Raw genomic sequence first — 56809 nt, 5'->3', positions numbered from 1 at the left:
TATCCTGTTTTATACTCCAGAGCTGCACTCACTATTCTGCTGGTGCAGTCACTGTGTACATACATTACATTACTGATCCTGAGTTACATCCTGTATTATACTCCAGAGCTGCACTCACTATTCTGCTGGTGCAGTCACTGTGTACATACATTACATTACTGATCCTGAGTTACCTCCTGTATTATACTCCAGAGCCGCACTCACTATTCTGCTGGTGCAGTCACTGTGTACATACATTACATTACTGATCCTGAGTTACATCCTGTATTATACTCCAGAGCTGCACTCACTATTCTGCTGGTGCAGTCACTGTGTACACACATAACATTACTGATCCTGAGTTACATCCTGTATTATACTCCAGAGCTGCACTCACTATTCTGCTGGTGCAGTCACTGTGTACATATATTACATTACTGATCCTGAGTTACATCCTGTATTATACTCCAGAGCTGCACTCACTATTCTGCTGGTGCAGTCACTGTGTACATACATTACTGATCCTGAGTTACATCCTGTATTATCCTCCAGAGCTGCACTCACTATTCTGCTGGTGCAGTCACTGTGTACATACATTACATTACTGATCCTGAGTTACATCCTGTATTATACTCCAGAGCTGCACTCACTCTTCTGCTGGTGCAGTCACTGTGTACATACATTACATTACTGATCCTGAGTTACATCCTGTATTATACTCCAGAGCTGCACTCACTATTCTGCTGGTGCAGTCACTGTGTACATACATTACATTACTGATCCTGAGTTACCTCCTGTATTATACTCCAGAGCCGCACTCACTATTCTGCTGGTGCAGTCACTGTGTACATACATTACATTACTGATCCTGAGTTACATCCTGTATTATACTCCAGAGCTGCACTCACTATTCTGCTGGTGCAGTCACTGTGTACACACATAACATTACTGATCCTGAGTTACATCCTGTATTATACTCCAGAGCTGCACTCACTATTCTGCTGGTGCAGTCACTGTGTACATATATTACATTACTGATCCTGAGTTACATCCTGTATTATACCCCAGAGCTGCACTCACTATTCTGCTGGTGCAGTCACTGTGTACATACATTACATTACTGATCCTGAGTTACATCCTGTATTATACTCCTGAGCTGCACTCACTATTCTGCTGGTGCAGTCACTGTGTACATACATTACATTACTGATCCTGAGTTACATCCTGTATTATACTCCAGAGCTGCACTCACTATTCTGCTGGTGCAGTCACTGTGTACATACATTACATTACTGATCCTGAGTTACATCCTGTATTATACTCCAGAGCTGCACTCACTATTCTGCTGGTGCAGTCACTGTGTACATATATTACATTACTGATCCTGAGTTACATCCTGTATTATACTCCAGAGCTGCACTCACTATTCTGCTGGTGCAGTCACTGTGTACATACATTACATTACTGATCCTGAGTTACATCCTGTATTATCCTCCAGAGCTGCACTCACTATTCTGCTGGTGCAGTCACTGTTTACATACATTACATTACTGATCCTGAGTTACCTCCTGTATTATACTCCAGAGCTGCACTCACTATTCTGCTGGTGCAGTCACTGTGTACATAAATTACATTACTGATTCTGATTTACATCCTGTATCATACTCCAGAGCTGCACTCACTATTCTGCTGGTGCAGTCACTGTGTACATACATTACTTTACTGATCCTGAGTTACCTCCTGTATTATACTCCAGAGCTGCACTCACTATTCTGCTGGTGCAGTCACTGTGTACATACATTACATTACTGATCCTGAGTTACCTCCTGTATTATACTCCAGAGCCGCACTCACTATTCTGCTGGTGCAGTCACTGTGTACATACATTACATTACTGATCCTGAGTTACCTCCTGTATTATACTCCAGAGCTGCACTCACTATTCTGCTGGTGCAGTCACTGTTTACATACATTACATTACTGATCCTGAGTTACCTCCTGTATTATACTCCAGAGCTGCACTCACTATTCTGCTGGTGCAGTCACTGTGTACATACATTACATTACTGATCCTGAGTTACATCCTGTATTATCCTCCAGAGCTGCACTCACTATTCTGCTGGTGCAGTCACTGTGTACATATATTACATTACTGATCCTGAGTTACATCCTGTATTATACTCCAGAGCTGCACTCACTATTCTGCTGGTGCAGTCACTGTGTACATATATTACATTACTGATCCTGAGTTACATCCTGTATTATACTCCAGAGCTGCACTCACTATTCTGCTGGTGCAGTCACTGTGTACATACATTACATTACTGATCCTGAGTTACATCCTGTATTATCCTCCAGAGCTGCACTCACTATTCTGCTGGTGCAGTCACTGTTTACATACATTACATTACTGATCCTGAGTTACCTCCTGTATTATACTCCAGAGCTGCACTCACTATTCTGCTGGTGCAGTCACTGTGTACATACATTACATTACTGATCCTGAGTTACATCCTGTATTATCCTCCAGAGCTGCACTCACTATTCTGCTGGTGCAGTCACTGTTTACATACATTACATTACTGATCCTGAGTTACCTCCTGTATTATACTCCAGAGCTGCACTCACTATTCTGCTGGTGCAGTCACTGTTTACATACATTACATTACTGATCCTGAGTTACCTCCTGTATTATACTCCAGAGCTGCACTCACTATTCTGCTGGTGCAGTCACTGTGTACATACATTACATTACTGATCCTGAGTTACATCCTGTATTATCCTCCAGAGCTGCACTCACTATTCTGCTGGTGCAGTCACTGTTTACATACATTACATTACTGATCCTGAGTTACCTCCTGTATTATACTCCAGAGCTGCACTCACTATTCTGCTGGTGCAGTCACTGTGTACATACATTACATTACTGATCCTGAGTTACATCCTGTATTATCCTCCAGAGCTGCACTCACTATTCTGCTGGTGCAGTCACTGTTTACATACATTACATTACTGATCCTGAGTTACCTCCTGTATCATACTCCAGAGCTGCACTCACTATTCTGCTGGTGCAGTCACTGTGTACATACATTACTTTACTGATCCTGAGTTACCTCCTGTATTATACTCCAGAGCTGCACTCACTATTCTGCTGGTGCAGTCACTGTGTACATACATTACATTACTGATCCTGAGTTACATCCTGTATTATTCTCCAGAGCTGCACTCACTATTCTGCTGGTGCAGTCACTGTGTACATACATTACATTACTGATCCTGAGTTACATCCTGTATTATACTCCAGAGCTGCACTCACTCTTCTGCTGGTGCAGTCACTGTGTACATACATTACATTACTGATCCTGAGTTACATCCTGTATTATACTCCAGAGCTGCACTCACTATTCTGCTGGTGCAGTCACTGTGTACATACATTACATTACTGATCCTGAGTTACATCCTGTATTATACTCCAGAGCCGCACTCACTATTCTGCTGGTGCAGTGACTGTGTACATACATTACATTACTGATCCTGAGTTACATCCTGTATTATACTCCAGAGCCGCACTCACTATTCTGCTGGTGCAGTCACTGTGTACATACATTACATTACTGATCCTGAGTTACATCCTGTATTATACTCCAGAGCTGCACTCACTATTCTGCTGGTGCAGTCACTGTGTACACACATAACATTACTGATCCTGAGTTACATCCTGTATTATACTCCAGAGCTGCACTCACTATTCTGCTGGTGCAGTCACTGTGTACATATATTACATTACTGATCCTGAGTTACATCCTGTATTATACTCCAGAGCTGCACTCACTATTCTGCTGGTGCAGTCACTGTGTACATACATTACTGATCCTGAGTTACATCCTGTATTATCCTCCAGAGCTGCACTCACTATTCTGCTGGTGCAGTCACTGTGTACATACATTACATTACTGATCCTGAGTTACATCCTGTATTATACTCCAGAGCTGCACTCACTATTCTGCTGGTGCAGTCACTGTGTACATACATTACATTACTGATCCTGAGTTACATCCTGTATTATACTCCAGAGCTGCACTCACTATTCTGCTGGTGCAGTCACTGTGTACACACATAACATTACTGATCCTGAGTTACATCCTGTATTATACTCCAGAGCTGCACTCACTATTCTGCTGGTGCAGTCACTGTGTACATATATTACATTACTGATCCTGAGTTACATCCTGTATTATACCCCAGAGCTGCACTCACTATTCTGCTGGTGCAGTCACTGTGTACATACATTACATTACTGATCCTGAGTTACATCCTGTATTATACTCCTGAGCTGCACTCACTATTCTGCTGGTGCAGTCACTGTGTACATACATTACATTACTGATCCTGAGTTACATCCTGTATTATACTCCAGAGCTGCACTCACTATTCTGCTGGTGCAGTCACTGTGTACATACATTACATTACTGATCCTGAGTTACATCCTGTATTATACTCCAGAGCTGCACTCACTATTCTGCTGGTTTCCATTCAGTCTGTGTATACACGTTTGTTTCGTATATCATCCAGAATGGTGTCTTATGGTGACAAATTCAGGCCCTTTTTAAAAGTAATACAGCTCCGGAGCACAAACTGCTGCTCAAACAATCATGACAAGACTTCGTCTTCATAAAGAAAAATATGTTTATTTGAGTATAAACAACAATCAACTTTCTTACATTCTGGAAATCAGAAGCCAAATAACCACAACCATTGGTCCATAGAGCGCACCACCGGCTCGCTGTTACGTGTGGGGGGGATGGCAGGTCCCATCAGTCCCATACAAGAGGATGGTATTGGGGGAGAGCGTTTATAAATGGGGGGAGGTCTGATGTGACATCTACAATGTATCACCCACCCGTATAATAATACAGAGGACAATGCCCCTTCCCCCATGGAGCTGATGCGACCTCCATATTGCGCCAATTCTGTACGGCGAGCGGGTGCTGCGCTCTGTGCTGCTCATCGCACCCAACATTCAGAACAAGGACATTCTCATACAATTTATACAAGTTCTTTCTGCAGGAAAATAAAAAACAAAGTGAAACCAGTGGAAAAGTCCCAGATTTATAAAGTGTCTGATCCGTATAAAGTGGGCGACCGGTAGAAAAGGGGGTCACTATACTCCGCGCAAATGACGCCGGAGAGCAAATGCTGATAAGACCGGGTATAAAAGTACAGATATAGGCAGCCGATAAAATCCACATCCAGAGAGAACGGAAGGTTCAGCACAAGAGGGAAGAAACATAGATAAAAAAAAAATAAGGAAACAAAATATCTAAATTTAAAACAAAACATTAAAAAAAGTATTACATATTTAAAAATAGTAAAATACAAAAAAAAAAAGGAAACACATAAAAGAATAACGTAAAGTACAAAAATAATAGAAAAGAACAAAAAAAAAATACAAAAAAAAAGGAAACAAATAAAAGAATAACGTAAAGTACAAAAATAATAGAAAAGAACAAAAAAAAAATACAAAAAAAAAGGAAACAAAAGAATAACGTAAAGTACAAAAATAATAGAAAAGAACAAAAAAAAATGAAAATATGAAAAATAAAACAAAAGGTAGAAAAAAAAGATTAAAAATGTGAAATCAAATAGGAAACAACTAATTAAAAAAAAATAAAATCGGAAAAATAAAAAAGTAATGTAGAAAAAGGAATAAACAATAAATGAAAACCAAAATAATTAAAGATTTAAAAAAAGTAAAAATAACGTCATAAATGGAAAACAAACAAAAAATAAGGAAACAAATATTTAAAAAAAAATAAAAAATACGGTAAATAAAAATGTGAAATGAAGAGAAAACAAATATAATGAAGATACAAGTATAAAAAAAAATGAAACAAATATATAAAATAATGAAATAATAATAAAAAAAAAAAGTAAAAGGAAATTCGATCTTAATCAAAAAAATATTCGGCCTGATGTACAGACACAATCAGAGCACAGGACTCGATGGGCCCCAATCCATCATGACGCTCGGGTCTGTGGCGTTACCTTATTATCGGCTTTGGTTGGCACTAGAGCGTTATCACCAGGGGGCACTCCTGCGCCGTCCGCTGTATATACTGGCAGAAATATAACTTATGGCTTCTGCAAATCTCAGAGCCGGACGCCATAAAGCGCAGCGCCACCTCCAAACATCATTGCTCAGCTTTCCCCATCTCTTCCTCATCGGTTCTGGCCCCCCGCTGCGCTGCATTGCCGGAGATCTAGTAGCGACTGGAGTAAACGTTGCGTCTCCCACAATGCATCGCTAGCAGGATTACAAGGAAGGAGCAGGAATGTGGATGCAGCTTTAGCTGTGACTGGAGCAGAACACCCAGCTGTGAATGAAATTTAAAGGGGACCTGCGCGTTATCTGCGGACACGGCTCGGTATAAGGTGCTGAGGCTTTGAGGAGACGGTCGCAGGTCGCGGCTGGAGACGTACAAGGCACAACATGAGACAAATAATACAATCATTGCCATTAGGGGTTAATAACTACAGGACTTGGCACTAATATTGTAGCACCGGGGTCGCAGCGTCCGACCGTCTGGGGATCGGGGGGGAAACGGTCGGCACCGGAACCCGAAATCTTACAACACACCGAGGTCTCGCTTTACTGCGCCTCTGCCGATACAACGTATCAAGGACGTTGTGTTACTGTCGGACTACAAGTCCCATCATTGCTCCAGCTAAGAGCAGCACCGGGAGTTGGATTAAGGAGTAAAGTGAAGTGCGAGGGCTGCAGTTATAACTCTGCATCAGAGGCGCCCAAAATACGACAGAGCGGAGGAAGAGCGACGTCAACAATCCAGGGATCATTTATACGTCTACGGACCTGTGAGAGATAGGCCAACTCCAGAGCTGCGCTCACTGTTCTGCTGCTTATTTTTGGAAACCGTCAAGCTTCCTCCCAACATTTTAGTAGGAGAGTTAGGAGCCTGGTGTAAGGATGACGCCACTGAACAAGCAGGGGATGCTGGGAGATTTCAGCACTGAAGTGGCAGAATAGTGAATGCAGCTCTGGAATATATACGGTAATACTGCCATTATAATTCAGGATCAGTGACTCTGCCAAGGTGTGGGGGAGGGATTCATTCTGTGTCTATAAAGCGGTTCAGGGGGGGGGGTGCGGGCACTTTAAGGGGATCCGCTATTCGTTTATCAGTTTTATCTTTTATGCAAAGTTTTTCCATAAAACTTTCTGAAATTCTGGAACAGAACTCGCATCAGCCGTGCGCAGGACCTCTGCTTGCTGTCAGCGACCTGTGAATACTCTCATGTTGTATGTAGTGACCGGACTCCTCTTCGGACCGAGTTCTGCTCACACGGGGAATATCAGAAAGTCACAGAACGTTTCTCTGTGCGATGATACAATGTTTATAAAAAAAAACGGACGCCGGCCCTTTAAGATATTCGATTGGCCAAGAAGGTCCAGGAGAAGGTGCAATAATAATAATATTTGCCCCAAATTAAAAGGGGAAGCTCCATAAACTGCGGAGCAAGGAACACTGATCGCTCCCCGATTTGCATAGAATAAACCCCCAATACTTCTCGCTCCGCAGGCGACGCTGAATTCTACGGATATGGCGGAATACCTGGCGGCAGCTGCCGAGAGTAACGTCCAATCACAGAGAAGCGAGAGCGGCGGATCCTCATCTCCGTCGCCGTCCCGTGAACTGTGCAAACAGCATTTGGTCAATAGAAACATTTGGCGTATAAAAAAAAAAAATACAAAAAAATACAATTTTTTATAGAAAAAACTAAAATAAAAATAAGGGATCATCACGTAGAAAAAAAAAAAAAAAAAAAATCTGATTATCGATTCCACCCACCGATTATTAGCTGATTAGTCGCATATTAATTACCCGCCACCAAACGCCGCGTCCGTTCTAGGAAGCTCGCAGCAGCCGGGACGCTGGAAATTCCTATAATCCGACATCTGATAATCCGCCGCCGTCTGTTGTCAGATGAAAGGAATTTCAGCAGAATTCGGACCAGAATACAACCAGAAAATAGGAAACAGACGTTCGCTTCTCAACGTCAAAGGGTTAAGTGCAAGATGAAACCGGAAGCGATTTCTGCTCCGGAAGTGAAACGCAGGAACTTAACAGATGACAGAGGGGGGAAGCATAGGAGACTCGTCATCCGTGCCCCCCCCCCCCCCCCCCCCGTCATCTGTGGCCCCGGCCAAGAGGGGTCATCATGTGAACTCCAGGCTGTCCAGCTGGAAGAGGTTGTTGTTGGTGGGGGTGGTGAAGTACAGCTGGGTGGGGGGCGCGTGGAGGTCGCAGGGGCTCTTCAGCCCCAGGGTCCGTTCGAAGTCCAGCAGTTGCCCCATGAAGTTAAAGTTCGGCGAGATGTTCGACTTTTTCCTCTTCACGAAATCGTAGGCGTCGTTCAGCGAGAGGTTGAGCTTCTGCATCAGGTACGCCACCGTGACCGTGACCGAGCGGCTGATACCTGCGAGACAATGGACGAGGATCCCACACTTGTTGGACCGAGCCTCATCTGAAACGAGAATAAAAGGGGACAATGGACGGTGAAATGTTCCGATTCTCGCAGCTGAGGGTTCGTTACAATAGACCATTAGCTTCTCTAATCTGCACTGATACATTGTAACAAAGCCGGACAGATTTCATCAGCAACTCTTCAATTACTGACCTAAAATGGCAAAGAACAAAGTATCGTGTGCAATACTCTAGTTACATCCAGAGCAGCATTCATAGCACTCCAGTCACATCTAGAGCTTCCAGAGCTGTAATCCTAGTTCTGCTGGCCATCCCTTGACCACAGAACTTTATCTGGATTTTGCAAACATGAGGCAAAACTATTATCTGAGCTTTCACAATACAATGCTCTCTGGTGAGTGGAAAGCATCAGCATGGCGAGTGCAGCTCTGGATGTGATTGGAGTATACAGTTCACATCGCCTTTCTCTACACATTGCATCACTGCTGGGATCAGCGCGGCCGCTGCACCTACCAATGAAGGAGATGGCCTCCGGGAAGAACTGCGACAGGTTCTGGCTCCAGTGGTCCGAGATGGGGATCTGCTTGTACTTGAAGTCCCCGTTCTTCTCGAAGGCGTTGGGCAGGTTCGGGGTCACGTTCAGGATGTACCTGATGTGATATTTCCCCAGGATTTCCAGATTCGCGGCATCTTTGGCGCAGCCGAGGTATAAATACGGGAGGATCTGGACGGGGAAGGTGGGCTGGCTGCTCAGCTCGGGGCTGCCTTCTGATTCTGTGGCGCTGTTGGGTTCGCGGTCGGATTCTCCGTCGGATCCTTCGGAACTTATCCTCAAACTGCCCAGTCTGAGCAGAGACTCCGGTGAGGGGTCCGTGGGGGAGGGGATCTCCAGGCCGAGCTCGCAGTGCTCCGGGTGCTCCCTCTGGAACTTACTGTATCCACCTGCAAAGGAGCGGAACAAGAGGTCAGACGGAGGTAAACCGGAACCTCGAGCCCCCCGACCTCTGACCCCACCCGACCTCTGACCCCACCCGATCTCTGACCCCAATAACTCTGCAGCTTTCTGTTACTTTGTATCAACTGAACTTTTATTTACTTTTTTAAATCTCACTTGTAACAATGTAACAAAACGGCCAGAGGTCAGTTGTACATTTGTGAGTGAGATGTGGACATAGGTCGCCCGTCGGGTGTCACAAGCAGCCGGCCCTCCCTGCAGGACGTGATGTGACAAGTCGTCTCCACCCGCCCTCATTATACGGGAGCATTATAACGCCCACGCAGCAGAGGGCGACGCAGGAGATGAGTAACCCCCGGCGTGCTGGAGCTTGTCAGCCAGGAAACGTCACATCCGCTGCAGGGAACAGACGCAGAAATGCCAGGAGAACGCAGGGAAAGCTGGGCGATGACCGGGGCGTCCTCCGCCCCACAGAAAGCAGGGCGATGACCGGGGCGTCCTCCACCCCACGGAAAGCCGGGCGATAACCGGGGCGTCCTCCAACCGAGGGAAAGCCAGGCGATAACCGGGGCGTCCTCCAACCGAGGGAAAGCCAGGCGATAACCGGGGCGTCCTCCAACCGAGGGAAAGCCAGGCGATAACCGGGGGCGTCCTCCGCCCCACGGAAAGCAGGGCGATGACTGGAGTGTCCTCCGCCCCACGGAAAGCAGGGCGATAAGCAGGACGTCCTCCGCCCCACGGAAAGCAGGGCGATTACCGGGGCGTCCTCCGCCCCACGGAAAGCAGGGCGATAACCGGGGCGTCCTCCAACCGAGGGAAAGCCAGGCGATAACCGGGGCGTCCTCCAACCGAGGGAAAGCCAGGCGATAACCGGGGCGTCCTCCAACCGAGGGAAAGCCAGGCGATAACCGGGGCGTCCTCCAACCGAGGGAAAGCCAGGCGATAACCGGGGGCGTCCTCCGCCCCACGGAAAGCAGGGCGATGACCGGAGTGTCCTCCGCCCCACGGAAAGCAGGGCGATAAGCAGGACGTCCTCCGCCCCACGGAAAGCAGGGCGATTACCGGGGCGTCCTCCGTCCCACAGAAAGCAGGGCGATTACCGGGGCGTCCTCCGCCCCACGGAAAGCAGGGCGATGACCGGGGAGTCACATAAGACGGTTCTGTGTGATAAGTTATAAACCTTCATGGTTGAGAATGAGGGATCATTATAGATGGCGGCTGCACAGAGCAGAGGATCTGGTGCAGTGTAGTCCAAGCTCCACCAGAAATTCTCTGGGAAAGATGGCGCCTGACCCCAGCGCTGGGGTGAGGAGTATAATGATGCAGGAGGAGCTCTGCTACACTACAGTACACATCACTCTGCTACGCCTACACAGTTCTGCTACACCACCTGCACAGCTCTGCTATATCTACACATTTACAGCTCTGCTAGACTACATTCGCACACGGAGCTCCGCTACGAGCAGACGCAGCACCAGCGCCTCCATTTCTCAATCGTCTGCAGGAAGTGACGTTCTGCATCTTCCTAAGATGCTTTGTGTTTCTGCTGTCAATGAACAGATCTATAAATTGTTACAATCCCTTCCTACCTTGTCACAGCTGAGATTTGGTACAGTGTATCAGTGCTGTGTGCAAGTAATTCTCATCAGTCCACAGAGGATTGTGCCGACCAGATACAACTGAAACAAACCCTCAGCTGTGAGAAGTATCAGGTCACGATCATTCTTAGTTCTCCGGTGCAGTTTATAAATGTCGCAGCAGAGATCTCAGAACGGTGAGAAATTCCCGAAGTCTCCGAGAAAGTGTCAGAAAGTCCCATCTACCGGCGAGTCTCCGGCCCCCGCGGACGTCACTGACCGGCACCGGGAAACAGCATCCAGGTGATCCGCTCCCTCGCACACGGCGGCCGCGGTCAGAGGAGAATTTACAGAAGTCGCCGCAGAGGAGGAAAAAAAAGCCCCAAAAACACGAGAAAACGGAATCGAGACCCCCAGACAATGGAGGCCAGAGGATCATAATATCCTACATCAGTGCGGGTCATCACCCCGCCCCCCGGACGACATCTCCCAGCCTGCCCCGCCCCCCAGACTACACTTCCCAGCCTGCCCCTCCCCCCAGACTACACTTCCCAGCCTGCCCCTCCCCCCAGACTACACTTCCCAGCCTGCCCCTCCCCCCAGACTACAACTCCCAGCCTGCCCCTCCCCCCAGACTACAACTCCCAGCCCGCCCCACCCCTCCCCCCGGACTACACCTCCCAGCCTGCCCTGCCCCCCGGACTACACCTCCCAGCCTGCCCCTCCCCCCAGGACTACACCTCCCAGCCTGCCCCTCCCCCCAGGACTACACCTCCCAGCCTGCCCCTCCCCCCAGGACTACACCTCCCAGCCTGCCCCACCCCCCAGGACTACACCTCCCAGCCTGCCCCTCCCCCCAGGACTACACCTCCCAGCCTGCCCCTCTTCCCAGACTACACCCCCCAGCCTGCCCCTCCCCCCAGGACTACACCTCCCAGCCTGCCCCTCCCCCCAGGACTACACCTCCCAGCCTGCCCCTCCCCCCAGGACTACACCTCCCAGCCTGCCCCTCCCCCCAGGACTACACCTCCCAGCCTGCCCCTCCCCCCAGGACTACACCTCCCAGCCTGCCCCTCCCCCCAGACTACAACTCCCAGCCTGCCCCTCCCCCCAGACTACAACTCCCAGCCTGCCCCACCCCCCAGACTACAACTCCCAGCCAGCCCAACCCCCAGACTACAACTCCCAGCCTGCCCCACCCCCCAGACTACAACTCCCAGCCTGCCCCACCCCTCCCCCCGGACTACACCTCCCAGCCCGCCCCTCCCCCCGGACTACACCTCCCAGCCCGCCCCTCCCCCCGGACTACACCTCCTAGCCCGCCCCACCCCCAGGACTACACTTCCCAGCCTGCCCCGCCCCCCTGGACCACACTTCCCAGCCTGCCCCGCCCCCCTGGACCACACTTCCCAGCCTGCCCCACCCCCCTGGACTACACCTCCCAGCCTGCCCCTCCCTCCAGACTACACCGCCCCGCCCCCCGGACTACACCTCCCAGCCTGCCCCTCCCCCCAGACTACACCTCCCAGCCTGCCCCACCCCCCAGACTACAACTCCCAGCCTGCCCCACCCCTCCCCCCGGACTACACCTCCCAGCCTGCCCCGCCCCCGGACTACACCTCCCAGCCTGCCCCGCCCCCGGACTACACCTCCCAGTCTGCCCCTCCCCCCAGACTACACCTCCCAGTCTGCCCCTCCCCCCAGACTACACCTCCCAGTCTGCCCCTCCCCCCAGACTACACCTCCCAGTCTGCCCCTCCCCCCAGACTACACCTCCCAGCCTGCCCCACCCCCCAGACTACACCTCCCAGCCTGCCCCTCCCCCCAGACTACACCTCCCAGCCTGCCCCTCCCCCCAGACTACACCTCCCAGCCTGCCCCTCCCCCCAGACTACACCTCCCAGCCTGCCCCACCCCCCAGACTACACCTCCCAGCCTGCCCCACCCCCCAGACTACACCTCCCAGCCTGCCCCACCCCCCAGACTACACCTCCCAGCCTGCCCCTCCCCCCAGACAACACCTCCCAGCCTGCCCCACCCCCCAGACTACACCTCCCAGCCTGCCCCACCCCCCAGACTACACCTCCCAGCCTGCCCCACCCCCCAGACTACACCTCCCAGCCTGCCCCTCCCCCCAGACTACACCTCCCAGCCTGCCCCGCCCCCCAGACTACACCTCCCAGCCTGCCCCTCCCCCCAGACTACACCTCCCAGCCTGCCCCTCCCCCCAGACTACACCTCCCAGCCTGCCCCTCCCCCCAGACTACACCTCCCAGCCTGCCCCTCCCCCCAGACTACACCTCCCAGCCTGCCCCTCCCCCCAGACTACACTTCCCAGCCTGCCCCTCCCCCCAGACTACAACTCCCAGCCTGCCCCACCCCCCAGACTACAACTCCCAGCCTGCCCCTCCCCCCAGACTACAACTCCCAGCCTGCCCCACCCCCCAGACTACAACTCCCAGCCTGCCCCACCCCTCCCCCCGGACTACACCTCCCAGCCCGCCCCTCCTCACGGACTACACCTCCCAGCCCGCCCCTCCCCCAGACTACACCTCCCAGCCCGCCCCTCCCCCAGACTACAACTCCCAGCCTGCCCCTCCTCACGGACTACACCTCCCAGCCCGCCCCTCCCCCAGACTACACCTCCCAGCCTGCCCCTCCTCACGGACTACAACTCCCTGCCCCTCCCCTCGGACTACACCTCCCAGCCCGCCCCGCCCCCCGGACCCACCTCGCAGGTAGTGCGCCCGGCAGCCGTCTTCCCGCAGCCTCTGCAGCAGGAGGCCGAGCACGGAGCTCTGGGTGTCGGCGGCATCCAGCGTGGCCTCGTCGTACAGCAGCACGGTGTCCGCCTGTGTGCGGCGGGAGAAGGCCTCGGGGTCGCTGGCGATGACGGAGCGGACGGACATGCTGCCTGTGCGGAGGCGGCGGAGCATCAGGCCGGGGACGGTGACGCTGACGGCCGCCTCGATGTGCGCCGCCTGGTAGCGCTCCTGGGGCCGGCAGTCCAGCAGCAGCAGCCCGCGGCCGCCCGCCTCCAGCCTCTCCCGCAGCCACCGGCCGCTCTTACTGGGGGGCGCCGCCGCCATCGGGGGCCAGCGCCGGACCGCGCACTACACACCCGGGATCCCCTCCTCCAGGCGGAGCCAGGACCGGAGCCGCCTGATAGTGGGAGAGCCGGGGGCGGGGAGACGTCAGCACAGAGAGTGCCGCTCCGGAGAGAGGAGTGTGTACACAGGGACTGCAGCAGAATAACGAGTGCCGCTCCGGAGAGTGGAGTCTGTACACAGGGACTGCAGCAGAATGACGAGTGCCGCTCCGGAGAGTGGAGTCTGTACACAGGGACTTCAGCAGAATGACGAGTGCAGCTCCGGAGAGTGGAGTCTGTACACAGGGACTGCAGCAGAATGATGAGTGCCGCTCCGGAGAGTGGAGTCTGTACACAGGGACTTCAGCAGAATGACGAGTGCAGCTCCGGAGAGTGGAGTCTGTACACAGGGACTGCAGCAGAATGACGAGTGCAGCTCCGGAGAGTGGAGTCTGTACACAGGGACTGCAGCAGAATAACGAGTGCCGCTCCGGAGAGTGGAGTCTGTACACAGGGACTGCAGCAGAATGACGAGTGCCGCTCCGGAGAGTGGAGTCTGTACACAGGGACTTCAGCAGAATGACGAGTGCAGCTCCGGAGAGTGGAGTCTGTACACAGGGACTGCAGCAGAATGATGAGTGCCGCTCCGGAGAGTGGAGTCTGTACACAGGGACTTCAGCAGAATGACGAGTGCAGCTCCGGAGAGTGGAGTCTGTACACAGGGACTGCAGCAGAATGACGAGTGCAGCTCCGGAGAGTGGAGTCTGTACACAGGGACTGCAGCAGAATGACGAGTGCCGCTCCGGAGAGTGGATTCTGTACACAGGGACTGCAGCAGAATAACGAGTGCCGCTCCGGAGAGTGGAGTCTGTACACAGGGACTGCAGCAGAATAATCAGTACCGCTCCGGAGAGTGGAGTCTGTACACAGGGACTGCAGCAGAATGACGAGTGCCGCTCCGGAGAGTGGAGTCTGTACACAGGGACTTCAGCAGAATGACGAGTGCAGCTCCGGAGAGTGGAGTCTGTACACAGGGACTGCAGCAGAATGACGAGTGCCGCTCCGGAGAGTGGAGTCTGTACACAGGGACTTCAGCAGAATGACGAGTGCAGCTCCGGAGAGTGGAGTCTGTACACAGGGACTGCAGCAGAATGACGAGTGCAGCTCCGGAGAGTGGAGTCTGTACACAGGGACTGCAGCAGAATGACGAGTGCCGCTCCGGAGAGTGGATTCTGTACACAGGGACTGCAGCAGAATAACGAGTACCGCTCCGGAGAGTGGAGTCTGTACACAGGGACTGCAGCAGAATAATGAGTGCCGCTCCAGAGAGTGGAGTCTGTACACAGGGACTGCAGCAGAATAACGAGTGCCGCTCCGGAGAGCAGTGTCTGTACACAGAGAGTGCAGTAGAATAATGAGTGCCGCTCCGGAGAGTGGAGTCTGTACACAGGGACTGCAGCAGAATAACGAGTGCCGCTCCGGAGAGTGGAGTCTGTACACAGGGACTGCTGCAGAATAATGAGTGCCGCTCCGGAGAGTGGAGTCTGTACACAGGGACTGCAACAGAATGATGAGTGCAGCTCCGGAGAGCAGTGTCTGTACACAGGGACTGCAGCAGAATGACGAGTGCAGCTCCGGAGAGTGGAGTCTGTACACAGGGACTGCAGCAGAATGACGAGTGCAGCTCCGGAGAGTGGAGTCTGTACACAGGGACTGCAGCAGAATGATGAGTGTAGCTCCGGAGAGTGGAGTCTGTACACAGGGACTGCAGCAGAATGACGAGTGCCGCTCCGGAGAGTGGAGTCTGTACACAGGGACTGCAGCAGAATGACGAGTGCCGCTCCGGAGAGTGGAGTCTGTACACAGGGACTGCAGCAGAATGACGAGTGCAGCTCCGGAGAGTGGAGTCTGTACACAGGGACTGCAGCAGAATAATGAGTGCAGCTCCGGAGAGTGGAGTCTGTACACAGGGACTGCAGCAGAATGACGAGTGCAGCTCCGGAGAGTGGAGTCTGTACACAGGGACTGCAGCAGAATGACGAGTGCCGCTCCGGAGAGTGGAGTCTGTACACAGGGACTGCAGCAGAATGACGAGTGCCGCTCCGGAGAGTGGAGTCTGTACACAGAGAGTGCAGCAGAATAATGAGTGCCGCTCCGGAGAGTGGAGTCTGTACACAGGGACTGCAGCAGAATGACGAGTGCAGCTCCAGCGTGGAGTCTATACACAGGGACTGCTGCAGAATAATGAGTGCAGCTCCGGAGAGTGGAGTCTGTACACTGGCACTGCAGCAGAATAACGAGTGCCGCTCCAGAGAGTGGAGTCTGTACACAGGGACTGCAGCAGAATAACGAGTGCCGCTCCGGAGAGTGGAGTCTGTACACTGGCACTTCAGCAGAATAACGAGTGCCGCTCCAGAGAGTGGAGTCTACACAGGGACTACAGCAGAATAATGAGTGCAGCTCCGGAGAGTGGAGTCCGTACACAGGGACTGCAGCAGAATGACGAGTGCCGCTCCAGACAGTAATACAAGACCTACACACAGGGACTGCTGCAGAATGAGTGCAGCTCTGGAGAGCAATGCAAGACCCGTACACAGGGGCTGCAGCAGAATAATGAGTGTCGCTCTGGAGAGCACTGCAAGATCTGTACAGGGGACTGTACTAGCTGAATAGTGAGTGTTGCTCCGGAGCCGGAGAGTGGAGTCTATACACAGGGACTGCTGCAGAATAATGAGTGCAGCTCCGGAGAGTGGAGTCTGTACACTGGCACTGCAGCAGAATAACGAGTGCCGCTCTGGAGAGTGGAGTCTGTACACAGGGACTGCTGCAGAATAATGAGTGCCGCTCCGGAGAGCACTGCAAGATCTGTACAGGGGACTGTACTAGCTGAATAGTGAGTGTTGCTCCGGAGCCGGAGAGTGGAGTCTATACACAGGGACTGCAGCAGCAGAATAGTGAGTGCAGCTCTGGAGTATAATGCAGGAGGTAACTCAGGATCAGTAATGTAATGTATGTACACAGTGACTCTACCAGCAGAATAGTGAGTGCAGCTCTGGAGTATAATACAGGTGATAACTCAGGATCAGTAATGTAATGTATGTACACAGTGACTGCACCAGCAGAATAGTGAGTGCAGCTCTGGAGTATAATACAGGATGTAACTCAGGATCAGTAATGTAATGTATGTACCCAGTGACTGCACCAGCAGAATAGTGAGTGCAGCTCTGGAGTATAATACAGGATAAGTAATGTTATGTACGGAGATAATGAAATGTTTCTGTTCTCATTCGTTGATGGTAAGTTCTTGTAATATTACACTGGATTTGACATTAACCTTTTTTTTTTAAAAGGAACCCAACAGCTCCGTTTCCCCCCATTACGCCGCGCTGCACTTAATGATCCCTTTATTTCTCTCTCTTTTAATTGTATTAATTTATTTATATGCTCAACCAAAAATGCTGCATCTGTGACCGCTGCCTCAATCACTTCCACGGGACGCAGGGGTGCGCACGGTCACAGTCGTCTTCAGAGCCGGTGGTGACCACAGGAGGGCGATAACTTGATAATCTGTGGGACCGTTACTTTGGGGGGAAACAAAGCACCCCACGACTGGTCGCCACTAATTAGCTTATCGCCACCAAAAGTTATAAAATATTTGTAGTCGCACGCATTAATGGAGAAGACAATAAAAGGGACGTGTTGTGTTCTATGGGATATAAAGGGACCAGTAAGGAGATGGTGGCGGTTTGGGGGCTTGGACAAGAGGTCACGTTTCCTTCTTAAAGTGCGTCAAACTTCCCTTTTGTCCCCGTATTGGGGACGTCAAGTCGTTACAATGTGGAAGTTACAAACGGGGAGATGTTATTGTAGCAAGAAACTTCCTGTTAAACTTGTGGAACTAGAAATGTGGAAATGGAGGGTCCGGGGGCGACGAGGAAATGACTGCAGCAGAAGCGTGTCCTGGTCGGCGGCCCGCAGGTTTGTCATCATGTCCTTACATAAGATCACATCAACTGCAGGAGGTGACAAGACGGCACCGAGCGCGGGGGCAGAAACTTCTCTTCTATCCATGAAAAACATAAAATATTTTATTAAAGTTTAATATTTACAATAAAAAAAAAAAGCGAAACAGCGCCGTCCTGGTGGTCCTCAGGTATCAGTGCCGGACCGCCGCTCCTGCCTCTCCATACATTCTCGCAGTTTGTCTTCGGTCAGGGAAAGTCTCTGCTCTAAAATCCCCACAGTCTGGAAGAGAAAGATCAGGGTATAGCGGGGGATTGGGGCATAGCGGGGGATCGGGGCATAGCGGGGGATCGGGGCATAGCGGGGATCAGGGGCCGATCATTGTACAGTGGTGTAAAAAAGTATTTGCCCCCTTCCTGATTTCTTATTCTTTTCCATGTTTGTCACTTTAATTGTTTCAGATCACAAATCAAATGTAAATATTGGACAAAGATAACACAAGTAATCACAAAATACAGTTTGTTAAATTAAGGTCTTTATTATTAAGGGGAAAAGAAATCCAAACCTACAGGGCCCTGTGTGATAAAGTGATTGCCCCCCTCCCCCTTAAAGCGCACCAGTACAGTACAATTTCCCTACCACACACAGGCCTGATTACTGCCACATCTGTTCTCAATCAAGAAATCACTTAAATAGGACCTGCCTGACAAAGTGAAGTAGACCAAAAGGTCCTCAAAAAGTAGACATCATGCTGCGATCCAAAGAAATTCAGGAACAAATGAGAAACAAAAGTAAGGCCTCTTTCACACGTCAGTGTGTCCGGTACGTGTGGTGACAGTTTCCACGTACTGCAGCGAGCGGGCCCCTAGCCTGCGCTGAGCGGTGTCCTGTCACTCAGTGAGGTCACCGCAGTTCAGAGTCCCGCTCGCTGCAGCGACTCATTGTCCTCTGCTCCTCAGCATGTGCAGTCGCCTCAAGCCACCGCTCACGCCGATGAAGAAATGTCGGTCAGATGGATTATGGCGTGGGACACTATGGATTCTTTACGCTTCGGACAGGTGATGGATATTGTTCTTTTTTAATTTTTGGTTTGTTTACAGGAGACAATGGCTTCAGGAAATTAGGTGTAAGGTGAGTATAATGGTTTTTTTTAATTTTACTCTTATATTTACACCTGTTGGAGACAGCGGGAGGTGAATACTACTCTCAACATTGTCACTTGCTCGCCCTGATCGTAACGCAAGCAGGGGACAATGATGAGAAATTCCTTCAGCACCCAGCGCTTGGAAACAGCGCGAACTATACCGCTGATTCATACGTGTGATTCTGATGCGGCACACGGTTGCGGCACAGATACACACAGACACAGATATTTCCGGTACTGGTGTGAAAGAGGCCTAATTGAGATCTATCCGAAAAGGTTATAAAGTCATTTCTAAAGCTTTAGGAGTCCAGCGAACCACAGTGAGAGCCATTATCCACAAATGGCGAAAACATGGAACAGTGGTGAACCTTCCCAGGAGTGGTCGGCCGACCAAAAATTACCCCAAGAGCACAGCGACGACTCATCCAAGAGGTCACAAAAGACCCCAAAACATCATCCAAAGAACTGCAGGCCTCAGTTAAGGTCAGTGTTCATGACTCCACCATAAGAAGCAGACTGGGCAAAAATGGCAGCAATGAGTTCCAAGACAAAAAAACCACTGCTGAGCAAAAAGAACATAAAGGCTCGTATCAGTTTTTTCAGAAAACATCTTAATGATCTCCAAGACTTATGGGAGAATACTCGGTGGACTGATGAGACAAATGTTGAGCTTTTTGGAAGATGTATGTCCCATTACATCTGTTGTAGAAGTAACACAGCATTTCAGAAAAGGGAACATCATACCAACAGTAAACTATGGTGGTGGTAGTGTGATGGTCTGGGGCTGTTTTGCTGATTTAGGACCTGGAAGACTTGCTGTGGTAACTGGAACCATGAATTCTGCTGTCTACCAAAAAATCCTGAAGGAGAATCTCCGGCCATCTGTTCCTGAACTCAAGCTGAAGCGCACTTGGGTTATGTATCAGGACAATGATCCAAAACACACCAGCAAGTCCACCTCTGAATGGCTTAAGAAAAAAAACAGAAATAAGACTTTGGAGTGGCCTAGTCAAAGTCCTGACCTTAATCCAATTGAGATGCTGTGGCCAGACCTTAAACAGGCGGTTCATGCTCAGAAACCTCCAATGTGACTGAATTACAACAATTCTGCAAAGATCAGCGGCCAAAATTCCTCCAGAGCGTTGTAAAGACTCATTGCCAGTTATCACAAACGCTTGATTGCAGTTGTTGCTGCTGAGGGACCAACCAGTTATTAGGTTTAGGGGGCAATCACTTTATCACACAGGACCCTGTAGGTTTGGATTTCTTTTTCCCCTTAATATAAAAGCTGCATTTTGTGGTTACTTGTGTTATCTTTGTCTAATATTTACATAAGAAATCAGGAGGGGGGAAAACACTTTCTCACACCACTATATACTGTGAGTAATAAGAATTGGAGCCGCGGCCGGAGAGATTGACACTGACATCCGGCCTGTGAATGTGTCAGTATTCTGCTCATGCACCAGGAGGAGCAGGATGAAGGGGGGTGAGAATACATGATACGAGGGGCTGTGATAGCTGGGGGTCTGCACCTGTGTCAGGATATCTAGTTGTCCCACGATGTGCTCCAGGGTGCCGGCGACGTTCCTCATGGTATAGTCGTCAGATTGGGGTTGGGGTTGGGGTCCGGGTGGGCCATGGCTGCCGGTGTCCTCCTCAGTCACGGTGACCTAGGAATATAACAGAAATAAAGTAGTAATGGACGCCGCACGCACTGCGATACTTCAACATGAACACCGGTGACTAAAGGTCAACGTCAGGTCCATGAATTCTCACTCCCCAGTGATGGCGGAGCGTCTCTGGAGGGGGAAGCAGAGCCCTGGTATAATGCGGAGCCTCACCCGCTCATGTGCAGGGTCTGCCGGGTGTGGGGGGAGGAGAGGGGCGCCGCTCGCCTTGGCTTCTGCGCCATTCATGAAAACGTCTCTTCTCTTCTGCTTCAGGACGTCGCTGTACGTGGAGGAATCAAAGTTTGTTTTCCAGACCATGATCTAAAAAGAGAAAGGGAGAAATGTGAGCGGCAGCACCCCGACCATCTCCTCCCGGTGTGAGCGGCGGCACCCCGACCATCTCCTCCGCGGTGTGAGCGGCGGCACCCCGACCATCTCCTCCGTGGTGTGAGCGGCGGCACCCCGACCATCTCCTCCCCGGTGTGAGCGGCGGCACCCCGACCATCTCCTCCCCGGTGTGAGCGGCCTCACACTCTGCACATTCCCCCCCAGTATCGGCGGCCTCACACTCGGCACGTTCCCCCCAGTATCGGCGGCCTCACACTCGGCACGTTCCCCCCAGTATCGGCGGCCTCACACTCGGCACGTTCCCCCCAGTATCAGCGGCCTCACACTCGGCACGTTCCCCCCCAGTATCAGCGGCCTCACGCTCGGCACGTTCCCCCCCCAGTATCAGCACACTCAGCACGTTCCCCCCAGTATCAGCGGCCTCACACTCTGCACGTTCCCCCCCCCAGTATCAGCGGCCTCACACTCTGCACGTTCCCCCCCCAGTATCAGCACACTCAGCACGTTCCCCCCAGTATCAGCGGCCTCACACTCTGCACGTTTTCCCCCCAGTATCAGCGGCCTCACACTCGGCACGTTCCCCCCCCAGTATCAGCGGCCTCACACTCTGCACGTTCCCCCCCCAGTATCAGCGGCCTCACACTCTGCACGTTCCCCCCCCAGTATCAGCGGCCTCACACTCTGCACGTTCCCCCCCCAGTATCAGCGGCCTCAGCACGTTCCCCCCCAGTATTCGTCTTGCACTCACTTGCTCATCGGATCCTCCGGAAGCGAAGAACTCTCCTTCTCTGGAGAACTTGACACAAGTCACTGCCCCCTGCACAATGGAAAGAAGTTTTCAGTCACTGACAGCAAGCAGAGATCCCGGCAGCCGGCGGGCAGAGATCCCGGCAGCCGGCGGGCAGAGATCCCGGCAGCCGGCGGGCAGAGATCCCGGCAGCCGGCGGGCAGAGATCCCGGCAGCCGGCGGGCAGAGATCCTGACTACAGGACAGAATACAACCACAAAGTCCATGAGTAACATTTCCATTCCACACTGAGCGCAGTCCCGGTATACGGCGTATACTCACCTGGTGGCCGTGCAGCGTGTACAGCAGCCGTCCCTCCAGGAGGTCCAGGATCTTCAGCGTGGAGTCATTGGAGGAAGTGATCAGGTAATTACCGGACGGGTGGAAGGAGAGAGCGTTCACCGCCGCGCTGTGCACTGCAAGACACGGAGCAGAGCGGCCATCGTCACATGACCCAGACCAGAGGGGCCCCGCATACCCCGGACCAGAGGGGCCCCGCATACCCCGGACCAGAGGGGCCCCGCATACCCCGGACCAGAGGGGCCCCGCATACCCCGGACCAGAGGGGCCCCGCATACCCCGGACCAGAGGGGCCCCGCATACCCCAACACCGGACCAAATCACACCCACCAGCCCTACGTCAGCAGAGCGGTGGCCGAGTCACCTGCTGCCCAGGAGACGCAAATCTTTGGCGCATCCTGTTACGGCGGCCATATTGGTTGGCAGAGTCTGGAATCCCCAGGGTCCTAGAGGCAGCATCTTTGTGACTGTCTGTCACTAATGTCTGATGGTCCAGAATCCTTCTAATTTGTAACCAGGAACTGCGGTGAAACTACAACTCCCAGCATGCCAGTAAAGCTGCAATCGTTGATTACACGTCACATCAGCTTTCACCATCCGCATCACAGTGACTCAGTGAAAACCTCTCCCCACTGAGCCGCCGGGTCACTGTGCACAGCACGCTGCTTAAAGGGACGGTAACGTCATCTGTGCGCTCACACGCCGCGTAAAAGGGATCTGATTAATGGCGCTGTGCCTGGAGTTTCCGTCATGTTGTGTGAAGTCACGGCGTCGTGCTTACTGTCATTACCAGTCACCGAGGAGCATGAGAAACGGATGGTGCAATATGTATTATAGAGGCCGCACCCGGACACCCCAAACCCAGACCCCCGCACCCAAGACCCCCCGAACCCGGAAAGCCCCCGCATCCAGACCACGCACAGACACACCCAGCCCGCCACACCTGGACCCCCTGAATCAAGATCACCGCACCCAGACCCCCCAAACCCAGACCCTCGCACCCAGACAACCACACCCAGACCCCTGCAACCCCACACCTAGACCCCCGCACCCAGACCCCCTACAACCCCACACCTAGACCCCCACACCCAGACCCCCAGCACCCGAATCACGCACAGCCACATCTGGACCCCCCCAAACCCAGACCCACGCAACCCCACACCTAGAACCCGGCACCCAGACAGTCACATACGGACAACCACACCCGGACGCCCACAACCAGACCCCGCACCTAGACCTCCCGCACCCGGACAGCCACACCCAGACAACCACACCCGGACCCCCGCAAACCCACACCTAGACCCCAGCACCCAGACAGCCACATCCGGACAGCCACACCCGGACTCCCCGCACCGCCACACCCGGACACCCCGCACCCGGACAGCCACACCCGGACACCCCCACCCGGACAGCCACACCCGGAGAGCCACACCCGGAGAGCCACACCCGGACAGCCACACCCGGACCCCCCGCCACTCATCAGAACCAGATTGAGGTCACAACGAAAGCCAAATGCACGCAACCTCCAGTTATGAAGAACAGCGGGAGGGTCGGCGTCACTAACACAAGCGTAAAGAAAACCCCATTACTGTCCGTCCAGAGATGACATTTCCCTTTACTGACAAACCTCACAATAAGCCGTCAGGCCGGTGTCTGTCAGCAGCTTGCTGACCGTTTCCCAGGACAACCAGTTGGATGAGGCATACAGCGCCTTGTGAAAGTATTTGCCCCCCTTGAACTTTTCTACCTTTTGACACATTTCTGGCTTCAAACATAAAGATATAAAATTCTAATTTTTGGGGGGAAGAATCAACAACAAGTGGGACACAATCGTGAAGTGGAACGAAATTTATTGGATATTTTAAACTTAATTAACAAATTGAAAACTGAAAAGTGGGGCGTGCAATATTATCCGGCCCCCTTGAGTTGATATTTTGTAGCGCCACCTTTTGCTGCGGTTACAGCTGCACGTCGCTTGGGGTATGTCTGTATCAGTTTTGCACATCGAGAGGCTGAAATTCTTGCCCATTCTTCCTTGCAGCTCGAGCTCAGTGAGGTTGGATGGAGGCGTTTGTGAACAGCAGTTTTCAGCTCTTTCCACAGATTCTCGATTGGATTCAGGTCTGGACTTTGACTTGGTCATTCTAACACCTGGATACGTTTATTTTTGAACCATTCCATTGTAGATTTTGCTTTATGTTTGGGATCATTGTCTTGTTGGAAGATAAATCTCCGTCCCAGTCTCAGGTCTTTTGCAGACTCCAGCAGGTTTTCTTCCAGAATGATCCTGTATTTGGCTCCGTCCATCTTCCCATCAATTTTAAAAATCTTCCCTGTCCCTGCTGAAGAAAAGCAGGCCCAAACCATGATGCTGCCACCACCATGTTTGACAGTGGGGATGGTGTTTTGAGGGTGATGAGCTGTGTTGCTTTTACGCCAAACATATCATTTTGCATTGTGGCCAAAAAGTTTGATTTTGGTTTCATCTGAGCAGAGCACCTTATTCCACATGTTTGGTGTCTCCCAGGTGGCTTGTGGCAAACTTCAAACGAGACTTTTTATGGATATCTTTGAGAAATGGCTTTCTTCTTGCCACTCTTCCATAAAGGCCAGATTTGTGCAGTGTACGACTGATTGTTGTCCTATGGACAGACTCTCCCACCTCAGCTGTAGATCTCTGCAGCTCATCCAGAGTGATCATGGGCCTTTTGGCTGCATCTATGATCAGTCTTCTCCTTGTTCGAGATGAAAGTTTAGAGGGACGGCCGGGTCTTGGTAGATTTGCAGTGGTCTCATACTCCTTCCATTTCAATATGATCGCTTGCACAGTGCTCCTTGAGATGTTTAAAACTTGGGAAATCTTTTTGTATCCAAATCCGGCTTTAAACTTCGCCACAACAGTATCTGGGACCTGCCTGGTGTGTTCCTTGGTCTTCATGATGCTCTCGGTGCTTGAAACAGAACCCTGAGACTATCACAGAGCAGAGACCCCTGAGACTATCACAGAGCAGAGACCCCTGAGACTATCACAGTGCAGAGACCCCTGAGACTATCACAGAGCAGAGACCCCTGAGCCTATCACAGAGCAGGTGCATTTATACCAAGACTTGATTACACACAGGTGGATCCTATCTATCATTACCAGTCATTTAGGACAACATTGGATCCTTCAGAGATCCGCACTGAACTTCTGCACTGAAAGTAAAGGGGCCGGATAATATTGCACGCCCCACTTTTCAGTTTTTAATTTGTTAAAAAAGTTTAAAATATCCAATAAATTTCGTTCCACTTCACGATTGTGTCCCACTTGTTGTTGATTCTTCCCCAAAAAATTAGAATTTTATATCTTTATGTTTGAAGCCGGAAATGTGTCAAAAGGTAGAAAAGTTCAAGGGGGCCAAATACTTTCACAATGCACAGTATATAAGGATCAATTCCCCAGGTAGGTGCAGGGGGGATACAGAGGGGCCCTCGCTGTAGGGGGGTGGGGGGATACAGAGGAGCCCTCGCTGTAGGGGGGGATACAGAGGGGCCCTCGCTGTAGGGGGGTGGGGGGATACAGAGGAGCCCTCGCTGTAGGGGGGGATACAGAGGGGCCCTCGCTGTAGGGGGGGGGGATACAGAGGGGCCCTCGCTGTAGGGGGGGGGGGATACAGAGGGGCCCTCGCTGTAGGGGGGGGATACAGAGGGGCCCTTGCTGTAGTGGGGGGGGGGATACAGAGGGGCCCTCGCTGTAGGGGGGGGATACAGAGGGGCCCTCGCTGTAGGGGGGGGATACAGAGGGGCCCTCGCTGTAGGGGGGGGGATACAGAGGGGCCCTCGCTGTAGGGGGGGGATACAGAGGGGCCCTCGCAGTACAACGATACCTTGGTAATGCTGGATGAGTTTGTTCATCCGGATATCCCAAACCTTCACGGTGTTGTCAGTGGCCGCAGCCGCCACGCATGTCCCGCTGGGGTGAAAGTCCACGAAATTCACAAACCTGAAACACAAAGCAGACGAGTCGCCACGTGTCAGCGACCATTGCTAATAAAGCTGAGTGAGACGCGGCTCCTCACAGGGGGGGCAGGGGTGGACCCGCGGCTCCTCACAGGGGGGGCAGGGGTGGACCCGCGGCTCCTCACAGGGGGGGCAGGGGTGGACCCGCGGCTCCTCACAGGGGGGGCAGGGGTGGACCCGCGGCTCCTCACAGGGGGGGCAGGGGTGGACCCGCGGCTCCTCACAGGGGGGGCAGGGGTGGACCCGCGGCTCCTCACAGGGGGGGCAGGGGTGGACCCGCGGCTCCTCACAGGGGGGGCAGGGGTAGACCCGCAGCTCCTCACAGGGGGGCAGGGGTGGACCCGCAGCTCCTCACAGGGGGGCAGGGGTGGACCCGCAGCTCCTCACAGGGGGGCAGGGGTGGACCCGCAGCTCCTCACAGGGGGGCAGGGGTGGACCCGCAGCTCCTCACAGGGGGGCAGGGGTGGACCCGCAGCTCCTCACAGGGGGGCAGGGGTGGACCCGCAGCTCCTCACAGGGGGGCAGGGGTGGACCCGCAGCTCCTCACAGGGGGGCAGGGGTGGACCCGCAGCTCCTCACAGGGGGGCAGGGGTGGACCCGCAGCTCCTCACAGGGGGGCAGGGGTGGACCCGCAGCTCCTCACAGGGGGGCAGGGGAAGACCCGCAGCTGCTCACAGGGGGGCAGGGGAAGACCCGCAGCTGCTCACAGGGGGCAGGGGAAGACCCGCAGCTGCTCACAGGGGGCAGGGGAAGACCCGCAGCTGCTCACAGGGGGCAGGGGAAGACCCGCAGCTCCTCACAGGGGGCAGGGGAAGACCCGTAGCTCCTCACAGGGGGCAGGGGTGGACCCGTAGCTCCTCACAGGGGGCAGGGGTGGACCCGCAGCTCCTCACAGGGGGCAGGGGTGGACCCGCAGCTCCTCACGGGGGGGCAGGGGTGGACCCGCAGCTCCTCACAGGGGGCAGGGGTGGACCCTCAGCTCCTCACGGGGGGGCAGGGGTGGACCCTCAGCTCCTCACAGGGGGGCAGGGGTGGACCCTCAGCTCCTCGCCGCTGCATCTTCTCTGCTCGCTGTTAGTGAATAGGAACATTCTCATTTACACCAACAGGCTGGAAACTTAAATAAGCCCAATACTTCCCACAACTAAGGGTTTGTTTTAATGTAACCAAAGCAGAGAATTCGCTGTGAGCTTAAGACTCCAGGGGCACAAAGTCTCTCTCCTGTCCTGCTGGTTTGTTACAATGTATCATTGCAACCAAAGGATCGTCTACAACTGTAACAAAACCTCTGAGGTGAGAAATGCTGAAATGACAGCAAGCAGAGATGTGCAAAATGGTGAGGAACCTCCTTTATGTAAATATGTAGGGGATGTGAGACCACCCCTTTAGTCCTGCTGTGCATGCTGGGAGTTGTAGTTCAGTGACAGGGTGCTCCTTACCCGCCGTGCTCGCAGAATGAGTGTGTGCACTCCCGGCTCGTCTTATCCCACAGTTTTATGGTTTTGTCGTCACTGGCGGAGACGATCAGCCGTCCGTCCGGTGAAAACCTGGAGGAGGAGGAGGAGGAGGAGGAGAAGATGAGAGCGTGGCCGCGGGAAGGTCGAGAGCGTGGCCGCGGGAGGGTCGAGAGCGGGGCCGCGGGAGGGTCGAGAGCGGGGCCGCGGGACGGTCGAGAGCGGGGCCGCGGGACGGTCGAGAGCGGGGCCGCGGGACGGTCGAGAGTGGGGCCGCGGGACGGTCGAGAGCGGGGCCGCGGGACGGTCGAGAGCGGGGCCGCGGGACGGTCGAGAGCGGGGCCGCGGGACGGTCGAGAGCGGGGCCGCGGGACGGTCGAGAGCGGGGCCAGCAAAATGTTTCAAAGGACCTAAATGAAGAGAAACCATTGGAGGTGTTTGCTGTCAGTTACTTGGGGCCACGTGGGCCGTCATGTGGACGCTTGGACCTCATTGTCTTGTACTGATCTATCTGGCACAGAAGGTGCAGGACTCTGGTGGTCACACGTGGCCGGGGTATAGACTCGTCCGGAGACTGCTTGGCCATAGACCGGTGCCCAAGGGGACAAAAATGGCTGATGTTTGACTCAGGACTGTGACAAGCAGCGCCCCCAGCAGGCGGTGGGGTAATTTACATGGGCAGTGTTGGGGCGGGCTACGTCCCGTCCTCTGCGCTGCTGTGACGTCCCTGCAGAGCCATTACCTGGCGCAGCGCCCCCAGCAGGCGGTGGGGTACTGTACGTGTGCAGTGTTGGAGCGGGCTATGTCCCATCCTCTGTGGTGTCCCTACAGAGCCCTACCTGGCGCAGCGCCCCCAGCAGGCGGTGGGGTACTGTACGTGTGCAGTGTTGGGGCGGGCTATGTCCCATCCTCTGTGGTGTTCCTGCAGAGCCCTTACCTGGCGCAGCGCCCCCAGCAGGCGGCGGGGTACTGTACGTGTGCAGTGTTGGGGCGGGCTATGTCCCATCCTCTGTGGTGTTCCTGCAGAGTCCTTACCTGTCGCAGTGCCCCCAGCAGGCGGCGGGGTACTGTACGTGTGCAGTGTTGGGGCGGGCTATGTCCCATCCTCTGTGGCGTCCCTACAGAGCCCTTACCTGGCGCAGCGCCCCCAGCAGGCGGCGGGGTACTGTACGTGTGCAGTGTTGGGGGGGGCTATGTCCCATCCTCTGTTGCGTCCCTGCAGAGCCCTTACCTGGCGCAGTGCCCCCAGCAGGCGGCGGGGTACTGTACGTGTGCAGTGTTGGGGCTGACTATGTCCCATCCTCTGTGGCGTCCCTGCAGAGCCCTTACCTGGCGCAGCGCCCCCAGCAGGCGGCGGGGTACTGTACGTGTGCAGTGTTGGGGCTGGCTATGTCCCATCCTCTGTGGCGTCCCTGCAGAGCCCTTACCTGGCGCAGCGCCCCCAGCAGGCGGCGGGGTACTGTACGTGTGCAGTGTTGGGGGGTGGGCTATGTCCCATCCTCTGTGGGGTCCCTGCAGAGCCCTTACCTGGCGCAGCGCCCCTAGCAGGCGGCGGGGTACTGTACGTGTGCAGTGTTGGGGGTTGGGCTATGTCCCATCCTCTGTGGCGTCCCTGCAGAGCCCTTACCTGGCGCAGCGCCCCCAGCAGGCGGTGGGGTACTGTATGTGTGCAGTGTTGGGGCAGGCTATGTCCCATCCTCTGTGGCGTCCCTGCAGAGCCCTTACCTGGCGCAGCGCCCTCAGCAGGCGGCGGGGTACTGTATGTGTGCAGTGTTGGGGGGTGGGCTATGTCCCATCCTCTGTGGCGTCCATGCAGAGCCCTTACCTGGCGCAGCGCCCCCAGCAGGCGGCGGGGTACTGTACGTGTGCAGTGTTGGGGTGGGCTATGTCCCATCCTCTGTGGCGTCCCTGCAGAGCCCTTACCTGGCGCAGTGCCCCCAGCAGGCGGCGGGGTACTGTACGTGTGCAGTGTTGGGGGGTGGGCTATGTCCCATCCTCTGTGGCGTCCCTGCAGAGCCCTTACCTGGCGCAGCGCACCCAGTTTATGTGCTGATTTAGGGAGAACAGGAACTTTTGCCTGTGCACCGTCCACACTTTCACCGTCTTGTCGTCGGACGCGGTGACCAGGGACTGCCCATCGCTGGAGAAGCTGACGCTCCGCACCGTGCCCGTGTGGGCTTTAAACACCGTCGATTCTCCCTTCCTGGAAAATAAAGTCACAGTGATCACTGCCCGGCCATGTGAAGGAGGATAAGGCAAGTCAGGGGCAGTACCTAAATCCACCACCAGGGGCAGGCAAAGCTCCGCAATCAAGAAAAGTGTTCCGAAACGTGTTTCCCCATCACTGACAACAAGCGGAGATACAAGAACAAGACCCCGATACTCACACACTGGGGACCCACAGGCGGACGGTCTTATCCCTGGAGGCCGAAGCGAGGAGGTGACCGGAGGGAGAGAACTCCACAGACATCACTGCGTCCTTGTGGCCCACAAAGCGGTAAGCCCTCATCTGAGGCTTCATGTTCCAAACCATCACACAAGAGTCCATGGATCCACTGGCTGCAAGGAAATCATCCCCATTACACATCTCCACCAGCAGAATAGTGAGCGCAGCTCTGGAGTATAATACAGGATGTAACTCAGGATCAGTAATGCATGTACACAGTGACTGCACCAGCAGAATAGTGAGTGCAGCTCTGGAGTATAATGCAGGATGTAACTCAGGATCAGTAATGTAATGTATATACACAGGGACTGCACCAGCAGAATAGTGAGTGCAGCTCTGGAGTATAATACAGGATGTAACTCAGGATCAGTAATGTAATGTATGTATACAGTGACTGCACCAGCAGAATAGTGAGCACAGCTCTGGAGTATAATACAGGATGTAACTCAGGATCAGTAATGTAATGTATGTACACAGTGACTGCACCAGCAGAATAGTGAGTGCTGCTCTGGAGTATAATACAGGATGTAACTCAGGATCAGTAATGTAATGTATGTATACAGTGACTGCACCAGCAGAATAGTGAGCACAGCTCTGGAGTATAATACAGGATGTAACTCAGGATCAGTAATGTAATGTATGTACACAGTGACTGCACCAGCAGAATAGTGAGTGCTGCTCTGGAGTATAATACAGGAGGTAACTCAGGATCAGTAATGTAATGTATGTACACAGTGACTGCACCAGCAGAATAGTGAGTGCAGCTCTGGAGTATAATACAGGATGTAACTCAGGATCAGTAATGTAATGTATGTACACAGTGACTGCACCAGCAGAATAGTGAGTGCAGCTTTGGAGTATAATACAGGATGTAACTCAGGATCAATAATGTAATGTTTGTACACAGTGACTGCACCAGCAGAATAGTGAGTGCAGCTCTGGAGTATAATACAGGAGGTAACTCAGGATCAGTAATGTAATGTATGTACACAGTGACTGCACTAGCAGAATAGTGAGTGCAGCTCTGGAGTATAATACAGGAGGTAACTCAGGATCAGTAATGTAATGTATGTACACAGTGACTGCACCAGCAGAATAGGGAGTGCAGCTCTGGAGTATAATACAGGATGTAACTCAGGATCAGTAATGTATGTACACAGTGACTGCACCAGCAGAATAGTGAGTGCAGCTCTGGAGTATAATACAGGAGGTAACTCAGGATCAGTAATGTAATGTATGTACACAGTGACTGCACTAGCAGAATAGTGAGTGCAGCTCTGGAGTATAATACAGGAGGTAACTCAGGATCAGTAATGTAATGTATGTACACAGTGACTGCACCAGCAGAATAGGGAGTGCAGCTCTGGAGTATAATACAGGATGTAACTCAGGATCAGTAATGTATGTACACAGTGACTGCACCAGCAGAATAGTGAGTGCAGCTCTGGAGTATAATACAGGAGGTAACTCAGGATCAGTAATGTAATGTATGTACACAGTGACTGCACCAGCAGAATAGTGAGTGCGGCTCTGAAGTATAATACAGGAGGTAACTCAGGATCAGTAATGTAATGTATGTACACAGTGACTGCACCAGCAGAATAGTGAGTGCTGCTCTGGAGTATAATACAGGAGGTTTCTCAGGATCAGTAATGTAATGTATGTACACAGTGACTGCACCAGCAGAATAGTGAGCACAGCTCTGGAGTATAATACAGAATGTTACTCAGGATCAGTAATGTAATGTATGTACACAGTGACTGCACCAGCAGAATAGTGAGTGCAGCTCTGGAGTATAATACAGGATGTAACCCAGGATCAGTAATGTAATGTATGTAACCAGCAGAATAGTGAGTGCAGCTCCAGAGTATAATACAGGATGTAACTCAGGATCAGTAATGTAATGTATGTACACAGTGACTGCACCAGCAGAATAGTGAGTGCAGCTCTGGAGTATAATACAGGAGGTAACTCAGGATCAGTAATGTAATGTATGTACACAGTGACTGCACCAGCAGAATAGTGAGTGCAGCTCCAGAGTATAATACAGGATGTAACTCAGGATCAGTAATGTAATGTATGTACACAGTGACTGCACCAGCAGAATAGTGAGTGCAGCTCTGGAGTATAATACAGGATGTAACTCAGGATCAGTAATGTAATGTATGTACACAGTGACTGTACCAGCAGAATAGTGAGTGCAGCTCTGGAGTATAATACAGGAGGTAACTCAGGATCAGTAATGTAATGTATGTACACAGTGACTGCACCAGCAGAATAGTGAGTGCAGCTCTGGAGTATAATACAGGAGGTAACTCAGGATCAGTAATGTAATGTATGTACACAGTGACTGCACCAGCAGAATAGTGAGTGCAGCTCTGGAGTATAATGCAGGATGTAACTCAGGATCAGTAATGTAATGTATGTACACAGTGACTGCACCAGCAGAATAGTGAGTGCTGCTCTGGAGTATAATACAGGAGGTTTCTCAGGATCAGTAATGTAATGTATGTACACAGTGACTGCACCAGCAGAATAGTGAGCACAGCTCTGGAGTATAATACAGGATGTAACTCAGGATCAGTAATGTAATGTATGTACACAGTGACTGTACCAGCAGAATAGTGAGTGCAGCTCTGGAGTATAATACAGGAGGTAACTCAGGATCAGTAATGTAATGTATGTACACAGTGACTGCACCAGCAGAATAGTGAGTGCAGCTCTGGAGTATAATGCAGGATGTAACTCAGGATCAGTAATGTAATGTATGTACACAGTGACTGCACCAGCAGAATAGTGAGTGCAGCTCTGGGGTATAATACAGGAGGTTTCTCAGGATCAGTAATGTAATGTATGTACACAGTGACTGCACCAGCAGAATAGTGAGTGCTGCTCTGGAGTATAATACAGGAGGTTTCTCAGGATCAGTAATGTAATGTATGTACACAGTGACAGCACCAGCAGAATAGTGAGTGCAGCTCTGGAGTATAATACAGCATGTAACTCAGGATCAGTAATGTAATGTATGTACACAGTGACAGCACCAGCAGAATAGTGAGCGCAGCTCTGGAGTATAATACAGGATGTAACTCAGGATCAGTAATGTAATGTATGTACACAGTGACTCCACCAGCAGAATAGTGAGTGCAGCTCTGGAGTATAATACAGGATATAACTCAGGATCAGTAATGTAATGTATGTACACAGTGACTGCACCAGCAGAATAGTGAGTGCAGCTCTGCAGTATAATACAGGATGTAACTCAGGATCAGTACTGTAATGTATGTACACAGTGACTGCACCAGCAGAATAGTGAGTGCAGCTCTGGAGGATAATACAGGATGTAACTCAGGATCAGTAATGTAATGTATGTACACAGTGACTGCACCAGCAGAACAGTGAGTGCAGCTCTGGAGTATAATACAGGAGGTAACTCAGGATCAGTAATGTAATGTATGTACACAGTGACTGCACCAGCAGAATAGTGAGTGCAGCTCTGGAGTATAATACAGGATGTAACTCAGGATCAGTAATGTATGTACACAGTGACTGCACCAGCAGAATAGTGAGTGCAGCTCTGGAGTATAATACAGGATGTAACTCAGGATCAGTAATGTATGTACACCGTGACTCCACCAGCAGAATAGTGAGTGCAGCTCTGGAGTATAATACAGGATGTAACTCAGGATCAGTAATGTATGTACACAGTGACTGCACCAGCAGAATAGTGAGTGCAGCTCTGGAGTATAATACAGGATGTAACTCAGGATCAGTAATGTAATGTATGTACACAGTGACTGCACCAGCAGAATAGTGAGTGCAGCTCTGGAGTATAATACAGGATGTAACTCAGGATCAGTAATGTAATGTATGTACACAGTGACTGCACCAGCAGAATAGTGAGTGCAGCTCTGGAGTATAATACAGGAGGTAACTCAAGATCAGTAATGTAATGTATGTACACAGTGACTGCACCAGCAGAATAGTGAGTGCAGCTCTGGAGTATAATACAGGAGGTAACTCAGGATCAGTAATGTAATGTTTGTACACAGTGACTGCACCAGCAGAATAGTGAGTGCAGCTCTGGAGTATAATACAGGATGTAACTCAGGATCAGTAATGTAATGTATGTACACAGTGACTGCACCAGCAGAATAGTGAGTGCAGCTCTGGAGTATAATACAGGAGGTAACTCAGGATCAGTAATGTAATGTTTGTACACAGTGACTGCACCAGCAGAATAGTGAGTGCAGCTCTGGAGTATAATACAGGATGTAACTCAGGATCAGTAATGTAATGTATGTACACAGTGACTGCACCAGCAGAATAGTGAGTGCAACTCTGGAGTATAATACAGGATGTAATTCAGGATCAGTAATGTAATGTATGTACACAGTGACTGCACCAGCAGAATAGTGAGTGCAGCTCTGGAGTATAATACAGGATGTAACTCAGGATCAGTAATGTACAGTGCCTACAAGTAGTATTCAACCCCCTGCAGATTTAGCTGGTTGACACATGCGGAATTAACTTGGCATTGTGACATTTGTACTGTAGATCAGCCTGGAAGTGGGAAATGCACTGCAGCAATTTTTTTTTTGTTTTTGTTTTTTTTTTTAAAACGTTAAAAGTTAATTCAGAGTGTCATTTATTATTCAACCCCTCAAACCACAAGAATTCTGTTTGGTCCCCCTAAAGTATTAAGAAGTAGTTCAGGCACCAAGAATAATGAGCTTCACATGTGTGGATTAAAGATCTCTTTTGCCAGCCTTTTCTGACTATTTAAGACCCTCCCCAAACTTGTGAGCAGCACTCAGACATGGTCAACATGGGAAAGACAAAGGAGCATTCCAAGGCCATCAGAGACAAGATCGTGGAGGGTCACAAGGCTGGCAAGGGGTACAAAACCCTTTCCAAGGAGTTGGGCCTACCTGTCTCCACTGTTGGGAGCATCATCCGTAAGTGGAAGGCTTATGGAACTACTGTTAGCCTTCCACGGCCAGGACAGCCTTTGAAAGTGTCCCCCCGTGCCGAGGCCAGGCTTGTCCGAAGAGTCAAGGCTAAGCCAAGGACAACAAGGAAGGAGCTCCGGGAAGATCTCATGGCAGTGGGGCATTGGTTTCAGTAAATACCATAAGTAACGTACTCCACCGCAATGGTCTCCGTTCCAGACGAGCCTGTAAGGTACCTTTACTTTCAAAGCGTCATGTCAAGGCTCGTCTACAGTTTGCTCATGATCACTTGGAGGACTCAGACAGACTGGTTCAAGGTTCTATGGTCTGATGAGACCAAGATCGAGATCTTTGGTGCCAACCACACACGTGACATTTGGAGACTGGATGGCACTGCATACGACCCCAAGAATACCATCCCTACAGTCAAGCATGGTGGTGGCAGCATCATGCTGTGGGGCTGTTTCTCTGCCAAGGGGCCTGGCCATCTGGTCCACATCCATGGGAAGATGGATAGCACGGCCTACCTGGAGATTTTGGCCAAGAACCTCTGCTCCTCCATCAAGGATCTTAAGATGGGTCGTAATTTCATCTTCCAACAAGACAACGACCCAAAGCACACAGCCAAGAAAACCAAGGCCTGGTTCAAGAGGGAAAAAGTCAAGGTTTTGGAGTGGCCTAGTCAGTCTCCTGACCTTAACCCAATTGAAAACTTGTGGAAGGAGCTCAAGAATAAAGTCCACATGAGACACCCAAAGAACCTAGATAACTTGGAGAAGATCTGCATGGAGGAGTGGGCCAAGATAACTCCACAGACCTGTGCCGGCCTGATCAGGTCTTATAAAAGACGATTATTAGCTGTAATTGCAAACAAGGGTTATTCCACAAAATATTAAACATAGGGGTTGTATAATAATTGACCCACACTTTTATGTTTAAAATTTAATAAAATTCAACTGAGCAACGTAACTTTTTGGTTTGTAAGATTTATGCTTCTGTTCATAAAACCTACTCTCGTTTGCAGTTTGAAGGCTCTAACTTATTTGCATCTTATCAAACCAGCTAAATCTGCAGGGGGTTGAATACTACTTGTAGGCACTGTATGTACACAGTGACTGCACCAGAAGAATAGTGAGTGCAGCTCTGGAGTATAATACAGGAGGTAACTCAGGATCAGTAATGTAATGTATGTACACAGTGACTGCACCAGAAGAATAGTGAGTGCAGCTCTGGAGTATAATACAGGATGTAACTCAGGATCAGTAATGTAATGTATGTACACAGTGACTGCACCAGCAGAATAGTGAGTGCAGCTCTGGGGTATAATACAGGATGTAACTCAGGATCAGTAATGTAATGTATGTACACAGTGACTACACCAGCAGAATAGTGAGTGCAGCTCTGGAGTATAATACAGGAGGTAACTCAGGATCAGTAATGTAATGTATGTACACAGTGACTGCACCAGCAGAATAGTGAGTGCAGCTCTGGAGTATAATACAGGATGTAACTCAGGATCAGTAATGTAATGTATGTACACAGTGACTGCACCAGCAGAATAGTGAGTGCAGCTCTGGGGTATAATACAGGAGGTTTCTCAGGATCAGTAATGTAATGTATGTACACAGTGACTGCACCAGCACAATAGTGAGTGCAGCTCTGGAGTATAATACAGGATGTAACTCAGGATCAGTAATGTAATGTATGTACACAGTGACTGCACCAGCAGAATAGTGAGTGCAGCTCTGGAGTATAATACAGAATGTTACTCAGGATCAGTAATGTATGTACACAGTGACTGCACCAGCAGAATAGTGAGTGCAGCTCTGGAGTATAATACAGGATGTAACTCAGGATCAGTAATGTAATGTATGTACACAGTGACTGCACCAGCAGAATAGTGAGTGCAGCTCAGGAGTATAATACAGAATGTTACTCAGGATCAGTAATGTAATGTATGTACACAGTGACTGCACCAGCAGAATAGTGAGTGCAGCTCTGGAGTATAATACAGAATGTTACTCAGGATCAATAATGTAATGTATGTACACAGTGACTGCACCAGCAGAATAGTGAGCGCAGCTCTGGAGTATAATACAGAATGTTACTCAGGATCAGTAATGTAATGTATGTACACAGTGACTGCACCTGCAGACTAGTGAGTGCAGCTCTGGAGTATAATACAGGATGTAACTCAGGATCAGTAATGTAATGTATGTACACAGTGACAGCACCAGCAGAATAGTGAGTGCAGCTCTGGAGTATAATACAGGATGTAACTCATGATCAGTAATGTAATGTATGTACACAGTGACTGCACTAGCAGAATAGTGAGCGCAGCTCTGGAGTAAAATACAGGATGTAACTCAGGATCAGTACTGGATAAGTTATGTAATGTATGTACACAGTGACTGCACCTGCAGAATAGTGAGTGCAGCTCTGGAGTATAATACAGGATGTAACTCAGGATCAGTAATGTAATGTATGTACACAGTGACTGCACCAGCAGAATAGTGAGTGCAGCTCTGGAGTATAATACAGGATGTAACTCAGGATCAGTAATGTAATGTATGTACACAGTGACTGCACCAGCAGAATAGTGAGTGCAGCTCTGGAGTATAATACAGGAGGTAACTCAGGATCAGTAATGTAATGTATGTACGCAGTGACTGCACCAGCAGAATAGTGAGTGCAGCTCTGGAGTATAATACAGGAGGTAACTCCGGATCAGTAATGTATGTATATAGTGACTGCACCAGCAGAATAGCGAGTGCAGCTCTGGCGTATAATACAGGAGGTAACTCAGGATCAGTAATGTATGTATACAGTGACTGCACCAGCAGAATAGTGAGTGCAGCTCTGGAGTATAATACAGGAGGTAACTCAGGATCAGTAATGTAATGTATGTACACAGTGACTGCACCAGCAGAATAGTGAGTGCAGCTCTGGAGTATAATACAGGATGTAACTCAGGATCAGTAATGTAATGTATGTACACAGTGACTGCACCAGCAGAATAGTGAGTGCAGCTCTGGAGGATAATACAGGAGGTAACTCAGGATCAGTAATGTAATGTATGTACACAGTGACTGCACCAGCAGAATAGTGATTGCAGCTCTGGAGGATAATACAGGAGGTAACTCAGGATCAGTAATGTAATGTATGTACATAGTGACTGCACCAGCTGAATAGTGAGTGCAGCTCTGGGGTATAATACAGGATGTAACTCAGGATCAGTAATGTATGTACACAGTGACTGCACCAGCAGAATAGTGAGTGCAGCTCTGGGGTATAATACAGTAGGTAACTCAGGATCAGTAATGTATGGACACAGTGACTGTACCAGCAGAATAGTGAGTGCAGCTCTGGAGTATAATACAGGATGTAACTCAGGATCAGTAATGTAATGTATGTACACAGTGACTGCACCAGCAAAATAGTGAGTGCAGCTCTGGAGTATAATACAGGATGTAACTCAGGATCAGTAATGTAATGTATGTACACAGTGACTGCACCAGCAGAATAGTGAGTGCAGCTCTGGGGTATAATACAGGATGTAACTCAGGATAAGTAATGTAATGTATGTACACAGTGACTGCACCAGCAGAATAGTGAGTGCAGCTCTGGAGTATAATACAGGATGTAACTCAGGATCAGTAATGTATGTACACAGTGACTGCACCAGCAGAATAGTGAGTGCAGCTCTGGGGTATAATACAGTAGGTAACTCAGGATCAGTAATGTATGTACACAGTGACTATACCACTGAAGACATTGATGATATTTGTAAAGTGGTGAGGAAATGGTCGGTTCTATGTACAGTAAGTAAAATAGATATAAATTGTTGTCCAGAGTAAATTTGGAGCCGATCAGACGCCCCCTGCTGGTGTCACATGATGGTTCAGTATCTGCCGGGATTTCTCACCATTAATCCTGAGCAAATCCACATCTCTATCTGCTGAAATGCAGCCACAGACCTGCCGGACCCTCCACCTGCGTCACTGCTCTGCAGACCCTCATTATTGTGCCGCTCTCCCCTCTTTGTGAACAATCTGCTTCTGTTACAGCTGAATATTCCACATTTACCCTTCAGTCCGGACACCTGCTGACATTATCGCCCCCCCCCGGTTCCTGTGTTTTCGCGCAGAGTTGAGTCACTTGTTTCCATATAGAAGATCTGCGATTTTTCCTGCAATTATTGATACTAATGACGGAGGCGACGGGCGGTCACCAGATACTGATGATGGAGGCGACGGGCGGTCACCAGATACTGATGACGGAGGCGACGGGCGGTCACCAGATACTGATGACGGAGGCGACGGGCGGTCACCAGATACTGATGATGGAGGCGACGGGCGGTCACCAGATACTGATGATGGAGGCGACGGGCGGTCACCAGATACTGATGATGGAGGTGACGGGCGGTCACCAGATACTGATGATGGAGGTGACGGGCGGTCACCAGATACTGATGATGGAGGTGACGGGCGGTCACCAGATACTGATGATGGAGGTGACGGGCGGTCACCAGATACTGATGATGGAGGTGACGGGCGGTCACCAGATACTGATGATGGAGGTGACGAGCGGTCACCAGATACTGATGATGGAGGTGACGAGCGGTCACCAGATACTGATGATGGAGGTGACGAGCGGTCACCAGATACTGATGATGGAGGTGACGAGCGGTCACCAGATACTGATGATGGAGGTGACGAGCGGTCACCAGATACTGATGATGGAGGTGACGGGCGGTCACCAGATACTGATGATGGAGGTGACGGGCGGTCACCAGATACTGATGAAGGAGGTGACGGGCGGTCACCAGATACTGATGAAGGAGGTGACGGGCGGTCACCAGATACTGATGATGGAGGTGACGGGCGGTCACCAGATACTGATGATGGAGGTGACGGGCGGTCACCAGATACTGATGAAGGAGGTGACGGGCGGTCACCAGATACTGATGATGGAGGCGACGGGCGGTCACCAGATACTGATGATGGAGGCGACGGGCGGTCACCAGATACTGATGATGGAGGCGACGGGCGGTCACCAGATACTGATGATGGAGGTGACGGGCGGTCACCAGATACTGATGAAGGAGGTGACGGGCGGTCACCAGATACTGATGATGGAGGCGACGGGCGGTCACCAGATACTGATGATGGAGGCGACGGGCGGTCACCAGATACTGATGAAGGAGGTGACGGGCGGTCACCAGATACTGATGAAGGAGGTGACGGGCGGTCACCAGATACTGATGATGGAGGTGACGGGCGGTCACCAGATACTGATGAAGGAGGTGACGGGCGGTCACCAGATACTGATGATGGAGGTGACGGGCGGTCACCAGATACTGATGACGGAGGCGACGGGTGGTCACCAGACACTGCTGGGATGTCCACCTCCATCTTCTGCTCACGGTGCGGCGCTCTCTTGCTGTCACTCACCGATCTGCTTCATGTTGGGGTTGAAGTCGGCGCTGGTGACGGTGTCTCGGTGCCCTTTGAAGTTCCGCTCCAGGGACGGATCCTCCTGAGGACAGAGGTCAGAGGTCAGCGAGAGGCGGTCATTGATGAGGGACATTACTGGCTCGGGGACAGGACGATGATGAGGTGCTTTGTGGCGTCATCCGCTCGCTCTGCGGCTCGTGATACAATATATACGCAGCAAATGCTACGCACAGGGACGGGACCCCCAAATTGTGGGGCCGAAGGGAACGGACAGGGCAACAAGAGGGGCGGACCATCCAGGGAGGTGGGGGAGCATGTACACGGACCCTCGGGGGTCGCACACACACGTCACACGGACCCTCGGGGGTCGCACACACACGGACCCTCGGGGGTCGCACACACACGTCACACGGACCCCCGGGGGTCGCACACACGTAACACGGACCCCCAGGGGTCGCACACACGTCACACGGACCCCCGGGGGGCGCACACACGTCACACGGACCCCCGGGGGGCGCACACACGTCACACGGACCCCCGGGGGTCGCACACACGTAACACGGACCCACGGGGGTCGCACACACGTAACACGGACCCCCGGGGGTCGCACACACGTAACACGGACCCCCGGGGGGCGCACACACGTAACACGGACCCACGGGGGTCGCACACACGTAACACGGACCCCTGGGGGTCGCACACACGTAACACGGACCCACGGGGGTCGCACACACGTAACACGGACCCCCGGGGGGCGCACACACGTAACACGGACCCCCGGGGGTCGCACACACGTAACACGGACCCACGGGGGTCGCACACACGTAACACGGACCCCCGGGGGTCGCATACACATTACACGGACACCCGGGGCGCTATATGGTGGTCTAGCTGCTGACAGATGACATGACAGAGAAACGTGGGGAACTACAACTCTCAGCAAGTCGGAGAGGCAGAACCCGCTGGGCGTTGTGGTCCCTCCAGGCCGCACTCACCGGCTGCTCCATGGCTCCGGCCTCCTCTGCTCCCCGCACTGATCACACTATGAATCTGCCGCTCCGCCGCGCCTGTTAACCCCTCCTACCCCGCCGCTGCCGCTCTCCTCACTGATCAGCACTGGCGGCCCCTGCTAGTCCGGACACCGAGGGGTTAAGGAGTGAGAGCGCCGCTCTAGCCGCCTCCAAATGGATTGGCTGAAAAGCATGGGGGCGTGGCTAACGGACGACGCGTTGCTAGGTTACCGAATACCGCGGAAGTCACTGTGTTTGGTAGCGAACGTAATTACGTCACTTCCTTTAGAACTGATTATCCCAGAATGCACCGCGGGAGTTGTGGACTATCAATCCCAGTAGTCCCTGAAACTGCCCTACTGCGCATGCTCTGTAGCTGCTGACTTTTGAAGTCATTCTGGGACTTGTAGTTCCATCAGCAGATTCCTCTGTCACTTGTCAGTGTGTCCGGTAGGGGTGGTGACGGCTTCACACGTCCAGGAGACACTGACACAGGCAGACACTTTCAGATCGATGGGTCTGTGCACATGTCAGAGTGATTCCACAGACCGTGTGTCCGTGGGCAAAACACGCTGACATATCCGTTTTTTTTCGTGCTGCACGAGCCACAAAATGTCCCACACGGATGACACGTAGCGGCGCCTGGGAATCAGTATACCGTTCACGCTGTTCCCAGGCCAGCGGTGTCCTGTCACTCAATGAGCGCAGCTCCGGAGCCGCTCACTGCAGCGAGTCATGCTCCCCAGCTCCTCGGCATGAGCGGTCAGAGGATTACAGCGGGGGACACCTAGGACAGGTGAGTATAAGGATTTTTTATGTTATTCTTATTTTTACAGTTGGACACTGCAGGAAGAGAATACTACTTACTCTCATCATTGTCCCTGCTGGTGCTGATCGCAGCGCCGACAGGGGACAATGATGGCAGCGTTCAGCACCGGCACCTGGGAACAGCGTGAACTGTACACTGATTCCCAGGCGCCGGTACGTGTGATCCTGATGCGGCACATGTGTGCACACGGACATGGATATCTCCAGTACTAAAAATATCAGGACGTGTGAAACCAGCCTTAGGGCGAGTTGTCTTCAGTCATCTGTCCAAAAACGCCTCAAAAAAATGCCCTGAGGCCGCGTCTGTCCTGTATCCATCCGTGACAAAACACGCAACATTCAATGTTTTAATAACAATATAGCGCCGCTGCCATGTGTCACCGAGGACTGAGCACACTGTAACGAACCCTCTACTGTGAGCGCAGGACGAGAGAGCGGCCACTGGAGGTTCCCACTCACTGACAGCAAACAGAGACCTCGAAGATAGGGCAGAATTCAAGATGTCAGTGACTGTTCCCCAGATGTAACGGGGGCTTGTGAATTGGTAATGGGGTCTTGTGTCCAGGTCTTGAGCGTACGCAGGGCTGCTGAGTATGGGGTCCCCACCTTCCGGCTGCCCCTGTGCTGCCCACCTTCCCGCTGCCCCTTGTACTCCTCCCACAGATCCCAGTAGCTCCAGATTCGCAGGAAAACCATTCAGATTCCTGTTTTTGTGCGAAATTTAAAAAATCCTACTGGGAAATCCATAAAAAGGTGACAATTATTTAAAAAAACAAACATCAAAACGGTAAAATGATAATTTTTTGTCATTTGCTTTCCCTGAAAAAGTGCAATAGAAAGTGAAGAACAAGTTGTATGTTCCGCAGGATGGGACAGATAAGATCAACTCCTCGCTTCGCAGAAAACGACACGGACAAAGTTCTGAGTTCTTTTAAAAGCAATAAAATATTTAAGAAAAACCTTCAGGAGTTTATTATCGCACCGACCCGGAGAATCTCGATACCAGGACAATGAACGCCGTGTAATAACACCCAAAATATGTCACTACACTTGGAATTGTTTTCAGTACATTTTATGGAAAACCGAATAATATTACTCAAAACAACAACTCATCCCAAGAAAGAAAGTCATCGCAAGACGGAGGAGACACAAACATCAAACAGTCCTGACTGTGGGAGGAAGAGGAGGGAGAACGGGCGAGTAAGAATGGTCGTCCACCGCATTATCAGCTGCCGGACCCCCGCCGCTCGTGTTCCCCACCGGTCTTTCTCATTACTGTCCCAGCACGTGACCGCGGCGGCCACTGACTGACTGCAGCCATGACCGTACATTGGAGGTGGAAGAAAGACCCAAGAAATGTCATTGAAGCAGCTACTCAGTGGTCGCCAGAGGAGGAAGCGAGCAGCCCGGCGGGGGGGCAGAGGCCGCACGGGGGAAGGGGGTTCTGCAATTTAGGGTCTTTATTCGTTTCAGGATCACAACTGTGCGTTTTGGAATAATAATTATGTAGTGAATAAATGACATTCGCTGAGGCCGTCAACGGGGGGCAGCATCACGTTCCTGCAGCAGAACTAGCGGCACTGTGATGGCAAGAAGCTGTTGTCCATAGGCACTATAGGGCATTATTATACTGAGAGATATATTGCTCTATGTCAGCACAGTATGGATCTAACAAGGTGTGGCACTGTAACGCTGTATGTATTTATTATTTTACTCACTTATATGGCGCCATAGCACGTTACAGACATTATCGACACTGTCCCCATTGGGGCTCACAATCTACATTCCCTATCAGTCTTTGGAGTGTGGGAGGAAACCGGAGAACCCAGAGGAAACCCACGAAACACGGGGAGAACATACAAACTCCTTGCAGATGTTGTCCTTGGTGGGATTTGAACCCAGGACCCCAGCGCTGCAAAGCAACAGTGCTAACCACTGAGCCACCATACAGTGCTAACCACTGAGCCATCTTACAGTGCTAACCACTGAGCCACCATACAGTGCTAACCACTGAGCCACCGTACAGTGCTAACCACTGAGCCACCATACAGTGCTAACCACTGAGCCACCATACAGTGCTAACCACTGAGCCAACCTGCTGCCAAATGGCAGGATAAGCCGCTATGAATGGCGCTATATACAGTAGATGCTAAAAGGCTGTATAGCACTGTAAGGTTCTATGTGTGGCCCTATATAGGCATTATATAGCTGTATGTAACTACTGGTTTGCTCTAGAGGGCGCTGTATAAGACTAATCTACTCATTCTTTATGTTCCACTATACAGGATGGGACTGAATATACAGTATTATGGTTTTTGGGTGGTTTAGTTCCAGTGAGTAGGAAGAAAAAGTCCATACATTGCCCCAGGCGGGTACATAATGACTAAATGTATCTGCTCATCATAGAAGAAAAGATATCAAAACCTCATTATCAGCGACTGCAGGAAACAGAAGCCTCAAAGATTATAGAGACGACCTGCGGCCGCATGATGGCCGGATCCAATGTGATCATCTGCGGAGGAAACAAGGCAATTAGGTTATAACTAGTGTTGAGCATTCCGATACTGAAATATCGGGTATCGGCCGATATTCGCGGTATCGGAATTCCGATACTTAATTCCGATACTATTGCAATATCGTATACCGGAATCGGAAGTTCCCATAATGCAATGAGACATTTTCATTTTATTCAGCCAATGAGGATCCTAAGAAGTGTGGGCACATCCTGTTAGGCATGTAGGCATCTTAACTAATGGCATGGCTGTGATTGGCTGCTGAAATGATGTCATGATGCACTATAAAAGCCACCGCCGCCATTTTGAGCTCACTCTGCTGTGAATTCAGTTAGGGATAGGACGCTGTTGTTCTGAGGGACAGTTTTAGCTACCTATTTGCTCTATACTGCTTTACCCAAGCTACTTTCTAAATCACTGTGCCTTGCAGTGCTAGTGCACAGTTCCCTGTGCTGTTCACCGCTATCTGCAAGGTCTGTGTGTGAGTGCAGCTCACCCTGTAGTGTGTGCTTCAGCCAAGTCTGGTTGTAGTGCACTCAGTGTGTGTCACTGCCTCATACATTGTCCTTTTTTGCCAATTCATAATTTTTCCTGATATCTCCTATTAGTGTGGTGGTTCCATCTGTATTCAGCTAAATTGGTTCCAAACACACTATATAGGAGTAGATAGAGAAATTTTTTTCCGTCTTGCAGCACTAGTGCACAGTGCTCTGCATCTGTACTGTTCACCGCTGTCTGCAAGGTCTGGTGTGTGAGTGCAGCTCACCCTGTAGTGTGTGCTTCAACCCCGTCTGGTTGTAGTGCACTCAGTGTGTGTCACTGCCTCATACATTGTCCTTTATTGCCAATTCATAATTTTTCCTGATATCTCCTATTAGTGTGGTGGTTCCATCCATATTCAGCTAAATTGATTCCAAACACACTATATAGGAGTAGATAGAGGAGCCTTTCTGCAGCATTGGGCCCTGCAGCCCCAGCCAGATTAGTATTAGCCTATTTTTTGCAGCCTCATCTATTGCATTGTAGGTTACCTTCCTACATTGTAATAGCTACAAAAAGTTTGTGATACTATCGTTATTACATCTTTAGGCACATCCAGTGTCTTTTTGTGACAAAAAAAACCTAAATAAAGTTCACCAAACACTCCACTTTACAGTTGTGTAGGCCACATTAGCTCATATTAAAGTCTAGTCCACACTTTATAAAATTAGTGTTTCTTATACCTGTTAGCAGCTGTTCAGGAATAAGCACACTAAGCCCTTAGTACTTTTCTGCCTATCTTTATCAGTCTACCAAGATGAAGAAGGCAGGGAGTAAGGCATGTGGTCGTGGTCGTGGGCGTGGGCGTGGAGTTTCTGCAGGGAGAGGACGTGAGGATTCTGTGCCTGCAGGGAGAGGACGTGGGGATTCTGTGCCTGCTGCGGGCACCAGTGACTCAGCATCCCCCAGTTTTACCAGGGAACAGTCCTTTATGCGCAGCTTTGTAGGAGCTAGCCGTACCCCACTGCTGCGCGAGGACCAAATTGAAGCCGTTGTCGGATGGATGGCAGCTAACGCATCGACTTCAATTAGTTCCAGATCCTCTCAGGTCCTGAGCACTGAAGAGCACCCATCTGTCTCTTCACCACCTGCCAAATTGCCCAGGCAGTCAGAGAGCCCTGGACAGGAGCCATCTCTACTTCTGTTCTCTGAATCTCTTGGCTTGGAAAGAGGGGGCCAGCCAAGCAGAATTCGAGAATTTGAAGAAGAGGTAGTATGCAGTGATGCGCAACCGTTTTGTCTCTCTGAATCTGAAGAGGCGGGTGGGCCAGTGCCTATGGTCAGCAGCACACCTCAGTACGCATCTGATGATGAGACTCAGGTGCCACTTTCTGGTGCGTACTGTGCTGTCGAGACTACCCAGGAGAAGCAGTTGTTTGAAGAGGGTGGTGTAGATGATGAGGTCCTTGACCCATCATGGCGTGAGGGACAGGAAGGTGGTGGGAGCAGCTCTGAGGAAGAGATTCCCCGAACGGCCCAAAAAGGAGGGAGAGGGAGGGGGCAGACTTGGTTGCCTGTAGCCTCCACTTCGGCACCCATTAGGAGCATGGCTCTTCCAAAATCCAAAGCGGGCGCTCCCAAGACTTGCAGTGCCTGGTCCTTTTTTGACACAGTTGCAGATGACATTTGCTTTGTCAAATGCAAGCTGTGTAATCAGAAGGTGAAAAGAGGGAAAAGTGTCAGCAACCTCAATACCACAAATATGTGGAAACATGTGCGGACCAAGCACGTGGTGGAGTTACACAAACACACTGAAGACCTAGGCCAACCTACAGCGCCACCTACCACCTCTTCAGCTCGTGTTGTAGCCTCTTCCTCCAGCTCACACACAGCTGGTTCGGCTTCCTCACAGGATCGCCATGGAAGAATCTCTGGCACTGTTGTACAGAGACACAGTGTAATTCCACCCACAGCACCACTTTCCCAGTCATCCTCACACTCCCAGGCCAGTCTACAGCCATCGTTAGCACAGGCATGGGAGAAAAGGCGCCCATACTCGGCAAACCACCCCCGAGCACAGGCTCTGAATGCTGGCATTGCTAAACTACTGGCCCTTGAAATGCTATCATTCAGGCTGGTGGAGACTGACACATTCCGTAACTTTATGGCATTGGCAGTCCCACAATACAACGTGCCCAGCCGCTTTTATTTCAGCAGGCAAGCCGTCCCTGCCCTGCAACATCATGTGGAGGGAAAAATTAAACATGCGCTACAAAACGCCGTCAGTAGCAAGGTCCACCTGACCACTGATGCGTGGACCAGTAAGCATGGACAGGGACGATACCTTTCCCTCACTGCCCATTGGGTAAATGTTGTGGAGCCGGGTACAGATCTTGAGAGTGGCGCTGTACGTGTTCTGCCAACTCCAAGGATTGCAGGAATCCAGTCTGTACACATTGACTCCTCCTCATACTCCAGTTCCTCTGAATCAGCGCTGCAGGAGCCGTCACGGTCTACCTCCACATCGACCCGTGAACGGTTACCTGTTATGATGACCGATATGAGCACAGCCGTGGCCAAACGTCAACAGGCCGTATTAAAATTAATTTCTTTGGGGAATCGAAGCCACACAGCGCAGGAGCTCTGGAATGCCATCAAGCAGCAGAGTGACGTGTGGTTTGTGCCAGCGAATCTCCAGCCAGGCATGGTAGTGTGTGACAATGGCCGAAATCTGGTGGCAGCTCTGGGCCTAGGCAACCTCACTCACATCCCATGTCTGGCACATGTGCTCAACTTGGTCGTGCAGAGTTTTTTGAGGGACTATCCGGATCTTGATGCACTGCTTCACAAGGTCCGCATAGAGTGCGCTCACTTGCGGCGTTCCAGCAATGCAAGATCACGCATTGCAGCTCTGCAGCGCCGATTATGTCTTCCGGAACATCGCATCATATGTGACCTACCCACCAGGTGGAATTCAACGTTACATATGTTGGAGAGGTTGTGTGAGCAGCAGGCAGCAGTAATGGAGTACCAGCTGCAGCAGGCGCAAACAAGTCGCAGTGCGCGCCGTTCACACTTCACCACCACTGAGTGGGCCTCTATGAAGGACATTTGCCACGTTTTGCGTGCCTTCGATTATTCCACGCGGATGGCGAGTGCAGATGATGCACTAGTCAGCATGACTATCCCCCTTATCTGCCTGCTTGAAAAAACACTGCAAGCACTAAGGGACGAGGTTTTGGAAGAGGTGGAGGATGAGGAGTCACAAATGCCATCTGCTTCTCTACAGTCTGCGCAATGTGGTTCCTCACAAAGGCCTAGGCAGGGGACACTTTGTGAGGAGGATGAGGAGGAGTCAATGGATGAGGAAGACATCTGTCCAGAGGAGGGAGGTACACAATGCTCTAGTAGTCAGTATCTAGAGCGAGGGTGGGGTGATGCAGAGCAGGCAGAGATCACGCCTCAAGCAGGGGACAGCGTTTCTTGGCCAGTTGGCAGTCTGCAGCACATGGTTGATTTCATGCTGCAGTGCCTCAGAAACGACCGCCGCATCGCCCACATTCTCAACACGGCTGATTATTGGGTGTCCACCCTCCTAGATCCTCGCTACCGGGACAACTTACAAAGCCTCATAACACCATTGAACCGGGAGCGTAAAATGCGGGAGTACCAAGACGCACTGGTGCATTCCATCATGTTCTCCATTCCAACCGAGAGCAGTGCTGCTAGTGCTTTACAAAGCAGCTCAGTGCGTCGAGGCAGTGGAGGAAGCTCTGCACAAAGAGGGAGCAGAAGCAGCGCCTCAGCACAAGGCAAGACCAGTATGGCCGAAATGTGGCAAAGTTTTGTGTCCCCACCGCCACAAATGTCTACACCATCACAGACGGCTCCAGTCAGCAGGAGGCAACGTTTCCGTCAGATGGTGACAGACTACATGTCTTGCCCTCTTAGTGTACTCCCAGACGGCTCTTCTCCCTTCAAGTTTTGGGTCTGTAAGCTGGATACATGGCCAGAGCTTAGTCAGTATGCACTGGAGGTGCTAGCTTGCCCTGCTGCTAGTGTATTATCGGAACGCGTCTTTAGTGCCGCAGGTGGTGTACTAACAGACCGTCGCATGCGACTATCCTCCGATAACGTTGACCGGCTTACTTTTCTCAAAATGAACAAGGCCTGGATCTCTCATGAATTTGCCAGTCCTCTTCCAGAATAAATAATTGGTTGGCAACAGTATCCAGGTCTCCTGTTCTGTTCATGTTTCTACCACCTGAACTGTAATCCCTGAGCTCCAACACCGCCAGTTGGCGCTCGGAAGTGCCGTCTGCACAGTCAACACTTGCTGCCGTGTTATTGGGGTTCAGTAACGTCAGTTGTTCTCCTGCTGTGCGGACGGCAATTTCTCCTGATTTGTCCACATCCACTGTACTACACATTTTAAAGTTGCTCCAATTACACCTCTGGCTCCTCTGTTTTCATTCTTATCCCTGGGCTCCAGCACCGCCAGTTGGCGCTCGGAAGTGCCGTCTGCACAGTCAACACTTGCTGCCGTGTTATTGGGGTTCAGTAACGTCAGCTGTTCTCCTGCTGTGCGGACGGCAATTTCTCCTGATTTGTCCACATCCACTGTACTACACATTTTAAAGTTGCTCCAATTACTCCTCTGGCTCCTCTGTTTTCATTCTTATCCCTGGGCTCCAGCACCGCCAGTTGGCGCTCGGAAGTGCTGTCTGCACAGTCAACACTTGCTACCATGTTATTGGGGTTCAGTAACGTCAGCTGTTCCCCTGCTGTGCGGACGGCAATTTCTCCTGCTCTGTCCACATTCTCACTACTACAGATTTTAAAGTTGCTCCAATTACACCTCTGGCTCCTCTGTTTTCATTCTTATCCCTGGGCTCCAGCACCGCCAGTTGGCGCTCGGAAGTGCCGTCTGCACAGTCAACACTTGCTGCCGTGTTATTGGGGTTCAGTAACGTCAGCTGTTCTCCTGCTGTGCGGACGGCAATTTCTCCTGATTTGTCCACATCCACTGTACTACACATTTTAAAGTTGCTCCAATTACACCTCTGGCTCCTCTGTTTTCATTCTTATCCCTGGGCTCCAGCACCGCCAGTTGGCGCTCGGAAGTGCCGTCTGCACAGTCAACACTTGCTGCCGTGTTATTGGGGTTCAGTAACGTCAGCTGTTCTCCTGCTGTGCGGACGGCAATTTCTCCTGATTTGTCCACATCCACTGTACTACACATTTTAAAGTTGCTCCAATTACTCCTCTGGCTCCTCTGTTTTCATTCTTATCCCTGGGCTCCAGCACCGCCAGTTGGCGCTCGGAAGTGCTGTCTGCACAGTCAACACTTGCTACCATGTTATTGGGGTTCAGTAACGTCAGCTGTTCTCCTGCTGTGCGGACGGCAATTTCTCCTGATTTGTCCACATCCACTGTACTACACATTTTAAAGTTGCTCCAATTACTCCTCTGGCTCCTCTGTTTTCATTCTTATCCCTGGGCTCCAGCACCGCCAGTTGGCGCTCGGAAGTGCTGTCTGCACAGTCAACACTTGCTACCATGTTATTGGGGTTCAGTAACGTCAGCTGTTCCCCTGCTGTGCGGACGGCAATTTCTCCTGCTCTGTCCACATTCTCACTACTACAGATTTTAAAGTTGCTCCAATTACACCTCTGGCTCCTCTGTTTTCATTCTTATCCCTGGGCTCCAGCACCGCCAGTTGGCGCTCGGAAGTGCCGTCTGCACAGTCAACACTTGCTGCCGTGTTATTGGGGTTCAGTAACGTCAGCTGTTCTCCTGCTGTGCGGACGGCAATTTCTCCTGATTTGTCCACATCCACTGTACTACACATTTTAAAGTTGCTCCAATTACTCCTCTGGCTCCTCTGTTTTCATTCTTATCCCTGGGCTCCAGCACCGCCAGTTGGCGCTCGGAAGTGCTGTCTGCACAGTCAACACTTGCTACCATGTTATTGGGGTTCAGTAACGTCAGTTGTTCTCCTGCTGTGCGGACGGCAATTTCTCCTGCTTTGTCCAAATCCACTGTACTACACATTTTAAAGTTGCTCGAATTACACCTCTGGCTCCTCTGTTTTCATTCTTATCCCTGGGCTCCAGCACCGCCAGTTGGCGCTCGGAAGTGCCGTCTGCACAGTCAACACTTGCTGCCGTGTTATTGGGGTTCAGTAACGTCAGCTGTTCTCCTGCTGTGCGGACGGCAATTTCTCCTGCTCTGTCCACATTCTCACTACTACAGATTTTAAAGTTGCTCCAATTACACCTCTGGCTCCTCTGTTTTCATTCTTATCCCTGGGCTCCAGCACCGCCAGTTGGCGCTCGGAAGTGCCGTCTGCACAGTCAACACTTGCTGCCGTGTTATTGGGGTTCAGTAACGTCAGCTGTTCTCCTGCTGTGCGGACGGCAATTTCTCCTGCTTTGTCCACATCCACTGTGCTACACATTTTAAAGTTGCTCGAATTACACCTCTGGCTCCTCTGTTTTCATTCTTATCCCTGGGCTCCAGCACCGCCAGTTGGCGCTCGGAAGTGCCGTCTGCACAGTCAACACTTGCTACCATGTTATTGGGGTTCAGTAACGTCAGCTGTTCCCCTGCTGTGTTCACGGCAATTTCTCCTGCTCTGTCCATATTCACTGTGCTACTTATTTAAAACTTGCTCCAATTACACCTCTGGCTCCTCCGTTTTTAGTATTTACCCTGGGCTCCAACACCGCCAGTTGGCGCTCGGAAGTGCTGTCTGCACAGTCAACACTTGCTGCCGTGTTATTGGGGTTCAGTAACGTCAGCTGTTCCCCTGCTGTGCGGACGGCAATTTCTCCTGCTCTGTCCACATTCTCACTACTACAGATTTTAAAGTTGCTCCAATTACACCTCTGGCTCCTCTGTTTTCATTCTTATCCCTGGGCTCCAGCACCGCCAGTTGGCGCTCGGAAGTGCCGTCTGCACAGTCAACACTTGCTGCGGTGTTATTGGGGTTCGGTAACGTCAGCTGTTCCCCTGCTGTGTTCACGGCAATTTCTCCTGCTCTGTCCATATTCACTGTGCTACTTATTTAAAACTTGCTCCAATTACACCTCTGGCTCCTCCGTTTTTAGTATTTACCCTGGGCTCCAATACCGCTAGTTGCTGCTCAGAAGTGCCGTCTGCACAGTCAACGCTTGCTCCAGTGTTATTGGGATTCAGTAACGTCAGCTGATCCCCAGCTGTGTGTCCGGCAAATTCTCCTGCTTTGTCCACATCCACTGTAGTACGGATTTAAAACCTCCTCCAAATACACCTCTGGCTCTTCTGTTTTTAGTATTTACCCTGGGCTCCAGCACCGCCAGCTGGTTCTCGGCAGTTCCATTGGCTCTTGTACCTTCTGCTACCCATCCGGGTTCCAGTACCGTCAGCTGGTTCTCGGCAGTGTCTTTGGCACGGGTACTCCCTCCTGCCCAGCCTGGTTCCAGCACGCCAGCTGTTTCCGGGTAGTGTCAACGTCACTTTGCCTCCAATGCGTTGTCCTGTCGTGTTGCGGTCGGGTTAGCCGACTCTATGGTGCCTGCAGTTTAGGTGACTCCTATGTGGGCTGCGGGATCTGGCAATGAAGGCTGGTTCCATAGTGCCAATAGGACAAGCACCCTCTGTAGGACTGTGGGTTTTGGTAACTGCGGCCGGCTCGCGGCCTTGAACTTTTTTTTTACATGGGTACCTTCTGCTACCCATCCGGGTTCCAGTACCGTCAGCTGGTTCTCGGCAGTGCCTTTGGATTAGGTGCCTCCTTCTCGGTATCCAAGTTCCACCAACGTCTGCTGGTCCTTGGTAGTGCTTTCTGGCACAGGTACCTCCTGCTTAGTAACCGAGTTCCAGTAACATCAGCTGGTCCTCGGTAGTTCCATTGGCTCTTGTACCTTCTGCTACCCATCCGGGTTCCAGTACCGTCAGCTGGTCCTCGGTAGTTCCATTTGCTCTTGTATCTTCTGCTACCCATCCGGGTTCCAGTACCGTCAGCTGGTTCTCGGCAGTGTCTTTGGCACGGGTACTCCCTCCTGCCCAGCCTGGTTCCAGCACGCCAGCTGTTTCCGGGTAGTGTCAACGTCACTTTGCCTCCAATGCGTTGTCCTGTCGTGTTGCGGTCGGGTTAGCCGACTCTATGGTGCCTGCAGTTTAGGTGACTCCTATGTGGGCTGCGGGATCTGGCAATGAAGGCTGGTTCCATAGTGCCAATAGGACAAGCACCCTCTGTAGGACTGTGGGTTTTGGTAACTGCGGCCGGCTCGCGGCCTTGAACTTTTTTTTTACATGGGTACCTTCTGCTACCCATCCGGGTTCCAGTACCGTCAGCTGGTTCTCGGCAGTGCCTTTGGATTAGGTGCCTCCTTCTCGGTATCCAAGTTCCACCAACGTCTGCTGGTCCTTGGTAGTGCTTTCTGGCACAGGTACCTCCTGCTTAGTAACCGAGTTCCAGTAACATCAGCTGGTCCTCGGTAGTTCCATTGGCTCTTGTACCTTCTGCTACCCATCCGGGTTCCAGTACCGTCAGCTGGTCCTCGGTAGTTCCATTTGCTCTTGTATCTTCTGCTACCCATCCGGGTTCCAGTACCGTCAGCTGGTTCTCGGCAGTGTCTTTGGCACGGGTACTCCCTCCTGCCCAGCCTGGTTCCAGCACGCCAGCTGTTTCCGGGTAGTGTCAACGTCACTTTGCCTCCAATGCGTTGTCCTGTCGTGTTGCGGTCGGGTTAGCCGACTCTATGGTGCCTGCAGTTTAGGTGACTCCTATGTGGGCTGCGGGATCTGGCAATGAAGGCTGGTTCCATAGTGCCAATAGGACAAGCACCCTCTGTAGGACTGTGGGTTTTGGTAACTGCAGCCGGCTCGCGGCCTTGAACTTTTTTTTTACATGGGTACCTTCTGCTACCCATCCGGGTTCCAGTACCGTCAGCTGGTTCTCGGCAGTGCCTTTGGATTAGGTGCCTCCTTCTCGGTATCCAAGTTCCACCAACGTCTGCTGGTCCTTGGTAGTGCTTTCTGGCACAGGTACCTCCTGCTTAGTAACCGAGTTCCAGTAACATCAGCTGGTCCTCGGTAGTTCCATTGGCTCTTGTACCTTCTGCTACCCATCCGGGTTCCAGTACCGTCAGCTGGTCCTCGGTAGTTCCATTTGCTCTTGTATCTTCTGCTACCCATCCGGGTTCCAGTACCGTCAGCTGGTTCTCGGCAGTGTCTTTGGCACGGGTACTCCCTCCTGCCCAGCCTGGTTCCAGCACGCCAGCTGTTTCCGGGTAGTGTCAACGTCACTTTGCCTCCAATGCGTTGTCCTGTCGTGTTGCGGTCGGGTTAGCCGACTCTATGGTGCCTGCAGTTTAGGTGACTCCTATGTGGGCTGCGGGATCTGGCAATGAAGGCTGGTTCCATAGTGCCAATAGGACAAGCACCCTCTGTAGGACTGTGGGTTTTGGTAACTGCGGCCGGCTCGCGGCCTTGAACTTTTTTTTTACATGGGTACCTTCTGCTACCCATCCGGGTTCCAGTACCGTCAGCTGGTTCTCGGCAGTGCCTTTGGATTAGGTGCCTCCTTCTCGGTATCCAAGTTCCACCAACGTCTGCTGGTCCTTGGTAGTGCTTTCTGGCACAGGTACCTCCTGCTTAGTAACCGAGTTCCAGTAACATCAGCTGGTCCTCGGTAGTTCCATTGGCTCTTGTACCTTCTGCTACCCATCCGGGTTCCAGTACCGTCAGCTGGTCCTCGGTAGTTCCATTTGCTCTTGTATCTTCTGCTACCCATCCGGGTTCCAGTACCGTCAGCTGGTTCTCGGCAGTGTCTTTGGCACGGGTACTCCCTCCTGCCCAGCCTGGTTCCAGCACGCCAGCTGTTTCCGGGTAGTGTCAACGTCACTTTGCCTCCAATGCGTTGTCCTGTCGTGTTGCGGTCGGGTTAGCCGACTCTATGGTGCCTGCAGTTTAGGTGACTCCTATGTGGGCTGCGGGATCTGGCAATGAAGGCTGGTTCCATAGTGCCAATAGGACAAGCACCCTCTGTAGGACTGTGGGTTTTGGTAACTGCGGCCGGCTCGCGGCCTTGAACTTTTTTTTTACATGGGTACCTTCTGCTACCCATCCGGGTTCCAGTACCGTCAGCTGGTTCTCGGCAGTGCCTTTGGATTAGGTGCCTCCTTCTCGGTATCCAAGTTCCACCAACGTCTGCTGGTCCTTGGTAGTGCTTTCTGGCACAGGTACCTCCTGCTTAGTAACCGAGTTCCAGTAACATCAGCTGGTCCTCGGTAGTTCCATTGGCTCTTGTACCTTCTGCTACCCATCCGGGTTCCAGTACCGTCAGCTGGTCCTCGGTAGTTCCATTTGCTCTTGTATCTTCTGCTACCCATCCGGGTTCCAGTACCGTCAGCTGGTTCTCGGCAGTGTCTTTGGCACGGGTACTCCCTCCTGCCCAGCCTGGTTCCAGCACGCCAGCTGTTTCCGGGTAGTGTCAACGTCACTTTGCCTCCAATGCGTTGTCCTGTCGTGTTGCGGTCGGGTTAGCCGACTCTATGGTGCCTGCAGTTTAGGTGACTCCTATGTGGGCTGCGGGATCTGGCAATGAAGGCTGGTTCCATAGTGCCAATAGGACAAGCACCCTCTGTAGGACTGTGGGTTTTGGTAACTGCGGCCGGCTCGCGGCCTTGAACTTTTTTTTTACATGGGTACCTTCTGCTACCCATCCGGGTTCCAGTACCGTCAGCTGGTTCTCGGCAGTGCCTTTGGATTAGGTGCCTCCTTCTCGGTATCCAAGTTCCACCAACGTCTGCTGGTCCTTGGTAGTGCTTTCTGGCACAGGTACCTCCTGCTTAGTAACCGAGTTCCAGTAACATCAGCTGGTCCTCGGTAGTTCCATTGGCTCTTGTACCTTCTGCTACCCATCCGGGTTCCAGTACCGTCAGCTGGTCCTCGGTAGTTCCATTTGCTCTTGTATCTTCTGCTACCCATCCGGGTTCCAGTACCGTCAGCTGGTTCTCGGCAGTGTCTTTGGCACGGGTACTCCCTCCTGCCCAGCCTGGTTCCAGCACGCCAGCTGTTTCCGGGTAGTGTCAACGTCACTTTGCCTCCAATGCGTTGTCCTGTCGTGTTGCGGTCGGGTTAGCCGACTCTATGGTGCCTGCAGTTTAGGTGACTCCTATGTGGGCTGCGGGATCTGGCAATGAAGGCTGGTTCCATAGTGCCAATAGGACAAGCACCCTCTGTAGGACTGTGGGTTTTGGTAACTGCGGCCGGCTCGCGGCCTTGAACTTTTTTTTTACATGGGTACCTTCTGCTACCCATCCGGGTTCCAGTACCGTCAGCTGGTTCTCGGCAGTGCCTTTGGATT

The 56809-nt window shown here is 51.6% G+C and overlaps 2 protein-coding genes across 2 annotated transcripts; both read right to left on the bottom strand.

Annotated features, from left to right (window-relative positions):
* Positions 1-4647: 4647 nt before the first annotated feature.
* LOC141206899 (dual specificity protein phosphatase 7-like) lies at positions 4648-14209 on the bottom strand. Its single transcript, XM_073664269.1, has 3 exons — positions 13747-14209; positions 8997-9425; positions 4648-8523 (listed from the first exon to the last, which is right to left on the bottom strand). Exons 1-3 carry the CDS (start codon positions 14102-14104, stop codon positions 8216-8218), a joined length of 1095 nt encoding a protein of 364 aa, XP_073520370.1. The 5' UTR covers positions 14105-14209; the 3' UTR covers positions 4648-8215.
* A 3950-nt stretch (positions 14210-18159) lies between these two features.
* On the bottom strand, positions 18160-41841 carry POC1A (POC1 centriolar protein A). The gene is made up of 11 exons (XM_073664268.1): positions 41618-41841; positions 40620-40704; positions 30156-30327; positions 29792-29971; positions 27754-27861; positions 26182-26297; positions 22298-22431; positions 21977-22045; positions 21052-21201; positions 20743-20880; positions 18160-18348 (listed from the first exon to the last, which is right to left on the bottom strand). The coding sequence occupies exons 1-11, from the start codon at positions 41627-41629 to the stop codon at positions 18253-18255; spliced, it is 1260 nt and encodes a 419-aa protein (XP_073520369.1). The 5' UTR covers positions 41630-41841; the 3' UTR covers positions 18160-18252.
* Positions 41842-56809: the final 14968 nt, after the last annotated feature.

This window comes from Phyllobates terribilis, unplaced genomic scaffold (assembly GCF_046119375.1).
Source record: "Phyllobates terribilis strain yellow unplaced genomic scaffold, ASM4611937v1 Scaffold_143__1_contigs__length_4665640, whole genome shotgun sequence".
Taxonomy (NCBI): Eukaryota; Metazoa; Chordata; class Amphibia; order Anura; family Dendrobatidae; genus Phyllobates; species Phyllobates terribilis.
The sequence above is the reverse complement of the archived record's forward strand: the minus strand, read 5'-3'. Positions and strand labels throughout refer to the sequence as shown.

Excerpts from the sequence above, each read along its gene's own strand:
- LOC141206899 (XM_073664269.1), bottom strand. The coding sequence starts at position 14,104 with ATGGCGGCGGCGCCCCCCAGTAAGAGCGGCCGGTGGCTGCGGGAGAGG. Across the intron at positions 9,426-13,746 it reads CCGGGCGCACTACCTGCGAG|GTGGATACAGTAAGTTCCAG; the intron begins GTGGGTCCGGGG and ends GCTCCTTTGCAG. Across the intron at positions 8,524-8,996 it reads GGAGGCCATCTCCTTCATTG|ATGAGGCTCGGTCCAACAAG; the intron begins GTAGGTGCAGCG and ends TTCTCGTTTCAG.
- POC1A (XM_073664268.1), bottom strand. Across the intron at positions 26,298-27,753 it reads TCATTCTGCGAGCACGGCGG|GTTTGTGAATTTCGTGGACT; the intron begins GTAAGGAGCACC and ends TTTGTGTTTCAG. Across the intron at positions 21,202-21,976 it reads CCGGAGGATCCGATGAGCAA|ATCATGGTCTGGAAAACAAA; the intron begins GTGAGTGCAAGA and ends TTCTCTTTTTAG.